The sequence below is a fragment of the Cyprinus carpio genome, unplaced genomic scaffold (genome assembly GCF_018340385.1).
Source record: "Cyprinus carpio isolate SPL01 unplaced genomic scaffold, ASM1834038v1 S000006511, whole genome shotgun sequence".
Taxonomy (NCBI): Eukaryota; Metazoa; Chordata; class Actinopteri; order Cypriniformes; family Cyprinidae; genus Cyprinus; species Cyprinus carpio.
In genome coordinates, this window is record NW_024879179.1 from 229276 (window position 1) to 295241 (window position 65966).

Genomic DNA, 65966 nt, shown 5'->3' on the forward strand with positions numbered 1-65966 from the left:
TGCTTAACGGACCCCTCGATTTCACATGGACTACTTTGAAGATTTTTTTATTACCTTTCTTTATGTTGCCATTATACGTACATACTTCTCAATGGAGGGACCGAAAGCCTCTCGGACTAACTAAATTCTTAGACTGTGTTCCAAGAGGAACGGAGTAAATCTCACTGGTTTGGACGACATAGGGTGAGTCATTAATGCATAATTTTCATTTTAGTGAACTCTCCCTTTAAAGTGGCACTGTACCTAATGTAATGGGTCTAACTTAAGACATGTAATAAAAGAATGACGTTTTAAAGCAAGTTAATATAATTATTAATGCTGTGTTTGTGTTGCGGGGTCCTCATGTCTTCCCTGGCCAAGGACATCATTAACAGGACTGAGCATATCTGTGCTATTGTTTGATATTGATACACGCCCTGCCGGTGTTTTAACTTTGTTCTATTGTAATCAGTATTAATAATTAATTCATTTACTGCTGTTGCCCAAACAATCCCCTATTTTCTTATGTGAATACTGGCATCCCCACATGCATGTTTTTTTAAGGCAGTCTGCACACTTGCCCATCATTGTTTCAGAGAGCACGTCATCGCGACTCATTGTAGACTATCAGGTGCAATTATTCAGGGAGGATTTAAACCTGTGCTATTGTCCAAAATTCAAAAGACAGATTGTTGCCCCCTGAGGTAAATGTTACAACAGCAGTCCCTGAAACTGTCCTCTTCGCTCCCACTCCTCTGCAAAAAAAAAACACTAGGGAGAACCTGGGTTGCATGTGGTGCTCAAGGGACTACTTGAGGGAAACCGGGCATAAGGGGTGGACAGAGGACCCCTGGGTCTCCCATTAGAGGTACACAACAGCCGTTGCCAGCCTGGGATCTTCATACTTCATCCCCCACACTTATTTAGACTCCAACATCATCTAACCATTGCCATATTCACAGCTGTCCATTTGTTTGTTGTTGACTCATGCAGTCAACCAAGCTTGCTTTGCTGTCTTATAAGCTTTGTTGATAGCATTGATAAATGTCCAGTTGTTTTGGTTGTGTTACACACAGATGTTGACTTTTTTTTTTTTTTGTCCAGAGTGACTGTTCATCATATACTAATCTCAATCTCAATTTTCAAACCTCCACTCATACTGTCCCATAAAATGCACAGGGAGCATCTGGCTTGGCACGGCAGCCGGGACCCCGGGTGAGTCTTCAGGCGGCCACGTTTCGCCCCCCAAGTCATCCTAATTTTAAAAAATACCAACATGGGTCATGTGACCACGTTTATGGATAAGAGGGGAATGTGGGTTAGACTGTGATAATGTTTCATTATGTTAAGCCTCTGTGACAGTGAAGATTAAAACCTCACAGAGAATACGCTTTGTTCTTCCTTCTGCTGAGTTTTGACATTAACACAGATTTTAACACTGCTCATCCCTTAACATGCCATGTATGTTATATGCTCCTCGGTGTTTTATATTAGATTTGCATGACCAATTACAAAGATAGAGTCTAAAGATTACTAGAGAGCAGAATCATATTATTTTTTTTAATTACAAAAAAAAAAAACTTTGCGGCACACTGATTTTCCTCATCAACTGTGTTGACATATGAAAATTTTTATGAAAGCACAAAACTTTATACACTTCTTTCTTTATAAGGGTATGGATGAGGACCAACTGGGACTTCTGGTCCAACAGGTACGAAGAGGCTGATAGAGTAAAGTTTTGGCCATATATTATATAATTTTATTTATTTTTATTTTATTTAGATTTTTTATGTTTGTTTTCTGCTTTTTTTCCCTAATTTTGAAGTATAAGGAGACAGCTATGGTAGACAATTACTCTTTAATAATTGAATATATGCGACACTGTTTTTTGTTTTTTTAATCTCTGATTTACCTGAATTCTCAACGTGATTTGGCTTGTTTTAAGCTCAGGATTTCAAATGACCAACACAGGGGCACTCTGCTGATCACTCACAGCACAGTCTGCTATGTTTTAAGAGTTTATGGTAATACTATGCACTAAATGTGTTTGTGTTAAAAGGTGCTTTTAAATGTACCTGTCCACAGGGGTGAGAAGAATTGATGTTGGTGCTCCTGGACCCCAGAGGGCCATATGGGTTCCCTGTAAGTATTCAAAGAATGGTTAATTTATTAGGCCAGATTTAATAATGGTCACATTATGCAGTAATTGTAGGTTCCAAAAATATTGTGTTGTGTTTTTGTTTTGTTTGTATTTTTGAAGGGAGCTGCTGGGAACACCTGGAATGGATGTAAGTTGTCACTTTCATTTACTACTTGTGGGTTGGCGCTTACATCATAGTTTATTTTTTTCTCCTGGGTTGCTTCCTGCAACTGTTCTGCCCTCTAAAAACTGCCAAAGCAATATCTATGAAGAATCTTTACCCCTTGAAACCATGATATCCCAAGTATTTGAATTACTTAAAGTTTTGGAGTTGCAGGGTTTACCAGGCTTTAAGGGAACAAGGGCAACATGGGGGAAGAGAGAAAAGGTGATTGTAACGTAGATGGTTGTGAACATGGATGACTTCACGCTCTTGGATTAGAGCTGTGTCAATGGACCCAGTTGCCAGCGTTTAGGCACAAATGCCTTCATATGACCGATGGGCCTGGAGTTGAAGAGTAGTGTGAAGAGTCTTCTTTAATGGCGATCTCTTCTACAAAGCAAAGCAATAGCAATTTCTATAGTTTGCGAAAAAACTTTAAGACTCTTTGATTTTCAGCATAAGCATTCACCACAATTTTAATCTGATCTTACGAAGTTGAGACAACAGACAACATGTTCCTTTATACATTTTATAATTAGGGTGATCTAAGGAGTGCGTTTTAACCCTTCCTACCAGAATGTTTATGCAGTGTTTGGGCCTTTCCTTTGTGTTTAAGGAAACGTGTTGTCTATTGTTGTGGTTTTAGTTTCACATTAAAATTTTATATGGCTGATTTTAAATTTTAAAAAGGTCTGGTATAGTCAAAGGGGTTTTCACATATTTTTTACTCCAACTGTCTGATTTGTATAAATTTTGTTTATCATCTTTCAGATTTTTCATTACTAACATAGCATTTACCATCCCCATAATCACAAAAGCCACAAAAAAAAATCATCTCCTTTGTTTTAGTTCTTTGTCAAGTGAAAATATTTATTACAGTTAATTCTTGCTCCAGCAAGAAATACAGAGTAGATCCCTTGACAACAGGCTCTTGCTGTTTGTACTGACTCCTTGTATTGGCTTTCTTCTCTTCATGATTTTTTTTCCTTTCATTTCCATCTGCCTGTTTCATAGACTTACACTGTGCCCCAATGTTCAGTTTTTTTTAATGTCACGAAATATGCCACTACAATATATAGTAAGCAGAAATTCAGACCCATTTCGTTTTTTAGTTTGTTAAAAGTCTAAAACTAGCCCTAACATGTCGAAATATAGAGTTTGTTTTTTAAATATATAATTCCGAACAGTGGTCATAAAAAGTTGTTTCATTTAATCACACAAAATCACCTAGTTTTATACTTTACTATGTGGGGGGGGTGTTAAATTTCTTTATTTCTCAATTTTCTTTATTGGATGTTACAAAATTATCTTTAAAATGCAGTATCCTGATAAAGGATGTGTCTTTTTTTTATTTTTGCTTATTTGTTGTTTTGTTTTGGTTTTGTTTTGTTTTTGGGTGAGATTTAGGGAGGCTAGTGTAACAGAGGGCAGCTAACAGGAGCTATGCAGGTAAACCTCACTCCTTGTTCTACATAGTGATGACAGAAGGTCTGGGAACCTTGGCCGCTTTGGATGACAGAAGGTCTGGGAACCTTGGCCGCTTTGAATTGGCTAAGGCCCGCCCAGAGTCTATATGACTGACAGTAAAGCAACTAAATCACAGTTCGTTTTTGTGCGCATTGAGTTTTATGGGCGTGGAAATTTCACATATTTTTTTTGAAAATCCAACGTTTAGTTTATCCTGATAACACTCATTGTCACAGTTGTAAACATGACGCTTTCTTCTAACATGAGAAGGTTTGCCATCGCGGCAGTCTTTTTTTTCCCAATGCGGAATGGTTAAAGAACGTTAAAGAAACACACACCGTCTCACAGAAATCCTGTATAATTTAACCAATCTGATGACGACTTTAAAGCTCCTGAAGTGTTTCCAGCTAAGTGTGCCTTATGCATCTAGACGTTCACCCTGGGCGTTGAATGTCTGAGGCTGAGACTATTATAATATAACCTTCATAATATATTAAATATGGTTCCCTTTCATAGGTTCACTCGATCTGCATCAGAAGCCCATATAAATTGTCTGAAGCCCGAATATCAACACACTGTAAAAAAATAAAAAAAAAAAAATCCCAAAAATCTAAATGTTCACTGTGCTTAATAGAAAAGCATCCATATCAAAACTCCCTCAGATTTTTTATTCTTCATGCTGGAAGTGATTTTATCTAGCCTGTTGATAAAGCATTTTTGTTTTTCTTTGCATTATTGGCATTGAAAGTTTTATGCTTCGCAAACAGCAAACTGCTTATTTGCCGAGCTCAGCTCTTTGTTCGGCTCATCAGTAAAGGAAAATGTACGCCTAATTTTCTTTTCATGCTTGAGCATGCTCAGTGGTATCTGATTGTGTGCACTGTGAAAACCAATAAATAAATAAAAGTTTTTAGTGATTTGCTCCTGGCTCACCCCCTTCTTTTTGAGATCAGAATATTGGTCACCCCCTGTCCATTGCACTTGTCGTGGCACCTCGATCACTGAGGTCCCTGGGTGATCCAACCTGAGGCAATGGAGGCGATCTCTCTCTCTCTCTCACCTGATCATGTTCAACTGTATTCCTCCAGTTGAATTCACTCATGATGAGCTGTGTGCACATGATGCAGTTTCTTTCAGGTTTGAAGACCCCTAGCAATCAGGAAGATGTTGCCCTCTCTATCTTTTAAAGAGTTATATTAAGGTGGTTTCACATGTTGTCGACAGGGTAAAGCATGGACTGGCCAGATGCAGCCCAGCAGGAAAGCAGTCCAAACTGAAATAACCACTTTCTCTTGCTGGTTATACTTTGTGTCCATTGTGAAGACACAAGTCCAGATCTCCATAATGAGTGATCGAGAACTTGTAATTAGAGAAAGGGGAGGATTCTTATCATAGATTTTGTGGAACAGGGTATACAAGCAATGCCAGCAGAATGCTTGCTGCCTATCTATTACCGGCCATCACCCTCTTAATAGACCGATTCCGGCCTGCCTTACACCTCATCTTGGAACTACACTTTTCAGAAGTGCATTTTTAGGATGCTTACACACAAAAAATATATATTAATGACAAGATTTGGCAAGGAGGTTGGTTTATCACAATAGATTGTTTTTTATTTTGATTTACTTAGAACATATTGGGGGCAAAGCTTGCCAATTTTGAGTGATTGCTTTTGGCCTAGTCTTAAGCCACCTCATGCATTTACAAAGTGCACAAATGCTGCCCTGGCTCAATTGCAACTTCAGGGCATACCGGTTTGCTGAACCTTGAAGCTGATTCTAGACAGTGGTGGACAGTAACGGAGTAGCCTTACTTCATTATTTTTGTGACGTGACATACAGCAAAGTATGGTGACCCATACTCAAAATTCGTGCTCTGCATTTAACCTGCTCCAAGTACACACACACAGCAGTGAACACACAACCCAGAGCAGTGGGCAGACCATTTATGCTGCGGCACCCGGGAGCAGTTGGGGTTTTTCAGTGCCTTGCCCAAGGGCACCTCAGTCGTGGTTATTGCCGCCCGAGACTTGAACCAACAACCTTAGGTTAGGAGTCAAACTCTCTAGCCAATATGCCACGCAAACCCCCCCCCCCCCCCGTTACTGTACTTAAGTATGTTTTTTCAAGTATCTGTACTTACTTTACTGGAGTAGTTTTATTTTGAGTAACTTTTACTTTTACTTCACTTCACATTCCAAAGCATGAGATCATACTTTTTACTTCACTGCATTTCATTAAATATATTGTTACTCATTATAATATATCACATGCTCCGACACGCAGAAGCGGTTTCTGATTCAAGAGAATACAATCTGATTCTTTCAATGAACATTTTAAATTGGTTTGCAAATCGCCCCAAACAATTAATTCACAAATTATAATGATCTGATTGCAGCTGTATATCGAGTCGACAACTCACTGATTTAAATGAACCGTTTTAGTGCGAGTCTCCAGTGAACTGAATTCACAAGTTAGAATCGGGAGATCTTGTGAGAGCACACATTCTGATGATGCTGCTAAAAGTAAGTTACTAATGTTGAATTTTAAGATTAATTATTGTAACAGAAAATCATATTTAGGTCAAAACTGTCAGTTGTTTGTGAACTAAATCTGCTGTAAAGGGTGGTCTATTTAAAGGTGCTGTATGAAGGATTGACACAGAGTGGTTGAACTAGGTATTGCAGTCCAAATTCAAAATATTGGAGAGGGTTTTTTTCACCCGGCCCCTCCTCCTCAGACTTGACGCACACGCAGGTTGCAAGTTTGATGACACCAACAGGAACGAGCGCAAATTGACGATGAATGAAAAATGAAATTACACTGTGTTTTCCAGCAACTGGCAACCCGGGATGCCAAATTACAATTGGGTAAACTGGCAGTAGGTGGGTTTCACAAACCAAAACAACGATAGACATTCCGGGCCGGAACACACATTTTCAAAGGAGAATAACTGACTGTAGCATTGTTTTTCAGATAAGCAAGTATGTTAACTTAGCATGTTTCTTAAATATCTGCAAACATATTATGGTGTTTTATATGCTTTAGTAGAGTCAACAACTTACATACAGCACCTTTAAGCCCACTGAAATGCTTGAATGCAGACACACATCAACATCCAGTGTCATGTTTTAGGTCAAAAAAAGCAAACATTAAAATAACACAGATTAAATAAAATAACTTGTGCACATTCAAATTCCCCGCTGTGATGTTTGTACATTTTGTAATCAAATCTAGAAGCAAGCACAGACCAGGACTACTTCTCCCTTTTTCCTTTCTCCACTGCCGTCTATACACAACACAACACCACACAAAACACAACACCTCCCCTTTTAATCGAAACACAATACCTCTGCAGACACAACATTTCCCCTTTTCTTTGAAGCGTTTTGTTTAGGGTATCTTGGGACATTACAACATAACATCGTTCTATATTCCAAACACCATAAGTAATACAGAATTACAGAATTACTTTAAGAAAAACAATTTACCTGTTTATATTAAAAAAACAGTAATATTAACAAAACAAATGGTGTATTTACTCCTGTTTCTAAAGAACACTTCTTTAAGGAGTGCCCTTCATAACATTTAAAACTAATCCAAGTAACAACCAAAAAAAAAAACCATTGACCAGATTTAAACCATGAACTATTTCAGCCCATTGCACCTATTTATTTCTCTAACACAAAGTCCTTCAACCAAGCTGGTTGTTTAGGAACTCTCACACTTCTTCTATAGGACTCATTCGCTGTTCCTCCAGTGACCTTGAGCTGGAGGCTGTATATTTTGGTTTGCCTTCTGGCGTTTTCCCCCAAACTTATCAACACCATCATTTGGAACTCCAGTAAGACGAGACACATCATCCATTTCTTCCCACCTTCCAGCAGGAAGGTATTTGGACCAAACTCTGCTTCTCACCAAAAATGGAGCAGTGTACCTTGCTGAGCCTTTGTGAACATTCTCTGGTTTCTTAATACGCACCCAGTCATTTTCCCTGAAATTGGGTACCTTAGCTCCTCTTCTTTGGTCAGTGTAGTCTTTACATTTCTTCTGTTTACATGTCACAGTATTTTCGATCTCAGAATATGTCTTCACATCTGTGCTGACAGGCAGGACATTCAATTTTGTACGTATCGTGCGGCCACGCAGGAGTTCAAAGGGTTGTAGCCCCTGTGGTAGCATGTGTGGTGTTGCCTGGAAGTTAGCCAAGAACTGTCACAACCGGTTTCCAAGGCTTCTTTTCCTGAATTGCAGATTGGATGCATTGTTTCAACACACTATTTAAATTGTCGGTATTCACCTCTTCTTTGCCCCGTAAGCCTGTGGATATTATACGCTGGAGTACAAATGCTGAATGTTACGTTCCTTCAGAAAGTCAGCAAAAGCAGTGGATGTTAGTTGTGGACCATTATCAGACACTAAGCAGAGTGGATTACCTTCTCTACTGAAGATGGTGTCCAGAAAGGTTTATGATGACATCTGATGACACTTGCGATGCAAAAGCTACTTCTGGCCACTTACTGTAGTAGTCTACCAGTGTTATGGACTAGCGGCAAAATCCCACGTACCAGACTCAAATGGTCCCACCAGTATCTATGGCTACCTTTTCCCATGGACCATTAGGTAGTTCCACAGGTATGAGAGGTGCAGGTGCAGGCTTGGCTGTCTTGTCATTCAGCTGCATGTTCAAACATAAGGCAATTGGAGTCTCAACACTTCTGCCCATTTTTTTCGGCCACCAGTAGAGCTCGCAAAGCCATTGGTTTTGTCCATACATTGCCTTGGTGCCCTTCATTCACCAGTCTTGTATGGAGTGATAGTGGAACAACAAGGCAGTGATCACCCCGCATAATCAACGGACCATCCACAGACAGCTCATGTCTGATGTGAATGTAGGGTTCTAGTTCTTGTTTCACTGATTTCTTGTTTTTAGGGCAGCCATTCTTGATCTGTTCATGAAATTGGGTTAACTGGAGGCAGCTCCCCAATGCAGAAGAGAACTCAGAGACTGACAGGGCAAGTAAGTGAGAAACAGTGGCGACCATTTCAGGTTCATCTGTTGGATCACTCATCTCAGGTAAGGGGTCTGCTGTTGTGTTGCATCTCCCAGGGCGTAATGCAACATCATAGGAATAACATAACAGATGGGCTGACCACTATAGCGTTTCGCATGCCAGCTCCCCTGTGCCCTTGGATGTAAGAAGCATTGTAAGGGCTTGGTGTGGTCAGTGCGCAGAACGAAATGTCTACCCCAGAGATATACGTTCACACACAAGCCAGTGCTTCCCTCTCCACAGTCGAATACTTTCTTTCGGCTGGCAAAAGAGAGTTCGGGAGGCAAAAGCCACTAGGCACTCAATACCATCAGTGTGTAGCCGAGAAAGGACTCCTCCCACATCGTAATCAGAAGCATCAGTACTCATGTAAGTTGGCAATCCTGGGTCGAACAGAGCTAGAATGGGGCTCTTTGATAAGAGTGTCTTCAGGGTGTGACAAAATTGTGTTCTGCCTTATCAGTCCAAAGAAAGTTCATGTCAGTGGGAGGTTCTCAAAACTTCATGCAGGGGTTCAACCACTGTTGCGTAATCAGGTAGAAATTTACTATACCAAGATGTAAGGCCCAGGAATGAGCGCAGTGAGGCTGTATCATGGGGAGCAGTTGCGTGGTGCACGACAGCAGCAACATTATCAGGGTCTGGATGTAGTCCCTCTTTAGAAATTGTGTGCCCCAAAAAATTTCAAGGTTTGGAGATTAAATTTACATTTCTGCATATTTAGTTTCAGACCAGCCTTGGTTTAGACAGTGAAGTACAGCATTTAAGTGAGAGTGTCATGGATGTCCTGGATGTGTCTCTATAAACAATTAGGTCATCCGGTTAGCTTGAACACCCTGGCAATCCATGCAGTATAGTCATCATCATCTTCTGGAAAGCAGGCGCAGCCAAAAGCCAGTCCATATGGGACATGTTTATAACGGAACAACCCATCCTGGGTAATAAATGCCATTAAATCTTGACTTTCAGGGTGCAATGGAACCTGATGATTTGCTGAGGCCAGGTCTATGGTTGAGAACACTGTCGCCCCACGCAGTTCTGCAAACAGTTCCTCTGTATGGGGCAAGGGGTGGCTATCTACAACTACAGCCTCATTTAGGCTCCCCTTAAATCAACGCACATGCGAATTCCACCACCTTTTTTTGTGTCACTACAATTGGGGAGACCCATGGGGATGCATCAACCTCGTTTAAATTATGTCGTGCTTCAACAGGTTTTTCAGTTCCTCAGAAACTGCTTGCCTAACTGCCAATGACAGTCTTCTCAACTTTTGCTGAACCGGAACGAAACCTTCCTTCACCTTCACTTTGTGTATAAATCCACTTGGTTATCCTACATTATGCACTGCCAGTATTTCAGAATTGTCATTTGTAATCACAGTATCACCTTCAATACGGCAGTGAAGTGCTTTTAGCAGATCCATTCCCAGCAAAGGTGAGCCTGATGTTACTGAATGTGCCCACCGCAGAACTACCATCATGGAAGACGTCTGTAGAGAAACAGACCAGCACTGGAATAGTCTCTCTGGAATAAGAAACTAATATTACTTTCGCTGGATTGAGGGTGCATGAAGAAAAATGTTTACGGTAAATGCTCTCAGGCATGTAGGATACATTTATGTATAAGACAGTGATGCTCTGGTATAACAATCTCACGCACCTGTTTCTGTGTGGATGAGCGACAAACTTTGGCAAAGTGCCCCAATTTTTCCACATGATTGCATACTGCTCTGATCGCTGGACATGAAGGTTTGTTAGCCAGATGGCTGTTGGATCTACAATGATAACATGAACACCATTGTCTTGCGTTGGCGACTGGGTGAACTGATGAAGAGGAAGGTGATGTCTTTCTGTCTGTTGTTTTACATTTCGGTGACCTCTGTATGGCCTGTACTTGTGAAGTATCTGAAAGAATTTCCAAGTTCTTCAATGCAGTCTCCATTTGCACTGCTATGGATGCAGCTTTATTCAGAGTAAGGTCAGGCTCAAGCAAAAGTCTGTCCCAAATGCGTGAATTACCTGCTTGCTCCACAAGCTGATCACGTAGCATTTGTTCTTCTATGTCTCCAAAATCACATGCAGCCGAAAGTCCTGTAAAAGCAGCCAGAACTGATTAACAGTTTCATCAGTCCCCACTGTGTGCTTTGCCTAAATTTGTGTCCTCTCTGGCGACAAGATTAACTGCAGGAATGAAATATCTTTTTCAGTGTAGCAACAGCCATAGTGTAAGTATTGCCCGTGTCTGGAAAGGTATAAAAAACAGTCTTTGTCCTTCTGTGCCCAAGCATGTAATAGAATAGTTTGCTTTCTTTCCTCCGGCCCATGCATCACCAGCCAGACCAGTAAAAGTAAGTGAAGGCTCACCAGGGCATGGCAGGAATGGAGCTGGTAAGGAACTGTAATCAACATCCTCGTCACCAAATGTGATGTTTGGTACATTTTGTAATCAAATCAAGAAGCAAGCACAGACACGAGTGTGTATCTTTTTCTCTCTCCTTTACTACTACCCTCTATTCTCCTTTCTCCACTGCCATCTAGTTGTTACACAATACCCTCTGCAGACACAATACCCCCTGCCATAACGTTAACAGTTTTTCTTAAAATGCTATGTGTGATGTCTGTCTTTATATTTTTTATCAACAGCATAAATTTTTATATTGTTTGGATTAACTAGCCCGAGTATGACAAATATGAATTGTTTCTTCATGACCATATTGAAAATAAGTAAATATTGTTAGCTTATGCTAATGTCTAGCTAACAGCTTGCTGGTGCTAAGTTGAGGTAATTTTTAGATATAAAGTCCAAATATTTTTATTTAACCACCTAGATAGACTTCATCCGGGGAAAAAAGAAAGGATGTGATGTTCAGAACATGGTAACTACAGTAATTATCAAAGTGGGAAGTGATGCCCCTCGGGGGGCATTTGGCCAGGGGTGTTTTTAGGTTTGAGAAGAAAAAAAAATCATTATGAAAAATTTCCTTAAAATGTTTTTTTCCTAACTTCAGCCTTATTCTCATGTCATATATAACTGTGATGTTCTGTAAAACAACAAAACTTTAAAAACACTTTTCTCTTACTGTGTGAAAATCAGATGGTCAAATCTGTTTTCTCTCAGTTACATTGCAGTGTAAGCTTCACAGTGAACATTACTACATCACTGCCATCAACGTTGGTCCATATCAACAACAAAAAATATCTTGACTCCATATAGTGGGTTTATTTGGGGAAAAATCCCAGATATTTTGAGCAGTAGATTATAAAGAAAAATATGTGCTAATATAAAATTAAATTAAGTAGCCTATATAAAATTGCAAAATTTTAATCTAACAGTACTTTTTTATTACTAAAGTACATAAAAAATTGATTACTTTTGTACTTTCATCGTGAGTAAAATGGAAAAAGGAGTACTTTTACTTTTACTGGAGTAATATTTTATTATACATATCTGTACTTTACTCAAGTACTTTATTTTTGTACTTCATCGACCACTGATTCTAGAGCAGTCAAAGACTTAGCATGTCAGCAATGAGAATCATTTCATAAGATGAAAGATGCATCACTAGCAGGCTAGGGTGCAATCTACAAAGGTCATCCCAGCTTGCAGAGTCTCAGAAACAACTCTCATTGCACATTCAATGTCTGAAGATATTTTTTTTTTCTTGCTTTTAGCAATTTTCTTCCAGACTTATGTAGTTATCCTGCATAAATCCCATAGACAGGATGAGTTTTCCTTCACTTTTATTTAATTCTATCATTTAAATACTGTATATGGTGTAGGGTTGTTTCACATTGCAAGAGAAAAAGGTCAGCTACTGACAGAACTTTTCATAGGTCGAGGTGAATGCATATGAAAGGAATATATAAACCTGTATGTATCAGTTATGAAGGTACCCTGGATTATTACCTGAATATAGAACCTAAGACTACTATGTATATCCTGCACCATACTAATATCAACAGCTTCATGTTTACTTGCCATCGAAGTCCTAGTAGTGATTCTTTGGGCACTTATCCTTGTGACAGCCCTGGTTACACAGGGGTACTTCAGACAATCATCAGCCCTGGGGTCAGCTCCTGACACAGATTTTGCCCTTTATTGCGGGAACCAGGGTTTACCTGCCTAACCAAGAACGAGATGAGTTATTTCTAGTTTGATGATTTCTCCCAGAAAACTGTCACTTTCCTAAAAATATATGTGTGCATGCAGCATGACCATCATTTCATCACATTTGTTTTGGTGTTTTATTTCAGTCTACCCATGGATTCATTTTTCTTTAATGGTCATCATTTAAAAATCCAAAATCAATCTAATCTCTTGGAATATCAAAGTTGAACTGTTTGTGTGTAAAATGTTTAATTCATGGATAATTGTTCTTTCACTGTTATAACCAAGAAGCGAGAACATGGAGAACTGGCTTTTCTGTGTTTTTCACAAAAATAATGGGAGATACCGTTTTTATCCTACCTGTGTGGTTTGTTGAGGGGTGGGCTTTGTGGGGTGTTTCCCTGACTTCTCTTTCTTTCCCTTGTGCCCTGTAAGACCTGCTGTCAATCTTGTTCCCTTCATCTATAACTGACCGAAGCCTGACCGTCTTCTTTGATTGTCCTGTTATCTGATATTCCTATACTAACTTTTCCTGTTTTTACAAAACCTCCCTTTCCCTTCTAGCCACACTTTTTAAGTAAAAAACTATTATAGTATATATCATATATATATATATATATATAATATATAATATATATATTACCTATATATATATAATAATATCTATATTGTATAACTGTTTCCCCCACATTAAAATCAATTACTATTTCATTCAGTTATGTCATTTAATTCCTTATAATTGTGACAAATCACTTTAGGAAATAAGATTTTAGCCAATATATTTGTGTTGCAGTAGGGTAATGGTGCACAGAGTCTTCTTTTCCTCATTAAACACCCCAACTAAATAAATGAAATAATACCTTTGAAAAATGTGTTTAAATTAATTTTCCAAGACTCCAGTCATGCCTAAGTCAAGTTGACCTTATTTTTAGCACTTTATATAAGACAGATTGTTTAAAAATTAAACTTAGAAAACACAAAATGTGCATTATTTAGTACAGTTCAGTTCAATAAATGCTTAGTGATGAACCCATTAACATTATGATCACCCCCAACCTAGAGCAATATAGCATGGCTGGCAACCAAATGGGCTGCTGCAGGTGCAGTTTCACAAAGCAGTATATATACCACCCGAGGACCAGCTTTCGGCCAGAATAGAGTGTTTGTTATTCGAATGAATAAACTGCTAGATTTTTGTGGATTTTACTAAAGGACAGATTATGATGTGCACACCACCTCAAAATAACAAGGAATTTTCAATCCTCGAAAATCAGCTCACTTTGTGGGTTATTTCACATGCAGCTGACTTTGTGGAGTATGACATTAAACGTAGTACAACGGATGGTCCAATGACGACAATTCCGTCATTCCACCGTTTAGTCATCCACAACTGAGGAGTGGAGGCTGTTGTGTATTGTTCATCAAAGCGAAAGGCCGCAGTGTTGAAAAATCCACCACCGCAGCTACATAACAGTGGTGACCAGGGTCAATGTGCTCAAAGCACACAGTTTCATTGCAGCCTTCTGTGTATAGGACCTGCTACACCAATTGACCATAGCTGGGTTTCCATAAACCATGCTAACTGCATGCCATCACCAACAAACGCATGAAATGGGCTAGACAGATCAAGTAGCATCAAGATTTGTGACCATAGATGAAAGAATTGGAAACAAAGTAGCCTGGTCTGGACGAATCAAAGATTCCTAGTGCATCACATTACGATGGCCAGATGTTGGATATGGCGATAACCAACAGCAGATAAGGCACTTCTGGATGCACTGTATGTGCAGACACATTGGAGGCCTGTGGGCACAATCACTGATACCTGTCAGGTAATTTGCCATTGTACTCAAGAAGGTATAATGCGCCATGTTGCACTGCCAGAATCGTAGAATGAAGTGAGTTGAGGAACATGATGCTAGAATTGCTGTGAATGCCTTAGCCAAATCCAAAATATACCCTGACATGACCACCCAATCAGAACCCTGCCATGTATGCTTGAAACTAGAAGGACCTGTTGTGTTGAAATTTTGGTATGTACCATTGGTACCTCAGGTGTAGACCTTTTCACTACCTCAATGAATAGATGAAGATATATACTGTACACCCATTTGTTAAATAAATCAAGACTTCTACTAAATTATAATAATAATGTGACTACAGCATATGTACAATTTAATCAGCTAATTTGCAATCATGCAAGCTAAACACTATTTTTCAATATATATTCTCAAAGACTACCATCACATCACTCATACAGTATATATAAACAAAAGGAGGCTACTACGTAGCACCTTTAAATTACACTTTAAAAACTTTTTTTTTTTTAATAATACATATACATTCATATATAACTGGTCTCAAAAAACACTAATACAAAACTTCTCTGATCAGGCATATTCTTTTTTTTGTTTTCCACTGACCATAGCTATTGTGGTCCACAAGGGGTGGAGAAGGGAAGAGATAGGGCAAAAAGGGGCCTAAGGTGGGAGAAGAGGAAGAACAGGGTGCCCCTGGATACTAGATTGCACCCTGGCCAACTGGTTATGTCTCAGAATGTAGATAGCTGGGAAAACTGAAGAAAGTGTGAGCCTTAAGATGACAGAGTAGCTCCCGTGGTCAAAATGGCACCCACCACACCTCTCATCCTTGATATTGTGAAATATCTGCCATTGTTTCACTGGAAATTCCTAAATCTAGCTAACCAAGCCTATGCTTTCTTAGGACAAAAGCCAGGACAAAATGGTCTACAATTACATAACTTAAAACAACTGGATCATGTCATATCAAGAAGCGGATGGTTTGCTAAGGGGGAGGAGGAGCAAAGGATTCTAAGAATGCACACTGAACCGCTCCTACTCTGCCTCTGTGCGTGCCTCTCTCGTCTGGTCAATGGGCGGACAAGGGCGCTCTGCAGCCTCTATCCATAGTAACACTCCCAGATTCCATTCATATGACACAGGGTTTCCTCCGGGCCATTTAAGGGTGAAAAGGGTGAGCCAGGTCAGCCATGGCATGGATGGCCCCTGAGATGCCCCGTGCCAATATGGTCTTACAGTATCCCTCGTTTCACTGCCTCTCCGTGCATGCTAGCTAAGCTTTGCACTCTAAAAAACACATACTGAGCACCTCTCATGCATGCAATTATGGTGCTTATAATTTAACCTCCATGCATGACTTATAAATAGTGGAGCAGAGCACTTAATGTAGGGTATCCCATTGCCTTTCAACGCATGTAATGCATGTACTGTCTGCTTTCTATTGGAATTAGTCACAAGGCATGTTTAAACAGAAGTTTCCCAACTGTATGTTAGCATCAATAGCAGTCACATTTATTTCAACCTTATAGTTTTAATACACCGTTTTGTATGGACTATATATATATATATATATAATATATATATTATATATATATAATAATATAGATATATATAAAATACACCCGTATATATCTATATATATATATATATATAAAAAAACCAATATACACAGTAATATACTATCCACTTAGTTGTGCATCCTGTGACCACTTAAAACTGCATTAACTAGACTCACATTAGCATCTATATCAGCGTTTTAGTGATTTTCTCACCTTGTGGATATAGCATTATAAATCCTTATTCTATTTTTCCTAAGTGCAAAAAAAAATCTTATTTGAATAGTATTGACTCTCCCCCCCCCTAAGATGTAATAATCCAGTACTACTTAACCTTGGATCCCTATAATATATCTCCAGACTTGTGTTCAATAACCACTCCTGAGACGTTATTTAGTGCCAGTGTCAGCATGAGTCACTCTTCCCCAGCCTTTAACCCTCTCCTGATCCCTCTCATATATCTGTTCACCATTGGCGTCACTCAAATCCCTATGAGAAGAGAAGAAACTGAGCTTTCAAGCCTTGAATGCACCACATTTGTACTGTGTCATTTTGCATATATATGAATGAACGTTTGTTATTAGCTAGAGCGTTAGGGAATGTATGTTTTAAAGTATATAATGCAATATAAAAGGAGTCCTAGCTTCATTTTAGTAAATATTGTAGAATGATAATTTGCATGAACTCTTTAAGCATGAGTTTTTCTTGTGCCTGCAAATTTTACAAGGTTTGATCAAAGACTAAGTGTATTGTAGAGTGTCCAATCCTAATAATTTAGCATGTATGTTTTAAATCATCTAACATACTATCGCATATACCATATCATAGGTTTGTGTCCAACATTAATGAAGTATATTAAACCTTTGCTGATTTTTATATGTTATTGTAATGCTTGCGTCATTGCATAGCAGCCTTTGGCAACCATCACAGTCAATCACAATTACATAAGTATTTTCAACACATCATTATGCTCTATAGTCCACTTTAGAGGTTATCAGCAGGTAAAATACCAGCCATCAAAAGCCTCGATTACTGTCCAATATTATATATAAATAAATAAATAGATTATATTTTAATATATATATATATATAAAATATATATATAACATATAATAATACTCCTAGATATATATAATAGTATACTATGATATATAATATCCTTGCTAAATCCTTTTTCCCCTCCACATATAGGCGGTCCCAGATGGACATCCCATGCTTGAATGCCATTAGGATTTTAGGCCAGAATGTATAGTATTAAGAAGATCCTCAACAATCCTATACATAAATTTCTTATTTACAAAGTGTGATTACAATGTTTAGGTATAAATTCCAAAGCTTTGTCGACAACATGAAATTTTGGTATTCATATGTACAGTGGTGGCCAAAATTATTAGAACACCTGACAGATACTGAAAATTATTGACAACCTTTTTTGCACTAATCCAAACATGAGTTTCGTTTCATAATTAGTGCAGCATAAACATGCAGCTTTTGTTCCCATGAGCACAACAAATATCAGGTGAAGTGGAGTCGTAGTACGTTTTTGCATCCACTTTTAACAATTTAATATTTGGTATGTCCACCTTATTGTAGGCAATACGCAGCACATCTTTTCTGGCATAGTGTCATAATAAAATTTCCAATGAGAACGTAACATTCAACATTATCAGTTATAACACACATGCCTTGGGCAACTCAAGTACCAAAGGCTTTCAGTCCTATGAAGTACAATAGATCGCACATATCCAGTTATGTTTTCCAACAACCTCGCCACAAATTTGCTCGCGATGGGGTTGAGGTCCAGATTTGAGGGGGCCAGTCTATCATTTTAATGTTCCAGCAGATTTCCTTCCCATCGCAGGTATTTTCCGGCAATAAAGAAGAATGTATAAAATAGGGTAAATTGTCGCTCAATGGAAAATAAATCCCTAGGCCCAATAAGATGACTCCCAAATGGCACACCCGTGCCTCACCCCAAATGCTGTGGTAGTCTTCTCCCTTTCCATGACTGCCATCAAGTTTTCACTAAGTCAAACTGGTCCTGAAGCTGAAGACTGAAATGGCACCCCACACACAAAAAAATAAATACGACCCCCCCTGGTGTTTAACTGTCTGACAAGAGAAACTCATTTTGATATATCTCGCCCCCTCCCCCAGGGAATCATGCAACCCGTCGCAAATAGTTGCCAAACTGTTCAAACTTGGACGAACACACTCATCAACAACAACACTTGTGTTCAGACCTCTAATCTCCCTTACTGGGTTCTGGTGTGAATTCCCATGCTGAAAAAAACAGCATATGCTGGGTTAGGTATTTCTATGACACTGGAGCATGCTGGTTAATGCTGTTCCTCAACTTAGCTAGGTTTAATGCTGGTCCTTTTGTCTGTTTATGCTGACCCTTTATGCTGGGATTTATGGCCCTGGTCATAGTGCCTAGGCAGGACCAGCATAACCAGCAAAGGACCTGCATAAAACCTGCATACACCGCAGCATCAAACATACCTAACCAGCATATGCTGTTTTTTTTTCTGCAGGGTTTGTAGTATCATGGGCGGTGCGGCTGTAACTCCAGCCACATCAAAAAAGTTCTTTATTTGAAACTGTTGCTCACTCACGATCGTTAGCTCCTTTCTTCACCTTAGCCATGGTTCAAACAGTATCAAATATTGCTTCAATGACCACTTCTAGAGGCTTTGAATTTATACCAGTTGTTTGGTCTGTGAAGCCATCAGTGACAACAATCCTGATGTTTACCAATCACTTAATGAGCAGGATTGACCTTGTGCATTACAAAAGGAAAATCAATACACAGCTGTGTCCTGAGAACTCTCTTGCATCACCATTTAACCACAGTCACACCTAACAATGATTACACAAGTAATTTGGATTCTTCTACGAGAAGGAACATGATTGTGTGACACTGACAGTGAAATAGGTGTCCGTCACCTTGTTTTGGAAAATGAGCTATATCCCCTTATAAATGGCACATACATATCTAGTGGTATTATTAGCAGCATAACCCAGATGATGACTTTGTAGATAATTTAATGTTTTAAGGTGTCGAGGGTATATATTAAATTATTGCCAATTCAACAGAACAACTGAAATCTTTTAATAGGTCACAAGTGTTCTATTAATTTTGGGCTACCACTGTAAGCCATATTTAAGAGTGGGCTTGCTCACAATGCTTTGGCCTTTGAAACTCTCTCTTTTTATATTAAAACATAACGTTGTTTTTGTGTTTTCATTTGCAGTGAATACGGTACTAACAACACAAACGCCATGGATATAGTTGTATAAATAGCAGGCTTCACTTATAACTTTGTAAATACTTTTTTTTTCTAATTCATGGGAAAAGAACATCTTTTTCATCATAGTTTTTTTTCACATAGCCACGCTCCTGTCATATTTCATAATGTGCTCATGGCCACTTGTGTGTTACATTCACATCAGCACTGTGGAATTTTAAGTCTCTGTCCCTAGTAAGAGACTATATCAACCAAGGGCATGGTACTTGCCCTGAGTTGCATGGCCCAAATGAGAGTGGATACCAAAAACAGACTAACAGGGTTAAACTGAAAAGAAGAAGGAGGGATAAGGCTAATGGGTCTTGACTCACAAGATTTTTGTGTATTTAGTTAGTGTTCACACCAATCCATACTATCAACTTAAAAGACTAAAGACTATCCATCCATCCACACAACCTGAAACAAGCATGTACATATCATTTTGTAGTGTGGTCAAAATATGGCTTCTGCAAATCACTAACTACCTGTCAGTCGTCTTGGTCGATTCAAAACAAAAATATGTTACTCTAAAGGGCGTTAATTTTTTTAATAAAAACTATTTTTATTTTCACATTTGTGAAGGGTGTCACACCTTGGCTGGTGGCTTGAGAAAGTAAGAATTGTGATTGATTGCATACACTGGATTTATACTTTATTGCAAAGAGGTCAGTGTGGCACACTGGCCCCATCCTGCTGCCTCGGGGTTTGCGGTTGTTGGTAACTCTCACCTTGTAATGAGAGAGTGACAACTTAAAGACCTCAAATTATGGAACTAGTAGGACACAAGATGCATCCAACCATCGTGGCCGCTCGAGAGTAATCAGGCAACCTGAAACCTCAGAAATCTTTATTATTGATGGTGTATGTGATGCATGGAAAGTTGCTACATTCATCCCTCTTCATCAAACCAATCTGCAAACCTTATTTTGTTCACTCTCTTCGTAGGTGGAGTTTCTTTTTGTAGTACTCTGTGACTACACACAGTCTGATTACGTCACAGCAGGATGCCTCATTATATTTTCAATCATGATGTTTTATATAACTTACTTTTTTTTTTTTTGGGGGGTTTTTTTTTTTATGGGGGGGGGAGGATTTGCTCATTTTGGTGTATTATTAGCCTTTGTGCCTAAAGTCATTTTGTTATTCATTCCTTTGTTGGAAATATTTAACTACTACTCTATGCCTAGGAGGGTGTAAATATGAAACATTTTAGTGCCATTCTTTGCAGCGATATTAAGGGTTATAAAAGGCACATGTTTTCATATGTATTGAGTTGGAAGCTCAAAGTTTTACATTCTCAAAGTTACTTTCAACTTAGGGTCTGGTCAAACGGAAAAATTTGACAAATGGGACATACTGTGGTTTTGTGTATTGCTATTCATGAGTAACCATAACCACATCATTCTAAAGCAATCAGTAACAGTAATAAGAATCAAATACAGTGTTAGGATACAGTACATGAAGGTGCAAAATATACAGCAGTCAATTGGTAGAGCCTTAATCCTAATTAATCGCCAGTGATTATCTATCAGCCAGCACTGCTACATTCCAGAGTGCAAAATTGCATAATTTTGTTGAGTTTATTTTTCTTGGACAGCTTTGTGAACCCCATTTTCCTTTTGACCATTACTTTCTAACAGGCTTCAGACACAGTAGATACATTAAACCATATACATTCTGATCACAAGCACTGCTGGTGGTTATTACTGATGTGTTTTCGGGACTGAGGTGGCAGGCAGGATTATGGTCCTGATTTTCGCAACCTCTGAATGGCATTTAAGATCATACAAAACATAGTTATACTGAAAGTAGTTTTGTATGTGCTGAATTTAAAAAGTTATTCATAAGGAAGGTTAACCGTGATTTCTTTTCTTAGTGGTTATTATTTTCTTTTTACCCTTAATTTTTAATACCTTTGTTATATTAATTTTATGCTTTTTAAATTAATAAATTTTTATACTATATATATATAATTATTACTTATAGCCGAATTATTTTTTATTCTAAATATATAATGTAAGCCATGGTTTAAATTAACAGCCATAATTCCTCATAATATGAAAGTGGAAAGACCTTTCTCCATAAGGTGTTGTACTTCATTGCTCAGACATAATGTGTATGTGATGATTATTTTATTTTGTTTTTTTAAACAGTTCACAACTGTATTTGTTAGCTGTATTTAGTTGTTTTTTGTTGTTTGTTTGTTGTTCTTGTGTTTTGTTTTGTTTTTGTTTGTATGCACCAAAAGTTCATTAAAGTATATTTATACATAAACATCAATGACAGGAGTTAACATGAATTTAGTGAAATATTGACTGGAAGTTTGAATGAGATCTTTTTTCTCCATCTCTCTCTCTCAGAGGAGATGTGTACAGAGGAATATGTCTGTGTTTTTTTATTATTTTTTTTATTTTTTTATGTTTTACACAAATGAATCTTGAATGAATCTGTTACTCAGACATTTTTGTAATAGCAAGAAACGCTTTTATGTTGGCACTACGGATACACTTGTTATTAACAGTCCAGGACATTACCATTACAAACAAGTGCTACCTGGAAAAACAGCACTGGCCAAGCTGGAGTGATTTTTTTTTCAAAATAATTGTTTTTTCAAACTGATAAATGTGTTACTGTTAATGTGCAAATGCAAGCACCAGTCACATTTGTTTCCTTTCCCTTCCACTTTAAAGCCATTTGTCGGCATTTTCCATAAAGCTAATTTAATGTTTGTCCATTTATTGTTACTACTACACCAAAATGGTCAACAAACCCGACTTTACAAGAGAGTTTAGCTTGTTTGTATAGAAGACATGGGAGATAAATTTGTCTTTCGTGCTTTTGTTAATTTTTGTTTATCTTTAGTGCAGTTTTTATGAATCCTAAAAACACTTTTCCTTGTTTTGTTTATATATTATATATATATTATATATCTAAATATTATATATATCTATGTTTTTTTTTTTGTTGTTGTTTTTTTTTTTTGTTGTTTTTTTTTGGCAAAATGTTGTTTCTTGCAATATATATATATATATATATATATATCTAATATATATATATATATATATATATTATATATATATATATATATATATTCCTTTTTTTTCTTAATCCTTGTAATTTTGGTGTCTATAAATGTGGGTTTATTACAGTTTCAACTTGTTTATTTGATTACCTTGTACATTTTGGTCAGCCCAACGATTATCAAAGTATTAGCTAATGTCATTTTTAGCCAAAATAATTTTTTGTTGCTCAATTCCCTTCACTTTCTTTCTTAATTTCTTTTATTTTCATTTTATTGTGTGTTGTTTTGCCTTAGTTATCGACTAGAATTTCAACTTGTTCATTGTTGATACAATGGCTCTGGCTCGTTTTTAAACCCATGCTGTGTGATATTCTGTGGAGTCCAAATAAATTCTGTTTCCTCCATGTGTCTTTATTTTAATCTACATTCACGGTGCAGCGAACACTCCACTTTTTGCAAGAAGTAGACTAACTGAAATGACATTGACGTTATCTTCATGCTCGCTCCCACCCACATCAGCCACCTCCTCCCTTCGCCCGCCCCTCATCTCTCTCACACCACACACACACACACACGCGTGCACATATACATTAATTGAGTGGGATAGCTCTCTCACTCTCTCTTCTCTCCATCGCGCGCGCGCGCACAACACACACACACACACAAACAACACACACACACACACACACAAACACACACATCTTCTCTTCTTTCTATATCCAGTAACAGTCAACACGCGTTTGGTGAGGGGGGCACCTGCAGGCACAGAAATGGCAACGGGAAATTTAGATAAAGGCAGAAACCTATCGATCTCCGCAAGAAACATGTTGGTGTAAGTGGAGACATTACTGTAGTTTATTAGGTACGAACTAATTCTACTGTAAAGTGGGCGATTTTGATGTTAAGTCACTGAATATAAATGGAGGATATTTCACGATGAGTAGTCTGTGTATTAACGGAACTTGTTTACACTGACATGAATGTTGGCTGGTGAGAAGTTACTCTGGTGCCTGTCCTGATGAAAAAAGGACCTGAAAAACAAGTTTCTCTTTTCTTTATTCATGTTTTTCATTTAGATTTATGGCATTAAAAATAAATAAATAAAAAATCTTCTCTTTGCATTTCCCTTCCATATGTAGTCCTTCCTGCAAAAGTTGATCTCTTCAGTCATGACCCTATACAAGATTGTGAGAGGCAAGAGGACAGTACATGTACAAACGAAAAAGATGAGAAATACCTGGATTGCATAAAATAATGTTGCACATGGTAATGCCATTTATAAAGGAAAAGATGCCATTCTCCAAAAAAGAAAAAAAAAAAAGATAGTATAAGATCCTGTTTGAGAAAACAAACAACAAACAAAAAAACCTTAAAAACACAATGTCTCTCATCATGTTTTTGGGATAGGCCTATATCTAATAAAACGTTGACATTGATATCTATTGATGTCATAGACCTTTGGAATTGCATTTTGTCATATTTTTACTGGCACTTCTATTGGTGCAGTAGATATAAAATTAGAAACAGAACACACCCACAAAAATCTATTTGCATAACCAGTTAGGGGAAAACACAAAACTACTGAATAAAACAAAAACAAACTATTCATGAAAGCACTGTTGACAACACGTGTCCCACAGTAATTACTAGAATTACTCTACTTACCTACCTCAAAAGGTGTCAATTTTACATCATTCCATTGCATGTTCATGCATTTTTTACAGACGATATTGAAATTCTATCCTCTGGTATTAACAGCCAAGACACAGATGTTAATGTTGAAACAATATATCGGAAAAAAAAAAAAAGAAAAAAATGGGATTAAAGATTCCCATTATTCTGAATAAGGAAGATTAAAGAAAAATATTTTTTTTAAATATTAGGGCTGTCAAATGATTAATCACGATTAATCACATCCAAAAGAAAGTTTTGTTTACCATAATATATGTGTGGTATACTGTGTATATGTTATTATGTATATATAAAGTACACCCACACATGCATGTATATATTAAGAAGAATATGTTATGTTTATATATTAAATACTATTATATATAATATCAAAAATATAAGAATATAATATATAATTGTAATATACATGTAAATATTTTCTAAATATTATAAGTTATGGTGGTGTATTTATATATACATAATAAATATACCACAGTATACACACATATATTATGTAAAAAAAAAAAAAAAACAAAACTTTTATTTTGGATGGTGATGAATCGTGATTAATCATTGACAGCCCTATTAATTATTTCATTTCGCCAGTAATTAAAAAAAAAAAAAATCTGATTCAATTTCCTTCATATTACTAGATACAACTAATTAGCCCAGAAATGTTAATAACATAAAATGATCTGGTTTGTAATACAATACTTGAAAGTTTATTACCATTATTAAATGAATACATCTCTCAATGCAATTATCTGTGCTAATACAATCACCCCTGAAGTATTTTTTCCTATTTTTTTTTCTTTTTCTTTATTCTGTGATGTCCTTCAGTGGTGTCATTGCCACCAGAGGTGGTTGAAGCAGGAGCAAAGCAAATGGAGCTTCACAACACCACTACTCTACGCTTACTACATGACAATCTGGTCCTGTATGCTGTCAAACGTCTCCAAGCCACTCTTCCTGAAAGAGCTCTCTGTGTGCTACTTTGTCAACTCTCAGGGTAGGCCTTGAGCTCATTCTCAGACATACCACTCTGTTTGCACTTAAGGATGCTCAATCACCCCATTGAGCAGATAAGCAGGTACTGCTTTTTGTAAACAGAAGAGCCAGATATTTTGTGTACTTCATACATGTAGACTAGCATGCAGCCCCCAGATGTTGTAATTCAGATGGATTGTTGGCATGGACAGCTTAATGCTTATTGCTGGCTAGATAGCACTTTTGTTTTCACTGTTGAAGGCAGATCAGTATGGCATATGGTGATTTCTAAACCCAGGATCGACTAATTCTGTTTTGTACATCTAGGTCGGAGGCAAATGATCTGGCTCTGAGGTTGGCCTGGCAGTATACCGGCCACAAAGACATCATCACACATAGAGAAGTAAGGTCAAACAGAAACACACTGTCTTGTGCCTCCTCTTTCTCTGCACTGGGATCTAAACAGTAACACCAATTTCTTACATCTAAGCGTGAAGCTCACAGTTTAAATATTAAAAAAACCTGATTTTTAATTCTACATCTGTATCTAGACACCCATGTGTTTTGCTTATGGATATTGCATAGTCAGTCATCTGCTTTGTGGTATGCAAAATCTTGCTGTGCAAAAGAATGCATCACCTGGTCTTTGGTTTCAATTTAAATGAACGCCATATCCCTTTCAAAATATTGCATGTGTTTATTGCCTGCTTGCTGCTAAACTGCTGCTTTTTTTTTCTGCACCCCACAATTTACTCTGATAAGCAAAAGAATCATTAGAAGATTAGATAACTTAAGCCCTCTCAAACATAGTGGAACTTTGTTCTGTGAGATTCTAGCAAATGTTTCAATCAGTGTGCTTCCCCTGCAGTGCCTACCATGGTCATGTGTCATCGCTCATGATCAGTCCATATAAGTTTCATCAGATGGCTGTGCAGAGAGCAAGCCAACATGCGCATGTGGTGAGTGTTGCAACATGAGACATTTGACATATTGGATTTGACATAAGGTCCACATGCCCCAAAAGTGCTCAGACACTATTCTTGAAGTAGTCAAAAATTGTTCAGAGGTGGCCAACTATATTGTGCAACTTCTAATGCCTCTTTCTGCATTTTCAGCATTTATTTGATCAAAAATACAGCAAAACAGTCATATTGTGAAATAATATTACAATGTAAAATAGCTGTGGTTTCTTCGTGAAATGTATTTATTCCTGTGAGAGCAATTTCCGTCTTAAGTGTCACATGAGTCTTTTAGAAACTTTAATAAAATAAGTACATTGTATGCTCATTTGGTGTCTCATTTCTTGTTTCTTACTTCTGTGCTGCTATCATATATTGTGCAATGACTTGAATACACTTCTTCCATGGGCATGTATTTCATTTCTGAACTTAAAATTAGTTTTGATAATTTGCAGAGCATATCATATGCATTTATATCACACTGAAGAAAAATAAAATTCTTAAAGAAAAAAAAAACGTTGACCGTTTAATGTCATGGCGCGGCTAAGTAGGATAATTCACCTACAAATAAAAAAGATAGTTTCTGTCATTATTTATTCACGCTCATGTCATTCCAAACCTATATGAGTTTTTTTTTTTCTTATATTGAACATAAAAAATAAAAAAAAAATAACAAAAGATATTTTGAAGAATGCTGGTAATCAAACAGTTGATGGTCCCCACCGCCACTAGACTTCCATAGTATATCTTTTCCTACTACGTGGGAGTCCAACAGAGACCACAACAACTGTTTGGTTCTTCAAACATTCTTTAAAAAAACTTCTTTTCTGTTCAACATAAAAAAAGAAACGTGTTTACAGGTTTTGGAACGACATGAGGGTGAGTAAATGATGATGGAATTTTCATTTTTGAATTTTCATTAAACTATTCCTTAAGTTTAGGTTGTGCAATTCATATTTGTTAAAACAAATTACTTTGAAAAATGTTTTTATAACTTAAATGCATGTTAACCATTAGTTTGGACTGAAACCTCTGTGGATGTTTGGATGAATGTGTAGTGTGTGTGTGTTGTGTGTGTGGGTTGGCTGTGTGTGTGTGTGTGGTGTGTGTGTTGTGAAACTAGCCTCTCAGTCATCACTCCATTCTACTCTGACTGTGGTGATCAGTCAGTAATTGTGTTACAAGTTAGTAGTAGCCACATCAGCATACGTAACCACTTAGCATGTATTTTTTATGAAAAGTTTAAAGACACTGGGTTTTTCTTTTCTCTAATGTTGACAATATGCTACATGTTTAAAGTGGACTACAGTACAATCAGGGGCCTTGTGACTTGAATGTAATCCTTGCTACGGCCATGAAATACCGTTCCACAAATAGTGATAAGACTACCCATAACAGTTTTTTGTTAACAGCCAGCATTTAAACTATACCTATTCATAAATTGTCAATTTAAAAATGATTTTTAAATTATAGCAATAATTATGCATTACATTAAAAAATCTGCAGAATAAAAGAGTTGTACTTAAATTTGCCAGCATAGTGAAATATTTATTTCTGCACTGTAAATTTTTATTAACTATTCATAAATGTGATAAATCCTTAGGCTCTCAGTCCAGACATTTATAGAGGCAAATACTGTGAGGACCACCCTGACCCTGCCACTGCCTATGCTGAAAACATGTCAAAGATATAATTGAGCAGGCCCATAAAAAGGGACGTAAGGTAAGTTAATTTATTTAACATCCACAGTAATCAGCATTTTTCACTGACTGTACTTTTAAACAGTGGTCCATTATTTATCGCCCAAAAATCAAAATTATTACAATAACAAAACACCCACAAATCATACCAAACACGTCTTAAAGGGTTAGTTCACCCAAAAATCAAAATTATGTCATTAATGACTCCCCCTCATGTCGTTCCAAACCCGTGAGACCTCCGTTCATCTTCGGAACACAGTATAAGATATTTAAGATTTAGTCCGAGAGCTTCTGATCCTCCATTGAAAATGTCTGAACAGTATACTGTCCATGTCCAGAAACGTAATAAAAACATCATTCAAAGTAGTCCATGTGACATCAGAGGGTCAGTTAGAATATGTTGAAGCATCGAAAAATACATTTTGGTCCAAAAAGAACAAAAAAATGACTTTATTCAGCATCGTCTTCTCTTCCGGGTCTGTTGTCAATCCGCGTTCACGACTCTACAGTGACGCTGCTGACATAAGACGCTGCTGACGTGTTATCTGGTGTGCCCGAGCTTCGTTTGCAGTCTGAGGGACTGTATTCAAGCTATTCTACATTGTTTGTATTTTGGTATTGCTATATTTTTTTAAAACAGTGCGTAAGTTAGAATGTCACGTAACTCCAAATCCCCAAAAACAAACACACAACAGACCCGGAAGAGAAAACAAAGCTGCGTCACTGCAGTGCCGTGAACGCGGATTCACAACAGACCCGGAAGAGAAGACAATGCTGAATAAAGTCGTAATTTTTGTTCTTTTGGGACCAAAAAATGTATTTTTGATGCTTCAACAAATTCTAACTGACCCACTGATTGTCACATGGACTACTTTTGATGATGTTTTTATTACCTTTCTGGGCATGGACAGAATACCGTACATAAATTTTCAATGGAGGGACAGAAAGCTCTCGGACTAAATCTAAAATATCTTAAACTGTGTTCCGAAGATGAACGGAGGTGTTACGGGTTTGGAACGTGACATGAGGGTGAGTCATTAATGACATAATTTTGATTTTTTGGGTGAACTAACCCTTTAAGGCAAGACACAGACATCACTGTTCAGTCATGACCAAAATGTTTTGGCCGTGACATAAATTTTGTGTTTTGCAAAGGTTGTTCTTCAGTATTGTAGATTATTTTCAATATAATTTCTATGGTATACTAAAAAAACAATGATAAGCATATCATATGTTTTAAATGATTCTATTGGCAAAAAAATATAATGAGTCAATATTTACAGACTCAATTCACTCTGTTCATAACCCTCTGCAGTTCGCTCTGGCATGCTGGATATTAGCTTCTGGGCCAAATCCTGACTGATGGCGATCCATTCTTGCCTTATTAGTTCTCGGACTTAATCACAATTTGTGGGCTTCTGCTTGTCCACTCGCATTTTGAGGACTGATCACAGGTTCTGTATTGGATTGAGATCCAGGGAGTTGCCCGGCCACAGGTCCAAAATTTCAATGTAATGATCTTCGAGCCACTTTTTATCACTCTTGCTTTTTGACAGTGCTCTCTAGCATGCTAGAAAATGAATGTATCATCACCAGATTGTTCATGAATTTGTTGGAAGAAGTCCCTCTTGTAGGACGTTTTGATACCATTCTTTATTCATGGCAGTGTTTTTGGGCAGACTGAATTATGAGAGAGTCCACTCCCTTGGTTGAAAAGCAACCCAACACATGGATGGTCTGAGGATCCTTCACTTTTGGCACAACACAGGACTCATGGTAGCATTCGCATTTTTTCTTCTCTGAAAAATCGATTTTCCCAAATGTCCCAAACCGTCGGAAGGGAGCTTCATCAGAGAAAATATCTTTCCACCAGTCTTCTGCTGTCCAATCCTTTTACTTCCTGCAGAAATTCAGTCTGTCCTTGACGTTTTTCTTGGAGATAAGTGGCTTCTGCTGGATACCCTGGGACATACTGAAGACTTCTTCACTGCAGTCAAATCTCTCTCCTTGAAGTGCTTGATGATCTGGTAATGGTTCTTTCGGGTGCAATATTCTTTGTAGCAATTTCCTTGCATGTGAGGCCATTTTGATGCAAAGCGATAATGGCTGCACATGTTTCTTTGGAGGTAACCATTGCTAACAAGAACATGAAGATTGGAATTGTATAGCAATCAGTCTGCTCTTACAATCTAATTAGTATGATAGTGATTAACCTGACTAGTACTCATTCGCACTTTCAAATGTGCTGCTGATATGATTAGTCAGTTAATGTTAGCTGGTCATTTTGTGTCAGGATCAAAAAACAGTGATGTTTTTATTTTTATTTGTTTTATGAAAAGTTCATTTTTTGGCCAATGAAGCTTTTAGCAATTATTAAAATGCATCTGATCACTCTACACAATAATCTAGAAACAATGTGAAAGAACACCACAAACAGCTTAAAGCAGCCAAACTTTGCAAAACACAAAATTTATGTCACTGCCAAAACTTTTGCCCATGACTGTAGTACCCCAACTGATTGATTACAATTTTTTTTTTTTTTTTTTTTTTTTTGTGTATTACAAGTTTTCTGAAATGTTTAAATACAGTAATTAGGCAGTATATAATTAAGTGCACTACATCTGAAAACTGGATAAAGCCAGGTTCAAAAGTTTTGTTTGAATTTGTTTTTTACAGATGGACTATTTGATATACATTTTTTAAATCAATCCATATATCAGAAAAATACTGTCAATAGTTAAATAATGTTGTAGGAATGCTTTCATAAATGTTTTCAATCTTTTAGTTATAAGAAGTCAAATAACCCAAAATCTCAAAAATGACCAGTGCATGTAGTGTCTTGCCTTAAATTCATTGATAGGATCTTTCAGTTCTCTGGTTTCTTGTGTGATCTCTTAAATTCTTCTTCCCTAATTGATTTAAACTATCCTTTCCTTTTCCCTCCCCACATTTCCTCTGCTCTCCACCTATTGCTGTTTCTCTTTTCTCCAGGCTGAGCTGAGACGGCAATTACTCTTGCCACCTCAAGGCCCAAAGGGAGCCCCTTAACCCTCTGTTGCAAGAAAAATAATTGGCCTTTACACATGAGAATTAACATGAATCTGTGAGGATCGATGAATAAACTGCCCAAACACCATGGCAACTGTGTCAAAATGATATGTCTTTGTATTTCGTTTTCTTCCTGAGGTTGTCTGTGAACATTCTATGCTTTCTTCAGCTCTTGTGTTCTGCTCATGGCAGTGGCTGTCATAGTCATCTAAAGCAGCTTTTAAAAAGGATGCTTCTTCCTCGCATGTATTTACAATAGGTTACAAGGGACTCATGGGATCCTTTTTTTTTTTTTTGCGTAGATTGCCGCTTTTATCGCTGAGTCACTGCAGAGTTGCGGAGGGCAGGTCATTCCTCCAGTGGGCTACTTCCAGAAAGTGGCACAGTATGTACTACTAAGTGCTTGGTTAAAACATTTTAGTTACAAAATTATTTCCTTCATTAAAGGGGTCATATGATGCTGTTAAAAAGAACATTATTTTGTGTATTTGGTGTAATGCAATGTGTTTATGCATTTTGAGGTTCAAAAAACATATTATTTTCCATATAATGTACATTATTGTTTCTCTTCTATGCCCCGCATTTCTGAAATGCGTTGATTTTTACAGAGCTCAGCACTCTGAAAAAGCGAGGTGTGCTCTCACTGGCCAGATATCCAGTGCGTTGTGATTGTCCGAATGCCTCAACCGTGTGACGGAAATGTTACGCCCCTTAACATACTATGCTGTCTCCCAGGCCAGTAGCATGGGACTCAGTCCAGCTGCTCTACTCATGCACATCCCATCATCGGTTCTCTTTTAGCAGTTCAGTCAATGTACTGTTAGGGGTAACTGAATAACTCGGGATATTGGTTTATTTCATGTCAGAGGGAGTATAAGGCACGTTTATAAACCGAATAACTTAAGTAATTCGTGAATTAGTGCATACTGGAGACGCGAACCGTTTCAAATGATTCAGTTCAATTTGGTGAACTGCTTTGACCGGTTCACTAAGAAGATCCGGTTAAATAGAAAGATTCGTTCGCAATCTGAACATCACTAAATGAGCCAAAAACAATAAAACCCATTACAAACGAGGCATTTTATTACATCCAGCAGGGACATAATTACTGATTATAATGACTTGTCTTTTTACGTGTTGTGTTGCGTATCGCGCTGCGTAAACATAAAACCATGTCTGTATTTGTGATCTGAGAAACAACAAACAACAAGCCTACTCTTACTGCTCAAAACTCACATTGAAATCATCATTGGCAAATTATTTAAATATAAAAAACAAACTTACAGGCTGTGAGTCAGAAGCGCCAGATTGTCCTTGCAAAATTTTAACTGCCCCACTTTATAGAAACAGCCGTTGTGCCACAGACGCATTGCAGGCTACTGATTCAGGAAACAGTCCTCATCCGCCATAAAATGCGCAGCACACATCTGAATATTTGGGTTGGACTGTTCTGGAACAGTGTTGAAAGACAACTTAACCACTGATTTCTAGTCGTATCCTCTTTTGGAAGGCCAAACAAAGTAGTGTCGCTTTCACAACGAAACACACAGCGACTCCAGGACATGGCAGCGGCGGCAACAGAGAGAATAAAAGTTACGCCTTCTTTCTTTGCGTGAACATTTGGGCGGCATTATGCAAATCTTCCCACATAGTGACGTAGAGATGTGGGGGTGTGTTAGAACGAGCCGTTTTAGGGGGTGTGAATGACTCTTAACTTTAATAAAGAATATCTCTTTGGATTTGAGACTTTAGTCTTTGCAACTTTACAGATCTTCTTAATGCACCAAGAGCTTGTAACACTCCAAAGAGAAAGGAAAAATTGAAATCGCATCATATGACCCCTTAAAAAAATTTTTTGGTTTGTTTGTTTTTTTCTGTCAGGTTCTGCCACTAATTCAGGACATGTTTATGTTAAATTTGCTTATTTATTGATTTTATTCATTTTATCTCATTTTAATTTGACAGATGCAACAGACAAAAATATATATGTGACCCTGGACCACAAAACCAGTCTTAAGCATCAATTTTTCGAAACTGTTTTGAAAGCTGAATAAATAATCTTTCCACTGATGTATCGTTCATTAGGTTCGGACAATATTTGGCCGAGATACAACTATTTGAAAATCTGGAATCTGAGGGTGCAAAAAAATCAAAATACTGAGAAAATCGCCTTTGAAGTTGTCCAAATGAATTCTTAGCTATGCATATTACTAATCAAAAGTTAAGTTTTGATATATTTATGGTAGGAAATTTACAAAATATCTTCATGGAACATGATTTTTGGCATAAAAGAAAAAATTGTAATTTTGACACATACAATGTATTTTTGGCTATTGCTACAAATACACCCTTGCTACTTATGACTGGTTTTGTGGTCCAGGGTCACATATATATTTTAATGCACCAGTAACATTAGTCTTAAATCGCTTGCCTAATATGAATATATTATTTAATCTATAATTGTATGCCCATTTATAAATACCTTGGATCCAAGTACATTTGTCAAACTATGGAAATGTCTTAAAATTCATGTATAATGTGAAATATTTTTCTAAAATATGCATACATTCAAATCTGTGCATACTACAACTTTGGCTGTACCACAGGCATGTGAGAAACGCAGGAGGCGTTTTCATTGCTGATGAGGTCCAGGTGGGCTTTGGCAGGGTGGGCACCCACTTCTGGGGCTTCCAGCTGCAGGGAGAAGATTTTGTACCAGATATTGTTACAATGGGCAAACCTATTGGAAATGGCCATCCAATGTCATGTGTGATCACAAGAGAGGTTGCCGAAAGCTTCATGTCATCTGGAATGGAGTACTTTAACACAGTGAGGAGAATAAAAAAAACAAAACATACTGTATTAAATACAGATTAAGACTGAAACAACAACAACAATCTATTTAAAAAAACTATCTGCATTTTTAACAGAAGTGTGAACAGATGCGGCCCCTAAATTAAAAATTTTTACGATGCTGAAGAATGTTTTTGTGTCCTCTAGTTTGGCGGTAACCCAGTATCATGTGCTATTGGACTGGCGGTGCTGGATGTAATTGAGAAGGAAGATCTCCAAGGCAATGCCCTGCACATCGGAAGTTACCTGACTCAGCTTTTGGATGATCTAAAGAAAAGACACCTTTTAGTGGGTGACGTGAGGTTGGTTAACCCAGTCTTAAATTCTAAAATAATAAAATAAGTTGGATGATTATACAAAGTTAGATCCTAAAAGCTATTGTTTCTTTGTGCGTACATCAGCAAAATTTGCAGTGTGAATTAAGGCCATGTGAGTGATAATGTGCGGTGAAACCTTGAACCTATGTTTGCATTAGTTGAAGTTACCTGGCCTCTTTATGTTGCAAGTTGTGTAAATCATTTCCCTGGGGTTGTTTGTGGCAGTAAAATGTGTGTAATAGTGCTGATGAAAGTATGCCTAGAACACACATTGCCAGGAGGTTCAAAGCTGAAGGTCATATATTTTGTTTTCTAGGGGCCGTGGCCTGTTTATTGGGTTGGACCTGGTAAGAAACCGGGATAAGAGGACACCTGCCACTGCTGAAGCTCAGGATGTTATTTACAGGTCAGAGCAAGTCATGCTGTAAAAGGGGAATTTCTGAAGGAATTTTTTTTGTTTGTTTGTTTTTTTAGCAAAGGTTAACAGGTTTAAAAACATACCACACAATATATTTAGTCACTTTTATCTTTGCAAACTATTTGTTACGTATTTGTTCCTTATGTTCATTAACCTAGCCACAAAAAAAAAGCACATTAAAAAAAAGAACTATATAATATAAGAGAATACAGTATATGTGTGTGTGTGTGTGTGTGTGTGTGTGTGCTGAATATATATATATATATACACATATATATATATATATATATATATATATATATATATATTATATATATATATAAATATATACAGGTGGATCTCAATAAATTAGAATGTCATGGAAAAGTTAATTTATTTCAGTAATTCAACTCGAATTGTGAAAGTTGTGTATTAAATAAATCCAATGCACACAGACTGAAGTAGTTTAAGTCTTAGGTTCTTTCAATTGTGATGATTTTGGCTCACATTTAACAAAAACCCACCAATTCACTATCTCAACAAATTAGAATACTTCATAAGACCAATAAAAAAAGAAATAAAAAAAAAACATTTTTAGTGAAATTTTAGCCTTCTGGAAAGTATGTTCATTTACTATACATGGACTCAATACTTGGTAGGGGCTCCTTTTGCTTTAATTACTGCCTCAATTCAGCGTGGCATGGAGGTGATCAGTTTGTGGCACTGCTGAAGTGGTATGGAAGCCCAGGTTTCTTTGACAGTGGCCTTCAGCTCATCTGCATTTTTTGGTCTCTTGTTTCTCATTTTCCCTCTTGACCAAACCCTATAGATTCTCTATGGGGTCCAGGTCTGGTGAGTTTGCTGGCCAGTCAAGCACACCAACACCATGGTCATTTAACCAACTTTTGGTGCTTTTGGCAGTGTGGGCAAGTGCCAAATCCCGCTGGAAAATGAAATCAGCATCTTCAAAAAACTGGTCAGCAGAAGGAAGCATGAAGTGCTCCAAAATTTCTTGGTAAAAAGGTGCAGTGACATCACAGACTGTGGAAATTTAACACTGGACTTCAAGCAACTTGGGCTATGAGCTTCTCCACCCTTCCTCCAGACTCTAGGACCTTGGTTTCCAAATGAAATACAAAACTTGCTCTCATCTGAAAAGAGGACTTTGGACCACTGGGCAACAGTCCAGTTCTTCTTCTCCTTAGCCCAGGTAAGACGCCTCTGATGTTGTCTGTGGTTCAGGAATGGCTTAACAAGAGGAATGCGACAACTGTAGCCAAATTCCTTGACATGTCTGTGTGTGGTGGCTCTTGATGCCTTGACCCCAGCCTCAGTCCATTCCTTGTGAAGTTCACTCACATTCTTGAATCAGTTTTGCTTAACAATCCTCATAAGGCTGAGGTTCTTTCAGTTGGCTGTGCATCTTTTTCTTCCACACTTTTTCCTTCCACTCAACTTTCTGTTAACATGCTTGGATACAGTACTCTGTGAACAGCCGGCTTCTTTGGCAATGAATGTTTGTTGCTTACCCTCTTTGTGAAGGGTGTCAATGATTGTCTTCTGGACAACTGTCAGATCAGCAGTCTTCCCCATGATTGTGTAGCCTAGTGAACCAAACTGAGAGACCATTTTGAAGGCTCAGTAAAACTTTGCAGGTGTTTTGAGTTGATTAGCTGATTGGCATGTCACCATATTCTAATTTGTTGGTTTTTGTTAAATGTGAGCCAAAATTATCACAATTAAAAGAACCAAAGACTTAAACTACATCAGTCCATGTGCACTGAATTTATTAAATACACGAGTTTCACAATTTGAGTTGAATTACTGAAATAAATGGATTTTCCACGACATTCTAATTTACTGAGATGCATCTGTATATATGTATGTATATATATATATATAAAAAAATAATATATATATATATATATATAATTTTTTTTTTTTTTTTAAGCTAAAAGAGCAGCGGATACTGCTCAGTGCTGATGGCCCCCACCGCAATGTTCTGAAGTTCAAGCCTCCCATGTGCTTCTCCAGAGAGGATGCTGAACTCGTCGTGGAGAAGATTGACCAAATTCTGACAGGTAATTCTGGTAACTCAAAACTTTAATGGGTTCACACTCCTCATGGCAATTTGTGTTTTCTTCTTTTGTCTTAGACTTAGAAAAGACTTTGGGCCTCCAAATGTCTGAAGCAGTAATTTCAGAGAATGGACACACTAAGAGAAAGGTAATCTTGCAGGTAATGTAAAAGCTACAAGAATCAGAAGAAATCAAACAACTAAGATATTTTGTTCTTTACATTTTGGTCCCAAGGAACCCAGTGATGAAAATGGCCTCGTTCATCCTTCAAATGGCAGCAGCCACAGCCACAAGCACACTGTCACACTACCTCATGACAAAAAAACCAATAAGAGACAAAAAACCTAATGAAACGTCAGGGGACAGGCTAACTGTTTTTAATTACAGACTATTTAATTATATCTGTAACCTTTTTCCATGTTTTTATGGATCTAAAAATACACTGCATAAGGAATGTTTTGCCATATACTGTATTTTAATGGTGCCAGTCAAAACTGTATCACTGTTTTTGATTTATGAATTTTGAAAAATTACCTCTCAGTAAAATAAAACTATCCAATACTATCATTAAGAACAGTTTTAGCTTTCACATATGCTTTTTAGAAAGCTGTATAATGCAGTAAAAAGGAATAAGAAAAAAAGACAAATAAATAAAACACAAGAAGACCCCAGAAAAACAAATCGATATGTATACATAGCATTATCCGTGTTGTGGCCATTGAATTGAGGGATATATTTTTAGTGCTGGGCTGGGTGGTTTTGAGGGTGGTTTTGTGCATGCATCTATGCCAAATTAGGCACTTTAAGTGCACCTTCAACACTGCTCATTTTGCAACAGCCTGCTCAGCTGTATGAGTAAATGCTCACCCAGCAGGTTCTGCTGATGTCTGCCACAGTAAAACAGCTGGATAATTATTCCTGTCTGATAGTAATGGAAAACACTCTCTAGATAAAATAAAAGGCAACACGGTAGGGGAGGGGGGATGAAAAAGTGACATTTTTCAATGTTTAAAATGGCATTTAGAAAATAATCATCAGTTTATATTATTTAGTCTCGCGTAGCCAGACCTTCAAACTGACGGCTGAAGGTCTGGAATCCATGGCAGCTTTCACTGGCCAAGGCCCACCCATGAGGCAGTTTGACCGACATGTCAAACAACCAATCACAGTTTGTTTCATTCAGCGTCACATTTCAGGGTGTGGAAATGTCGCTACAATAACAGACCGATGTGTAAAATAATATATAAGTGCTCGTCGTCACAGTTGTAATCACAATGGCTTTCTTCCTTCGTAAGGGGGTTTGGTGCAGAACGTTAAAGAACACACGTCTCCCAGAAATCCTGTATAATTCAACCAATCCGATGATGACTTTGAAACCCCAGGGGCCCGTTTCAGAAAGGAGGTTAAGTGAAAACTCTGAGTATGTTAACCCTGAAATGAGGGAAACTCTAGGGTTTCCGTTTCAGAATGGGAGGTTTGTCAAACCCGGGAAAGCAGGGTAAGTCAAGCCCGTTTCTGAAAGAGCGGTAACTTATACTCAGAGTCAGTTTTGGTGGTAACTTACTCTATGTAACTAACATGGTCAGGAGCAGGTTTTCTTCAGTAAACCCAGAGTTTCTTTTGGTCTCCTCCCCTTTTTTAAAGCGCAGGTGATATTTAAATACTTCATTCATTCATGCATGCTGCAAAAATGCTTTTCTTACTAAGTATTTTTTTTCCTTATTTCAAGTACAAATATAAAAAATATATATAAAATCAAGATGGATTTTCTATATAAGAAATTGATATAAGATATTTTATAAGATATAGGACATAAGTCTTGTTTCCTGGTGGGGGGGGGTCTAAATTAAGTACATTTTACTTAAGTAAAATTATATGCCAGAGTGGTAATAAAAATAATTTAAATTAAAATGGAAAACAAGATTATTTGGAGTATCTATTACTAAGTGCAAATCTGCTGTAGCGCCGCCCTCCATTTAATACAATGCGCTTGAATCACGGCTTCAATGGTGTAGGCAGTAACATGTTGGGTGTGGAGAACTAGCTTGTAACGCGATTGATCGGGTTTGAACCCAGCTTTTGCCGAGCTCGTTCTTCTCACTTTTCCCATCACATTAGAATTTATTTTCATTAAAAATGAAGAAAACGTTCTAAAAGTGGAAGTAAAGTGCCTAACGAGTGTTTAATAATGATAAAAGTATTTATAATTTTAATAAATATAATCATTATTATTGCATCCTGTTAATGTACAACAATACTGAGGTGCAAATAGTATGTATCCGCCAGTATAAAGTATAAACAGCATCTAATTATTATTTACACTTAGCCTGTTGCAAAGAACTGCTTCTTTTACATGGTAAATAGAATATATCATGATTTTCACTAAGTGTAAATAGCATCTAGAGCTATTTGCACTTAGCCTGCTGTAAAAAAGATCTATTGCTAAGAAAGTAGGCTATGTTAATTCCACTTAGTGTAAATAGCCACTGCCAAATTTTTCTTACCCTATTGGCAGATCATTTGTAAAATAAGAAAAATGCACTTAAATTATTATTATTATTCTCTATATTTTTTTGCCCGTGAGATACCATGAAAATGAATAGCCTATTAGTTCCATAACCTACCGTTCTGCCAGTTTTCACCTGTGATATTACAATAGTGACAAGAATTAAACTTGTATTGAATCTGAAGTATGCAGATGTCTTTTTGGCGGGAGCTGTTGCCATGGTGAATCATAATATCAGCGCTCCATTGATCATGGCTTCTCATAGTCATGGTGCACGCGCTAAACTCAGAGTTTCCCATCTCAGAGTAAGTCAACTCAGAGTTCAAGTTTTAAATTGGTTGAACCTTCTTATTGAAACGGGCCCCTGAAGTGTTTCGACTTTTGTGTGCCATATTCATCAGATGTTCAGCCAACGGTTGTTAACCATTATTAAACTAAAAAATAAAGACCCAGTACAGTTCTGTTTTTATTTAGACTTTTGCTCTGCTGCAGTGATAACATTTTTTAGGCCAACCCAGAGGTTAGCATCACGCTTGTTCCCACTCCAAAACCTAATTGGATGTTTCTGTTGACTTTTGGATTATTGCAGAAAATAAGCTCTGTGACCAACAAAAGTTGATAATTCTTACACATTAAATTAATCATATTAATCTAGTGAGCAAAACGTATTTGAATTTCGAAGTGTAAATACAATAGCCAGTAAAGTAAAAAAATAAAGTAAACAAGGGTTACTTACACCAACTACACCAATGGACACATGACTCCAATATCACCACCCACCTTAAGCTTCTGACAACCCTTTATTTAAAAAACATTTCCCTTAAATTTGAGTTAGAATAATTTACTAAAGCATGATTATAAACACAATGAGAACATAAAAGGTCTATTGAGTAGATGAATTAACAAGTTGGTTTGGCCAACAAATATACGTTATCCCTGCAGCATTTATTTCAATTGAGTCCATCCAGTGCTGCTCCCTTGAAAGTTTTAAAACAAACCAGGTGACAGTCCACTTGTCCAAATAGCCACACTTGCGGTCTTCGCACTTCCACTTGACTACTTATGAAATATTTCCTTTATTTGGCCAAAGTGTCTAAGTGAGGATGAAGACCACAAGTGTGTGTAGAACTTTTCATTACCTGTGGCCTGTAGCACAAAGCCGGTTTCAGTTTTTACCCAGGTAAGTTCACTTTGTAAGGTCCACCCGATTGGCCCAAGAAAGGTATAAAATGGTGGATGAAAAATTATTACATTTAAGTTAAACTCTAATCTGACTCCATTTTATCTATCTATTTCACTCTTTAATCGTACTGAATCTCATTGATCTTATTCCTATAACACTTTGAGTCTCGTACCGGCCAGTGTACAGATCTCATATTCACAAACTCGTCAAGCTTGGTCATCAGACAGATGCGACTGACTAATATTCTGAACAGCTTGTGCAATACTTAGCTCATTCTAGAATACTTTTATTAGTCCCCATAGATCTGTAAACACTTAGTTAAGGTAAGACTACATCTAAACAGAGGTCATGACCATTACTATAGAACCAAGTTGACCAACTTAACTTCTTCTAAGTAACTTTATATAATCATTCCGTGATTTCTCACGTACACTTTTTGAATTTGAGGTTGAGGCTGACCCAAATTTAGGTTGGTCAATGACCCACTGTTGTTCTAAATGAAAAAAACCAATAGCCTCTACAGTCTAAGTACAACGTGTTAGCCGGAGCTCTAAAACAGTTTAGTCTGTTACTAACCTGAGCGCAGATTTGCGGTGTTATAGACATAATTAATTAGTCAATAATCTCAGAGTAAGTCAGAATGAATTCAAATGTAACAATTTATTATCAGTCAGGTTAATATGTATTATGACGATTTTACATAGTCAATTTAGAATATCAAATCAATTCAAATCAATACATAAAATTCTCAAAAATAAATCTAAGAGTAAAAAATGCATACCTGATTTTAGAAAGATACTTAGTGTGAAGTGTAGAGACACACACCACACTACTTTCAACTTTACACCAGTGTTGGACAAAGTACACAGATCAAGTACTTGAGTAAAAGTACAGATATGTATAATCAAATATTGCTCCAGTAAAAGTAAAAGTACTCCTTTTTCAATTTTACTCGAGAGAGTGAAAGTACAAAAGTACTAAATTTTTATGTACTTAAGTAAAAAAGTACTGATAGACAGATACCGATTTATTTTGCAATTTTTTATATAGGCTACTTAATTTAATTTTATATTAATATTTTTTTATAATCCTACTGCTCAAAATACCTGGGTTTTTCACAAAATTACCAGTATATGGAGTCAAAATATATTTTTGTTGTTGATATGGATTACGTTGACGAGAGTGATGTAGTAATGTTCACTGTGACGCTTGCATTGCGGTGTACCTGAGAGAAAACAGATTTGACTATCTGATTTTCACCAGTAAGAAAAAAGTGTTTTAAAGTTTGTTGTTTTGCAGAACAGCACAGTTATATATAACATGAGAATAATGCCTGAATTTAGGAAGAAAAAAAAACATTTTAAGGAAAATATAATTATATTTTTCATAATATTTTTTTCTTCTCAAACCTTGTCTGTGGTGAAAAAAACACCCCTGGCCAAATGCCCTCAGAGGGCATCACTTCCCACTTTGATAATTACCGTAGTTACCATTTTCTGAACATCACATCCTTTCTTTTTCCCCCAGATGCAATCTATCTTGATGGTTGATTGAATAAAAATATTTGGACTTTATTCTAAAATTACAAAAGAAAAAACAATGTAAAACATAGCACCAGCAAGCTTGTTAGCTAGACAGTTAGCATCCAGCTAACAATATTTACTTATTTTGAGTATGGTTATGAATAAACATTCATATCTGTCTACTCGGCTAGTTAATCCAAACAATATAAAAATGTATACTGTTGATAAACTATATATAAAACAAACGTCACATAGGGCTAAATGCGTAGCATTTTAATAAAACCATTAATGTTATGGCAGCGGGGTATTTGAACGTGCATGAGTTATTTTAATGTTTTGGTTTATTTACCTAAAACATAGAGACACTGATGTTGATGTGTTTGCAAGCATTTCAGTGGGCTTGAATAGAGCACCCTTTACAGCAGATTTAGTTCACAAACAACTGACAGCTTTGAGCTAAATATGATTTTCAGTTACAATAATTAATCCTAAAATCGGCATAACTTACTTTTAGCAGCATCAGTTGCATGCGTATGCTCACAAGAACTCTCGGTTCTTATTTGTGAATTCAGTTCACTGGAGACTCGCACTAAATGGTTCATTTGAATCAGTGAGTTGTCGACTGGAGAACAGCTGTAATCGGATCATTCTAATTCATGAATGAATTGTTTGGTGTGATGTGCGAACCGATTTAAAAGTTTCATTGAAAATAATCAGTTCGTTCTTGAATCAGACACAGCTTCTGCTTGTTGGAGCATGTGATATATTATAAGGAGTAACAATATGTTTTATGAAATGTAGTGAAGTAAAAAGTATGATCTTATGCTTTGGAATGTAGTGAAGTAAAAGTTACTCAAAATAAAACTACTCCAGTAAAGTGCAGATACTTGAAAAATGTACTTAAGTCCACCACTGCCTGATACAGAATCACCTCCTGCCACATTTCCTAAAAGGGGGTCATATGATGTTGCTGAAAAAAATAAGAACATTATTTTCTGTATTTGGTGTAAATGAAATGTTTATTTATTATGCGGCGGTTTAAAGGTTCAAAAAACATTATTTTCCACATACTGTACATTATTGTTTTCTCCTCTATGCCCTGCCTTTCTGATACGCATCGTTTTTACAAAGCTCATTGTTCTGAAAAGCCAGGTGTGCTCTGATTGGCCAGCTATCCAGTGTGTTGCGATTGGCCGAATAACTCAAGCGTGGGACGGAAATGTTACGCCCCATGCCATACTGTAATGCGTGTCCTGCTCAGAACACCGGCGCGACAAGACAAAAACAATAAAACCCATTACAAACGAGCCATTTGTTGCATCCAGTGGGGACATAATTATGGATTATAATGATTTATACTGTCTTTTTCCGCGTTGCGTCGCACCGCGTAAACATGAAACCATGTCTGCATTTGTGATCGGAGAAACAACAAACCAGCACTACTCTACACAGCTCAAAACTCGTGTTTAAATCATCAGTGGCAAATCCTTTAAATATGTAAACGTACTTACAGACTGTGAGTCAGAACAGCCGGCACTGTAGTCTATTCCCAGGATCAGGAAACAGTTCTCTATGAAATGCGCTGCACACATCTGTATATTTGGAAGGCCAAACAAACTGTTTTCACTTTCACAACGAAACGTTCCACAACATGGCGCCGGAGGCAACAGGGAGAATAAAAGTTACGCCTTCTTTCTTTGCGTAAACATTTGGGCGGGCGTTATGCAAATCTTCCCACATTGTGATGTAGACATGTGGGGGCGTGTTTAAATGATGCGTTTTAGGAGGGCGTGGACTAGTCTAAACTTTTATTAAGAATATCTCTTTGGGTTTGAGACTTTAGTCTTTGCAACTTTAGGGATGTTATTTATTCATGAACAGCTTGTAACACTCCAAAGCAATCGCATCAAATGACCCCTTTAAGTAACCTCAGACCAAGACACACATCCTCCAAAATGGAGACAGGAACTATTTGAATTTCTAATGATCAAAGTGAATTAACACCTTTTGGGACAGAAGTAAATTTGCATGAAAGGCACTGGAAATTGACAGACCCTCTACAGAAATCAACTTATCTCTATACTCTTAGGATCTGTAATACCTTTTTATGGCTGTCTACTCCTATTGTTAAGACCTCTTTACCAGACACACAGAGACCTTTCAAATGATATCAACCAGGAACAGTTGCTTTGTTATAAACTCTGATTAAGAATCGCTGTTTGGTGATCTCTGTAGTGTCCTGTGTTTAGATATAAAAGAAAAGAGAGAGGGAGAGAGTGAGTAAAGGAAGTGGATGGGTGAGAAGGAAATTCACTCACATCTTCTCCAAGTTAATTTGAATACACTGTGTGTGTATTGTCCGTCTCAGAAGATCAACGTGTCTGAGGTTCTATAATTCTTAAAGTTCATGTTTAGTTTGAGAGAACTGAGATTTCGGCGCTCAATAAGGTAGGTTGGTTTTTAGTGGGTTTCATCGCCATGGTAACATACACTACATGGCTACCCTGCTCCGGAGCAGGTTTTATTATGGGTTAGAGATCACACAAACCTAAACTGGACCATTCAGCTGTGAGCAAAGTGAAATATACACTCAAAAAAATCAATTGTTGAATGATCATGATTTAATCGTGGCACCCATTATGCATCTAATCAAATCAAGTAAACTTGGACTACTTTGAATATGTTACATGAACACAATATACAGGTGCATCTCAAAAAATTAGAATGTCATGGAAAAGTTCATTTGAGTAATTCAACTCGAATTGTGAAACTCGTGAAATAAATTCAGTGCACACAGACTGAAGTAGTTTAAGTCTTAGGTTCTTTTAATTGTGATGATTTTGGCTCACATTTAACAAAAACCCACCAATTCACTAGCTCATCAAATTAGAATATGGTGACATCAGCTAATCAACTCCAAAGACCTGCAAAGGTTTCCTGAGCCTTCAAAATGGTCTCTCAGTTTGGTTCACTAGGCTACATAATCATGGGGAATTGTGTTTACCAAAAGTTCTAGTAAATCTACAAAAAAAAGCACAGAAAACATGCAAACAACTAATTTTTTTTTTTTTTATTAATTTTTAATATTATATATTTTTGGCTTTAACATGCACCAATTAAGTTTAAAACTGCTTTCTTTACCGCTTTACTTTAACCCCTATGTGGTGTTGGGGACATTTTCGTCCACTAGGGGGTAAAGTTGAGTCTTACTTTGGCCACAACTTTCTCTGTTTCAGCAAATGGAATGATTTTTGGTGACAAATCTTATTTTGACACATATTTTGGGGAAAATGCTTCGAAAATTTTCAAAAACTCAACAATACACTGTGGTCAAATTCACTACCCTTTCGTTATGTTCGTGGATGAAAACATCCACTAAATTAAACTGCTGTAAAAAAATGTATCAGATAAATTGTTTTTTTTTTTTCTTTTTTGCATAAATCTAATTAATCAGCCTCAGTCCTGATCACAACTACCAAATGTTAAAAAAAAAAAAATCCAAGATTTTAACTCTCCCATTTACTAAGTTCATAAATTATGTCACTGATTTGGGGGGGGGGGGGGGGGCAAACAAAATGACTTATTTTCAATATAAAAAGTGACTGTGGACTGGATATTGTTTTACCTTTTATCACAGTCTTGGGCATGTCAAAGATTAGTAATAGCATTGGCTTTGATGCATTGTTAGTTTTTGTGCAGCATTAGATTTAATTTTTTTTTATCTCCCTCATTTACTGTTTCATGGCTGTTTTTGCCCCATTGACTTCCATTATAACAACATTTTTTGATTGCCAAAGCCATGGCACCATACAATCATGCATTCTTGATTTGTTGGTAGTTTTCCTTCTGTACTGGGAAGAGGGTAAAATTTTGTTCTTCGTTTTTACAGTTGATCATCTAGGTGGGCACCATTACCCCTTTAGATAGGCCTGTGCAAAAAAAAAAAAAAAAAAAACAGTTCAGTTTCTGGCTTGTATGTGGAGTTAGTAGGTATGGAGTATAACAGCAAAATATTAGTGTGTGTGTGTGTGTGTGTGTGTTTGTGACTCAGGACACAACTTGTATAATGACATGGGTATGACACAGGTATCTCACAGCGGAGAGAGGGTACCTTATGAGGACATAACCCATGTCCCCATTTTTCAAAACGCTTTTATAAACCATACAGAAAGAGTTTTTGTTTTTTTTTTTTTTTTTTTTTTTTTTTTTTTTTGAGAAAGTAAAAATGGCCCACAAAGTTTCCTGTAAGGGGTAGGGTTAGGGTGTAGGGTTGATGTAGGGCAATAGCACATACAGTTTGTAAAAGGCATAAAAAACCATTATGCTATGGATGATGTCCCCACAATTCACAAAAAACAAATGTGTTGTGGTGTGTGTGTTGAGGGTGGATTAGGAGAGAGAGAGAGGAGAGAGAGAGAGCAAGAGAGATGGTGACGAGGAGCGGCGAGAGTAGAGGAGAGATTCTTGATTAGTGGAGTTTTTTCCCTGTTGGGTAAAGAGGTATAAAAATGTTATTTTTACAGTTTATGTTATCACTAGGTGGGCCACATTCACCCTTAGATAGGCCTGGCCAAAAAAAAAAAAATAGTTTCTGGCTTGTATATGGAGGTATTAAACAGGTCCAAAATTTCACACGTGAGGTCTTTGTTGTTAATTGTGTTGGAGTGAATGTGGTATGCCGTGCGGTGTGTGGTGAATAAAATGGTTGTTGATTTATGTGGTGATGTGTTGTTGTTGTGAGGGTTGTGGATGACGAGCTCTAGAGCGATGGTAGAGTTGAGAGAGAGACCTTTGCACACTTTATAGCTTGAATGTATCCTGAAAAAATCAAAAAATATGCACCAATACGACTCTCAGAACTACCATGGACTAACGATACCAAAATAAGTGTTTTTATGCACCTAGACCTGGCTGACGTAGCCTTGTTTGATGGTGAGAATACAGACCAAACAAAAACAAGTGGATTTAAACACTTGCATGTTCATCCTACTGGTCATTGGCTGGTGAGAAGAGCAGCAAGCAACATGAACAAAGGGCTTGACTTGTAACAAAGTTTTTAGAAATGATTATGATCAAGCTTGCACCTCTCCAGCAGTGCTTAAATTTTGCTTCTTGGATTTCTATTTTTGCTTAAAGCTGTTTGGTGCTCAGTTTTCTCGATCAGGCCTTCGTGGGTTGATTAATTAGGCGATGTTAAGTGCGCAAAAAAATTTGAAAAAAAAAAATTATCTGATACATTTTTTACAGCAGTTGGAATTTAGTGGATGTGTTCAATCCAGACATAACGAAAGGGTAGTGAATTTGAACAACGCACAAGGTTTAAGTCTCCTATCCATTTTAGTGTTTCTAACACAATGTATAAGAAACATTTAACCAACAAAATCTTGGATCTTGACAAAACTGATACCCAAGCAAACGCTTGTAGGACTTGCCCTTTTGCGTCTAAAGCTTCTTAAAAATTACCACTAATTTTTAACACTACCCCTTTTGGGAATTTGTTAAGGTAAACCTTGGACTGACACAAAAAAAATAATAACCAGGGTGCACCTGCGATGTATGAACTGGCTTGGTAGAATGTTGTAGACAGAAGTTTCCACAATAACCAAAAGTTTCCAGTTGGTGGAGGAATCAAACACCACTGATTTTACTGCGAAGAGTTTGGGGAGAGATGGTGTCCTATGGAGAACACCCTTCTAAGTCCTTTTCCTCTCTCCCTGCTGATGGAGCAAATGTCCACATGGGATTTCGGTTTCTCATTTCGATATCGACCACAAAAAAAGCTGCAAACGTTCATGAGGAATTTCACTCAGTGGAGTCGAGGTTGGAGCATAATTTTCCACACACCAAGGAAAAGCCCTTGGCAAGAGTAGATCTTGTCATGAATGGGAGTAGCTGAAAGTTAGGTTGCATCGGGAGAGATGGTGTCCTGTGTCCACTGGTCTGAACTCCAAAGAGGGTACTCGTGTCACAGTTGGAGATGGGGTGTGTCACCCATCCACTGGTCTGAACTCCAAAGAGGGTACTCGTGTCACAGTTGGAGATGGGGTGTGTCACCCATGGGATTCCTGCCCTTACTGAAGGCGGGTGAGGTATAATGCAAACGTTCTTTCCAGCAAACAAGGCGTTTCTTGACATATTCATCAGCTCTAAGAATATGTTCTTTCTGGAGTCTATATCCTTGTGTGATGTCCATGATGATTACTAGTATGGCAATCTTGATCATGTTTGATGGATGACTGAGAGTTCCTGTATGTGATTCTCTGCGTTGTGGTATTTAATTTTTCTTTCCCTGACAGTTGCTTTCTCGGTTGTGGGTTCTGGTTGTCTTTTAGAGGTGGTGGCTTCATACGACAACAGAGCAGCATTTGTTGTAAAAGACTGCAAACACTAGGGTTTGTATCCTCTGTTCGATTTGAGTCTGCTATTGTTGTTCCTTCTTTCCCTATTTCTTTAATTACTGCGACACCTCAAGAACAATGAGGTAGAGGAGCTAGTGGGTGGGAAGGCCTAATAAGGGACTCTTCACCGCAGGATGGCCCCCGATGCCTGTTGCATTTGTTTCTTCTCTAGGCACCTCACTGGTCCGTGTGTCCGATCCTATCCCTGTAGTGGGGAACAACCTTTACAGTGTGAAACATGAGTCTAGGTTTTCCTTACCTGACAAAACAATGCAGCTTTTTCTAGTAATTAACATCACTTGATGTGGTCCAATGCCACTTAGGCTCTTACGGCTCTGTTTTCTGAATGACTTTATCATGACCCACTGACCTGGCGATGATTGTGTGTCCCCGTTCTGGTGAAGTCCTGCCAACATGACTCACTATCTCTCTCTGGTACTCTGTTCCGCCTTTGTGAGGTTTTCACAGTAAGTGATCAGGGCATCTGAGGCAATGTGTACATCAGCATTTCTAAGATCAAGTCACACCTGGCAAATCCATTGGGCGTCCCTGTAATAATCCTCATGAGGGCTCAAGTCGTCCCTACTGATCTGTTGTTTAGCTGACCTCTCATACTACACAGACCTCTGGGCAGCGCCTAGACCCATGGTACTCCTTCCTGATGCATGTTTGCTCAACCTGGTTTGATAGTTCTGTTCGCTCTTTCAACTTGTCCTGATGCTTGTGGCCTATAGGGGCAGTGAAGATTCCACTTAATTTGAGAAACTCAATCCTTGACTACCTGTCCTGTGAAGTGTGTACCTTGATCTGAGTCAAAGCAAAGCTGGTAAGCCCATCTGGGAATGAAATCATTGACAAGACACGCCCTGTTGGATAAGCTTCTAGCCATCTAGAAAATTTGTCCAATATCTACCAAACATTAGTTTTTTCCCTTACTAGGAGGCCATGATAATGTAATAAAAACTTGCAGGGGACACAATGGTCCTGGGGAAGCTGGAGTATGTGTGGCTGCTGTAGCTTGCTGCTGGCACTCTCATTATTTTTCTGACTCCAATGGTAAAACATCTGTGTGAAACTGTTTTGGTGGCTACATTTCTGAAAATTTTGGATTCCACCATTGCTTTGAGAACCTGTGATTCATTATTGCTGGATCCCATGTGACCCAAATTGTGTATTTTGTTGAGGTCAAAATATGGCAGCATGATTCGGGAAGCGACATACTTCCCCTCGTTGGTTTCCAGCATCCAGATGAATCCACTGTGGTCTCCTTTGTCTAACCATGTCCATAGCATTATAAAAGATGATGTCTTTGTAACAGATCAGTAAATTGATTTAGGAGGCAGAAATGTCTTCTGTGCTGTTTACCTGAACACACTTGCCTACAGGTGCATAGGAACAAAGCCTGGGTTAGCAGCTACATGAGCAGAGCCTTACTTTTAGCTTCCTAGTATTATTAGTTTGGGAGCATGTGCTGTCACTTTGAACACCGCTAATTTTCTTTGGAATTTTCATGGAAAACATTAAATCTTGTCATTAATCCAGCATGCTTAATGGGGGATCCAGCAGAAGTTAGAAAAAATGGTCTACTTTGCCAAATGACACCAAAATCATGAAACCATCCCAAAAGCCATACCTGTGAATCAGTGTAGATATTTGCATCGATCTTGAAGCTAGTGTGCATGCTTTAGTTAAGGCTACTAGTAAGGCAGCTTGAGCTGAAAAATGTATCTGGAAGACAACCTGAAGCGACAGCTTCAGTGGGTGGAAGTTACTGCATAACCTGCTCGTCTGTTAACTTGTAGCTGCGCGTATGTAAGCGGTAACAGCAATCAGAGGTGTTTCACCTTCATATCCTCTATCAACAAAACTTCAGTCATGTGCAGACATTCATACATGAGATGTGTTTGTTACTGGCGCATACATGTAAACATATGTTCGGGCTGTGGAGGGTCGTTAACCCATTTCCCCAATCAAGAGGAGGTGACAGAAGTGACTTTGGCTTAGAATTATTCAGTGCGGACACTGCATGGGCCATCTTCCAATTTACAGTCTGTCCTAACACCATTACCTGTTTGAAGCCTGAAGAGCTAGATGAGACTGCCTGCACTGCTCTAAGACATATGGGCCCATGCCTTGAGCGACTATGTCAAGTTTACCAAATAGTAATGAATTGGAGCGTAAACTGCCCCCATGATCTTCATTTACAAAGCCTAAGTCATTATAAGCCTAAGTGTTCATGTGCATCAAAGCACACAGGGTTTGTTAGATTGTGCAATTCCCTAATGGCCGGTGCTTTGACATAGTGCCCTCCTTTTAAATCATTCGAAAAGCTTTGCGGTGAATTTCTCCATACAAACCGTATCAGAATCTTTTAACCTGGCCTTTCAACAAGCGCATAAAGACGGCTTGAGCAATTGAGGCATATTTCTTCAATCCAATGGTCTACAGTAACCTGCTGTTCTTAAAAATGATCTGAGTGTTTTAATGGTAGTATGTGAGGGATGGCTTTGACTGAACGTGGCTCGATCCTGTGTAATAGATCTATTTCCCTGCACCAAATTGTTTGACCTGAAATGTGGGCGCGGTGTTTTTTAGGCGGGGGCATTTAAACTTTGTGAAAGCTTGCATTTGTGTCCTCCTTTTCTGCAAATAGTCCACAACACTGTTTGCCAATTACATCTTGAGGGACCTCGTGATCTGTTAGAGTCTATCAAAATATCAGTCGACATAGTTGATCATAGTGGACTGTTTGACTGGACATTTTTGGTCACACAAATCACGTCTGACAGCCTGATGGTATAAAGTTTGGGGAATTCTGAAATCCCTGGGGCAAACGTCTCCACTGATATTGTTCATAGTCAACCGTAAAAGCTAACCATGTCTGGCTGTCAGAGTGCAAGGGTACAGAAAAGAATCCATTAGACATATAGATTACAGAAAAAAAAGACTTACAATGTCCTAAAGTTTCTGTGTACATTGTAGGAATTACTTCAGGGTTGTAGGCGGGCTGAGAAGGAGCAGCAATTATGCATAGCATTTCTTCTACTATCTTGCAACTTCCTTCTACACTCTTGCTCCCAGTGACCTGATCTTACACAGTAGTATTGCATTTGCCTTCTCTTTTAGGCCATCTATGGTCTTGTTTCCTTGTGCTAAACATAGCTGCTGCTGCTACTCTCACTTTTGCCTTAACATCCGCATCTCTTTCCCATGTAGCTTAACAAATCTAGATTACTTCTGAGAGTTTTGTTAGACCAAGTTAGATCTAGGAATGGCAAGGCTTTTCTGTACTCAGCTACAAGGCGATCTGACCAGATGTGGACTAATGGTTCCTTGTCATCAAGCACACTTTCAGGATCATCAACTATTCCACTGTAAGTAACTGCTGACTGACAAAATCTTTCAGTGTATTCACTCACAGTTTCTTCTTTCCTTTGCACACAGCTAGTGCTTCTAGACCAGTCTATTTTGGGGTCCCATAATATTCTTTAGAAATTCTCAAAAAAAAAACCTTCTCTTAAATCGCCTTTACAAACATGTTGTAGTTCAGAAGTAACAGCAGACTCAAAAGTGTTAAATCCAGATTCAGTTAGAATTTGTGACATCAGCTGTGTGACTTCTGTTAACGACATGTCGTAGAGACGCATTTTGCTGATTACTGCTCTTCTAAATTCAGAAAAAATGTGTGCGTGCTGAGGGTAAGCTCTGGGATAGTCTCTCTATATCTTTAGGTCCTAGAACTTTGACAAAAGTTTGTACTTGGACAACAGAGGGGTTGAGAGGAACATTTTCAATTCCCTCAATTCCTTGACATCTCCTAGCGTCACATACCTTCACTGAATCTACAGGCACATCAGTTACTGATTGTACAGCTACATCTGTTTCAAAGAAAGCTTGTAAGTCAGGAAAATTGTTATCAGTGCTGACTAACTTCTTCCACATCAGTTTTTTGCTACAGTTTTGTTGTGATTCAATTTCTTAGTCAAATAGGATATTCTAGCTTGGAGCTCTTTGTTCTGTTCCTCTAGCTCTGAGTTACGCTGAGAATGTTGAGTAGCTAGCTCTAAACCAAATTCTCTGTGGCAGCAGATAATGCCTTTCAAATTGTTCTTGCGAATACATGCTCCTAGTACCCTTTTTACACTCATCTACAGACCAAGTCTTGTCTGGATGGATATCATATTTCTGAGTTAGTTCTTGTCTAACTTTCTCAGTGACTATTAGCTTCATTTGCTCTCCTAACAGTGATTTGAATTTTTTCACCTTTTTCAGTTGTGGGGATCAATCTAGCATTCTTTCTAAACATTTTGTGAGTTTCTTTGTTACCACACAATCGAAACATTAAAACTTCTCTGATCAACAGAGGGTACCAAATATTAGCACGTGATGCTAATCTTCCCTGCCTAAACAGAGGATAAACAATTCTTCCCTGCCGAAACAGAGGATAACACAAACTTCTAGCACTTTACGCTAAACTTCCCTGCTGAAACAGAGGGTAACCAATTCTTCCCTGCCGAAACAGGATAATACAGACTTCTAGCGCTTTACGCTAAATTTCCCTGCTGAAACAGAGGGTAACCAATTCTTTCCCTGGCGAAACAGAGGATAACGAATATTAACACATAATGTTAATATTTCCCTGCCTGAACAGAGGATAACCTTCATCTCTAAAATAATTTTTTTAGATGATAACTTAGCTAACCAAACCCAACAGCTATCTGTTACCTCTTCTCTGACGGTGCAGAGGATAACAAATTTGTACTGGTCTTAAAGGTTATTTTGAATAGAGTTACACTCACCAACCCTTGGTTGTACAGAAGATTCAGTCTTGAACGAAATCAGATCTTTGTTGATCTTAAAGTTTCAATCTGGATTCAGGTGAGAAGCTCACAGCACCAAAAACTGTTGGAACTCAGAAGGAAGACCAGGAGACTCTTGGGTAATCTTCAGCAGGACTCTTTATTGAGAACGTGCTGCGTGGTGCGGCAGTCACCAAAAGGCTAAATAGTCAATAGTCACTGATACATTTGTAGTTTATATACATTTCTAGGGGGGGGATACACAGAGGTGGAGACAATCTAAACAAAGCATGCAATGCAGTACAGGGATCAGCCCGACACTGGCATTTTTTTTACCAGCCTTGATCTCATCAGCATAAACAGTGTCATTCAAATGCATAGGTACTAATCCAATCAGTCTTAAAAACCCAAATGGCAATGAAGAGCACAAAGACAAAAGGTCATTATCTCAGACACCTGGGCTTCCTGATTTGATCCTTTTTTACCTTAAAATGTAAAACACAACGTACATAACTTTTTCAGTTTATATACTATTACATTGGAACCTAGATTTAACATTTTATAAATTTGTAATTCCACAATATCATATGAAAATTTTGATAATTCTAAATTACCAGTGTAGCTATATTGCTTCACATCTGAAAATAAACAACCTAATACTGTGCAATTGCTCCACTCACAGAAAATATTTGCAAGTGTGTAACAATTGCTTCAGTCAGTTGTCCCTTTGGTGAAACACTGTTGTATTCTCAGGCCATTTAAAACAAACAAAAACTAACTACTACTACAGCATCTTCCCTAAGTACGCCAAGCTCACTTGCTCCAGCACCCTGTTTAAAGGAACTGTGCCATGAATAACAGTTGTCTATAAAAGAGATTCTATCCAACTACAAATGTGCATCTTCATGAAGTACACCAGTCTTGTTCAATCTCACTTGCTCCAGTAGCTGTGCCAAAAAATAAGTTGTCCACATCAAGCGGCAACCTCCCGCTCTCTCTTGTGAAGCCAACAAGGAAAAGACTAAAACTACAATTCATCACCTTGCCGCTAGAGGCTGGCTCCAAAAGGGAGCCATTCCCGTAGACTCCCCATGTTAAAATGCCCAACTTTACAGCAGAAAAAAAAACATGTTTACAGTCTGGTACAAAAAAAAATATTTTGGTCTATATTGCTAAATTTGCCCTTCATGACAACTGTGAGGGGGATGAATTTTTTTATAACTCATCTGTTTTAAATTATATTAAAGCCTTAAGTTCTGCATAATTAAGGGCGTGGTCACTTGGGCTCTGGCTTGCTTAGTTGGGGACACTTCATTTACAGCGATACTATTTAAACTGAACTGAGCTGCATGATGACATCACTGAATTCAATGATGAACTGCCTTTAACTGTCATTTTCCATTATTGACACACTGTTTTCCTAATTAATGTTGTTCAGTTTGCTTTGACGCAATCTTTTTTTGTTTAAAGCGCTATATAAATAAAGATGACTTGACTTGACTTGAGTGACAGTTGGATTGCCGCAGCTGACACTGCCGTCGCGCTAGGTGGGCATGGCTTCAGCAACCAGCTCCCACCTTTTTGCCCATTTCGATGATCCTGGAGTGACGTGCGGTGACGTGGACCCACTCAGCCCACTTTGAACTTCAGAAACGCTTTTCAGAAAACTACGGGTGACATCACAGACATTATGTCCATGTTTTTATACAGTCTATGGTCCATATACATAAGGAACTCCAAGTGCATTTTGTTTGACTTTTCTGTCTTTTTCAAGCTCACTTATACTCTAAAAGCTTGTTTTTGAGGAACTGCCCCTTGGATGACAATCTCTGATCATTTAGATTTAGAAAGATCTTCTGCAAGTCTTCAAAAGTGCATTTGAGCTCTGGTGGGTAGCTCAGGTTCAAACAGTATATCAGACCAAATATCAGAGCACAAGCCTGAGCAATGCTACTCAAGTCACTGAGGACTTCCACACCTTCAATTAGGACAACAAATGTCCTGTGGGTCATCGTCAGGCAGTGCATCCTCATTTGGTATGACATACATTCCCATCACAGTTTTGCTCCATGGAACTTTCTGACTCAGTATCTGAATCCTGTGGGACCAAAATACACGAAAGATCACAACCAAAAATAGCTCAAAATACTTGTTACACGAATTGCAGATTTATACACTCACTGGCCACTTTATTAGGTACACATGTAAAGTAAACTTCAATTCAATACAGGAGCAATTCAATACTGAATTTTTATACCCCCAAAAAAAAACTTTTTTCTTATGAAGCTATAACAATTTTGCATTTATATTAAATGCGTTATACTAAACACGTTTATACTTATGCTTAAGATAAATGGATTCCTTTGTAAAGGAAAGATTACAACAGCAGAACCTCTGCAGTTTAATAGAAACATTTCAAGGTAAGTAGTTATTTATTTTAGTTATGTGAGGTGTTTTTTTTTAAGACTTTTGTTTGATAATGGTAATGAACTGCCTCCTCTGATGTAGCCTGGTTTCTCCCAAGACTTTTTTCTCCCTCTACCACCAAAAAGGAGTTCTTTTTCACAGTTGCCTGTGACTTGCTCAAAGGATCAAAGCATTAAAGGGTTTGTTCACACAAAAGTGAAATTTCTGTCATTAAGTACTCACCCCCATGTCGTCCCAAACCCCTAAAATAGTCAACATGACTATAGTGGTTCAAACTTAATATTATGAAGCCACGAGAATACTTTTGTCAAAAAAAACAAAAATAACCCCTTTATTCAACAAATTTCTTCTGTCCACTGTCATACTGCTATGCTATTTTCATTGCAAAATTTCAGTGTTTACATCAGAACTCAGGCTCAGTATGGGCCGATGCATGCGTGTGATGCTGACGGAGGAGCCGGCCAATAATGAGTTGGCGTTCGGATGTAAGTACACAGAAGCTCTGAACTGCATTCACTACGTCAACTGCGTATGTCAACAGTTCAAACTGTTAAATAAAGTTGTTATTTTTGTTTTGTTTTTGCAAACAAAGTATTCTCGTTGCTTCATAATATTAAGGTTGAACCGTCACGTTGACTATTTTATCTATGTCTTTAATACCTTCTGGACCTTGAAAGGTGGAATGACGTTGCTGCCTATGTGTGCTTCAGAAACCTCTCGGATTTCATAAAAAATATTTAAATATTTACAATTTATTTGTGTTCTGAAGATGAACTTAGATCTTACAGGTTTAGGACGACATGAGGGTGCGTAATTAATGACAGAAATTTAATTTTTGGGTGAACTAACCCTTTAAGTCATGGATTTTTATAGCAGCTCTCTGATAAAACTACTTGGAGGAGGCAATTTTACCAAAATCTTTACCACAATATGAGACATTTTTAACCACAGTAAGGACAAGTATTTCAATTTTAGTAATTAAGTCAGACTTTACTCATTGAACTTAAAGCCATACCCTGCATTTCGCAACATATTTGCTTAAATAACTGCTAATTGAATGTGGAAATGTTAAAACCCACATCAGACTATTTGACAGCCGGCTATTTTACCAGTTGTATCTTCATTAATACTTTTGAGAATTGCGGATAAAGGGATAGTTCAACCAAAAATGTCAATTCTGTGATCATTTACTCCCCCTCAAGTTGTTACAAACCTGTATGAATTTCTTTCTTCTGCTGAACACAAAGGAGATATTTGGAAGAATGTCAGTAAGACCAAAACAGATCTCGCCCCCCCATTGACTACCATAGGCAGTTCAAGTTGGATAGAAAGGACCTTTGGCATATACTTTGTAATTTTAAAATAGTTTGCATGCACAAACAGCTATATTCCTACTACCTAAAGGAAAAGTAAAATCCAAAAGAGGATAATATAGGCCCATTAAATTACACTGCTCTGTACATAAACTCTTTCCTTCAGTGATTCTGCTTATTTTCCACGGGTCTCATGACTAATGGTCATTTATCACTTTTAGAGTTAACTTACTTTAATTCACTACAACACTGCTTCAGTTTTACTTTTTTTTTCTGTGATTCATTTGTAAACATATATTGAATCCCTGGAATATTTGTCATATATGCCAACTAAAAATTTTATTTATTCTTTCAAAGGTTGGAACTAATATGGTGCACTACCTCAACAATGAGACAAGCCAGGATCCACATGCCTTGGTGCTTGGAGACAAAGAAAAATTCCTCCCAAGTTTCATCATTTTCAATGGAGAGCAGTTGAAAAGAATGACCTTACTTCAAGCAGTGGATGTATGCTTCAAAATTATCTACATCTATGACATAAACTGCCCAAAGCCCTCTGCTCCAATTTGGGAGTTCTTGCAGCATGCAGTATATAATATTCCTGGAGGAGTTCCTTCTACACATTGCTGCCTCCTAAAAAAACTTTGTATTCAAAGTTACTGATTAATCAGTAGATCCAGTAGCCAAAACACACATTAAAGGGTTAGTTTACCCAAAAATTCTGTTATTAATTACTCACCTCATGTCGTACCAAACCCGTAAGACCTCTGTTCATCTTCGGAACACAAATTAAGATATTTTTGACTGCATTCTAAAAAGCTCTCTGACCCTCCCATAGACAGTAAGGATACTACCACGATCAACATCCAGAAACGTAGCAAGGAGATCGGTAAAATAATCCATGTGACATCAGGGGTTCAACCGTAAAAGCATACCCTGTTTTGTCACGGTTGGTAGAACCATCGTCTCTGTTGATCACTATGTGGGTGGAGTTATGTGTGTCTCTCGTCTGCACTGATCATTTCATGTGGGGGTCTCCGTTAATTGTTCATCAGCTACAGCTGCCACTCTTTACCTGCTCCCTATTAATTGCCCTGTTTTTCATCTTGTGTTTGTCAGATCGTTGTTTGTAGCTGTTGTAGTGTTACATGCCTGGTCTCTCGTCCTTGTTTCTGCCTGTTTTCTTCGCTATGCTGGATCGCTTCACTGTCATGCTCCCCATCCACTCACCTCTCCACTGGATCGCCCATCTCAGTTCCTGCGTCATGCTCTCCTGCTGTCCAATTCCACCTCTACTTCCTGGCCGCCCATGACGTAATCTCTCTCCATGCAGTTGTCCTGTTGGTTATCCTTTATCATTTGTATCACAATTCATTAAATTATAATTACACTTGCATTTGCTTCCTCGCCCATTCCTTTTCATTACATGTTTGCATTCAGTGGATACTCTCCAAAATGGCACTAGGGTGACACGGAGGAGACAATTGTTGAATAAGTCATTATTTTTTTTCTTTTGCACACAAAAAGTTATTATCGTATAATATTACGGTTGAACCCCTGATGTCACATGGATGATTTTTCCCGATCTCCTTGCTATGTTTCTGAACGTTGATCTTATAAGGACCCTTGCTGTCTATGGAGAGGGTCAGAGAGCTGTCAGATTGCATCAAAAATATCTGAATTTGTGTTCTAAAGATGAATGGAGGTCTTACGGGTTTGGAACGACATGAGAGTGAATAATTAATGACAGAATTTTCATTTTTGGGCGAACAATCCCTTTAAGGTGTTTATAACAATGCATATGGTGTACACTGTAGCCTTGATGTTTATTTCTTGAAGTATAAAGGTATGTCCTTGGTGTACACATTTGTGTAGTTTTTGAATTGGTATACTGAATGTGCACATTTGTGGTTTGAATTTTGTATACCGTATGTGCACAAATGTTTAGGTTGTATATGCCTGTACTGTATGTGCACATCTGTTTTAAATGTGTATTATATGTGCACCTGTGTAGGTTTTGAATCGGTAAACCATATGTGCACATTTGTTTTGAATATTTGTACTGTATGTGCATATTTGTGTTTTGAATTTAACGTGTATAGGAATTTATGTATATTGTTTGTGTATATTTGTTTTGAATTTAATGTGTATTTTGAATATTTGTACTTCAACAATTATTTACCATGTGTTCTACATTTTCACTCGTGTATTTTGAATTCAATATATGCAAATAAGTGTGCATATTTATATTAAATACTAGGCTCACCAATATTGAGTACATTTGTCATTTAAAACTTAATACCTGTTTTTAAAACAGATTTATAGTTTTTCTACTTTAATAAACAATCTGTATTTGAAAACTGTGTATTTTATTCATTAAAATAATCTCATGAATAAAAGTATATAGTTAACCCAACTGTTGGGTTATTTTGGCTTTTTAACCCAATCATTGGGTTAAAAATAAACCACAGTTGAGAAGGTGCTATGTTAACCCATAGTTTGGTTACTTGTGTTGGGTTATTTTTAACCCAACTTTTTTTAGTGATTAGTTGAGTGAGCTTGCAACCTGAGCAGGCAGGGCACACCCTGTGCCTGATAAGCCAGGGTGATGGCATCCACAATCCAGTGGGCCATCCTCTGCTTAGAGATGGCATTCCACTTCTGCCAGCCTCCGTAACAGACAAAGAGCTGGTGTGAGGTCCTGAAGCTTTGTGTCCGGTCTACGTAGCATCTCAATGCTCGGGGGACAGGACAGAGCAAAGCCAGGGCTGGGTCTGCCTCCTCCAGGGGCAGCACTTGCAGGCTCACCACTTGGTCTTTGAAGGGGCTGTAGTGGGAGCCTTGGTGGGGCCTCAGGATTGCCTGGGAGTCAGCCGGCCCAAACTCTAGGCATGAATCACAGACCAAAATGCGTTCAGGTCCCCTACCCTCTTGATGGAGGTCAGTGCAAGCAGAAGCAGAGTTTTCAATGAAAGAAACTTTAGCTCAACTGAATGCAAAGGCTTGAATGGGCCCCGCTGTAGTGATTTTAGCACTAGAGTCAGGTCCCAAGAGGGTATTGAGGGGGGTGGGAAGGATTTTAACCTCCTGGCCCCTCTAAGGAACCTGATGATGAGGTCATGCTTACCTAAAGATTTCCCATTCACAGGGTCATGGTACGCAGCAATAGCAGCAACCTGGACTTTGAGGGTGGAGGGAGACAGCCTTCGCTTCAGCCCTTGCTGCAGAAAGGAAAGCACAACCACAACTGAGCATCTCCAAGGCTTCTCGGCGAGAAGAACACCACTCAACGAATAGGTTCCACTTCAAGGCCCCTAAGCATGTCTTGTAGATGGTGCTCTCGCCGAAGTGATGGGTGTTCGCTACCTCCTGGGGTAGGTCACCGAGAAACTCCACGTCCTGTCCCAGGGACCAGATATGGAGCTTCCAAAGGTCTGGATGCGGGTGCCAAATGGTGCCCCGTCTCTGAGTCAGTAGATCCTTCCTCAGAGGAAATCGGCCAAGGAGGTGCTGTCGTGAGGAACACTAGTTTGGGGAACCAGGTCCAAGTGGGCCAATACGGTGCCACTAGCTAGACTTGCTCCTTGTCCTCCTGGACTTTGCACAGTGTCTGTGTGAGAAGGCCACTGGGGGAAACGCATATTTGCTTAGGCCCCGCAGCCAGCTGTGTGCCAGTGCATCTGTGCCGATGTGCTCTCTCGGTCAGGGGAGTACCGGCAGTGAGAGTTCTCTGGAGAAGCAAGCAGGTCTACCTGAGTGGCTCCAAAACATCTCCATATCAGCTGGACCATCTGGGGATGGCATTATACCGGGAGCATTGCTCGAGACAGCTTGACGGCTGTACGGTTGAGCAAGCTCGGAATGTTGAACAGCACAAAGTGACCTCAGAACCTTCCGATTCCAAAGGAGGAGGTGGCGGGGGAGTTGCGATATGTGACGAGAGCACAGACCACCTTGTCAGTTGATGTATGCAAGAGTTGCTGTGTTGTCCATTCGGACTAGCACGTGCTTGCCTCGTATGCGCCCTTTGAGACGGTTCAAGGCAAGGCGCACTGCTAACATTAGGCAATTGATGTGCCAATGCAGCTGCGGGCCCGTCCAAACCCTTGAGACTGCATGTCCATTGTACGTGGCCCCCCAGCCGGTGGTGGAGGCATCCGTGTAAACCACAGCATGCCTGGAGATCTGTTCTAGGGGCACCCCTACCTGGAGGAACGTAAGATCTGACCACGGGGTGAAGGTTTGGTGTGGTGGCAGGCCAATGTAACTTGGACCCGGTGAGTGCCACACTTCCACGCCCACCTCGGGACTCGGCCATAAAGCCAGTGCTGGAGCGGTCTCATATGTAACAGGCCGAGTGGGTGTAAGTCTCGCTGCAGCCGCCATATGCCCCATGAGCCTCTGAAAAAGTTTCAGTGGGTCCGCTGTCCTACTCTTGAAACATATTCAAGCAGGTTAGCACCAACCTCGCACTTTTCTCTGTGAGGCGCGCTGTCTGTTTGACCGAATCCAACTCCATACCGAGAAAAGAGATCCTCTGCATTGAGGATAGGAGTTTGCTCTTTTCCCAGTCAACCCGAAGGCCCAACAGGCTGAGGAGCCGGAGCACCAGGTCCCTGTGCTCGCACAACTGATCCCGAGACTGTGCTAGTATAAGCCAATCATCTAGATAGTTGAGGAGTTAACACACCCTGCTCTCTGAGGGGGAAACAAGAGCCGCCTATGCGACTTCATGATGACACAGGGGACAGCCCGAAGGGCACAACCTTGTACTGATATGCCTGTCCTTCTTAGCAAACTGCAGAAACGGTCTGTGGCATGGAAGAAATCGACACATGAACATCTTCGTCCTTCAGGTCGATCGCTGCAAACCAATCTCAGGGACGGACACACCCGAAGATGCTTTTCTGCGTCAACATCTTGACCAGTTAGCCGATGAAGGGCCCGGTTCAAAACTCGCAGATCCAAGATTGTCCGTAACCCACCGCCTTTCTTGGGTACAATGAAGTAAGGGCTGTAAAACCCCAACCTCATATTGGATGGAGGGACCGGCTTTATCGCGTCTTTCGCCAGTAGAACTGCAATCTCTGCCCGCAGAACAGGGGCATCGGCCGCTTTCACTGTAGTGAAGCGGATACCGCTGAATTTGAAGGGACGCCGGGTGAACTGAATCGCATAGCCGAGGCTGATGGTCCGGAGAAGCCAGCGAGACGGCTGGGTAGTGCTGACCAGGTGCCTAGAAACCGTACAAGCGGGACCAGGGAGCGGGGCGTATGCAGGGGGCCACCCTCTGCGATGAGCAGGCTGGGGTGCTGCGGCCAGCGGACTGGTGGAGGAGTTGCCCATAGCACGAGGTCAGTGGCAGTTCAGAGTTCTTTTAGAACTTCCGGATCGTGACCCCACCATTGTGCAGATTCTTCAGTGCCTTGGCCTGGTGCATCTGCAGTAACGCCATAGCGTGTAAGGCAGAGGCAGCAGCTTCTCCACAGGCCGTATAAGCATCACCAGACAGGTCAGACAAGTGCCTACAGACCCGGGAGGGGAGGCACGGTTCACGGTTCATAACCGATAAGCCATTAATGCCCAAGTTACGTAAATGTACCATGGGTATAAAATGGAACATTAAGCTAATGTTAGCTACACAAACAGAAAAAAACAGGTTGCATGGTATATTCGACTCTGCATTCACTTTTATGACACTTAACCACGTGGTGTGTTCGACTCTGCATTCTAATGCATCTGATTATTTCTTAATTTAGTTACAAATAACAAGAATGAATCATTTAACAGAAGTAAACTCGTTATGTTCTTATTAATCAGACATATTTGTATTCTGCAAATCAAGCAAGTGGCTAGTTGACTCTTTTGAGTGTATCTGATGCAATAAAGCCACACCCCCGTATCTCCTCTCTCCAAATTAAAGCAGTTTACAGTAAAAGAATTTTAGAGACAAAATTGCCCGACTTTTGCAGCTACTTATTTATTATATTTATATTAATTATAATTGTTTATAATATAATATATTCATATAATTATTATATGAAGTGGCAATTAATTTTCAGCTTCATATTTAAAATATATAGCTATATACATAAAAAAGATAGGTATATAGATATAGGTAAGCTTTAATACAGTATATCCAACTTTTTAAATGACTAACGTGTTTTCCTTTTGATCCTTTGCATAGTCGTGAAACTACATATAAATAAATTCAGTTGATTCCTTTGCATAGTCATATATTTTCTTTCTCCCAATGTTCATACTATCCATCCTAAATAGTATGTGAGATTAGAATACAGTAAGTGTGTCCCAAAGCATATTATGTTGAAAAGAGTATGCCAAAAGTCCCTCGGGATAAAGGGATTTGAGTTACTAATACCCAACATTTAAGCTGGTAAAAATATTTATATTTATTTAATGTTTCTGTGTTATATTTCATCTGCAACAGCAATGTAACTTTTATAAATATCCCATTTGTGTCGTTAACTTCTAAATGCACCATTATGCAGAAAATATGAGCAGAGTTCTCTGCATGGAAGACCCATGGCTCGCAGATCACGTGCTATTCTATTCTCGCCAATATGGCAGGAAGTTAAATGAAATGAAATGTGGGAGGATGTTAACTGGCCAGTTTACAGTGTAACTAGAACCGACTATATATATATATATATATATTATATATATATATATATATATGTGTGGTGTGTGTGGGTGTGTGTGTGTGTGTGTGTATCTATATATATATATATATATATATATATATATATACACTATATATATATCTATAGCCTATATTTCTGCTCAAAAAATACTGCATGCGACTATGAAAAAAATGGTTTTATGAGCACCAGTGCGATTGACCTGATCAGCATATTTGTGTTTGCAATCAGGGAGAGTCTCTATGGTTTCTACTTAAAAGGTGTTTTTGCACGTGTAGGCTATTGATTATACTGGAACTTTGTTTTTTAAAATGTAATAATGATTTAAAACAGTTCAATAAACAAGAAATATTAAGTGATTTACATTGTATGACTATAACACTTTTTGCCTGATTTTGTCAACAAAAGTAGTTTGAAACAAAGTCACAGCTGACCAGCTGTGCATCTCTAAAAGCAAACACAGCGGTGTTTTGTTTTATATGAGAAGTGCGTTTTTAAAATAGTCGGTGATTCATGATTACCCATTCATAATTGTTTCATTCCTGTACGAATCAGCCCATTCGAACAAATCAATTTGAAATAATTATTCAGTGATAAAATTAGTGACCTGCCGCCCACTACTAGCAGTTTAGTTTAAATTTTTAAAGTATAATTTCAGTCATTTCCAATCATTGACTATTTCTATCACCTATTAAAAGGGTTATATTAAAAACATTAATCTCAACATAAATTTATGAATTTAATTGCACATCATGCCACTTCTGAGCTGTTTAAACATCTGAAAATATACCTACAATTCCACTTTTGTCTTCTTCTGTGCCACCTAGTAGCCTACAAATGAAATGTTTATTACTGTTTTTTTTCATATGATGCTAAATTATTCTTATTTGTTCTTATTCTATTGTTTTAAATGGACATTTGAAAAAGCTTATACACATTTGAATTTTGACATAATAGCTGACCAGCCTAGGGTACTGTAAGAACAATTTAGAAAAAATGCCATTACTGTAAGTCACTTTAAGGAGTCAGATGTCTCCCGTAATGGTATAGGGCAATTGTTTTTTTTGTTTTTTTTTTTGTTTCAGAATTTTTGATTATTGAACAGAAGGTTGCTCCTTAATTTTTTGACTGTGCTCCTATTTTTTTTTTTTTTTTTTTTTTCTACTATGCTCCTAAAAAGAAAAGTAAGCTCAGAGCCTTGAGAAGCAAGCACAAATGTTGTCAACACTATCTAAATTGTTAGCATTTTGCTGTATGTACAGCAATTGTACTAGATTTTCTCTACTACATAAATAAGGTAAGCTTGACCAAAGTTCTTGTGGGGAGAAGAATTTATTGAAGGTAGCAGTGTTAGCAGTTCCCTCAGCAGTGTTGTTAGCATGTTATCCTTCAAAAAACAATCTTAACCAAGGTGCTGTCTGTGATACCATACCTTTATACCTTGTAACAAATGTGCTACAAACAATACAATAACCACCCCATGGAGAGCCAATGATAGTGTAACCTTATTATGTCTTGATAGGATCTCTCCCATGGAGGCCCATCCATTATCTGATGTTGACAGTTGGCTACAGTTGATTGCAAAAATACATTTTGACTAAAGTTGATTAAAACCACAATAATCTTTCAATCCCCCTTTGATCATATTTGATCACACAAATAAAAAGAACATACAAAACAGTTATCATTTTAGTAGGTCCTGTACCACATGCTGTATACATGTTTCCTGCTTGCAATACTTTTCAGTCATCTTGAATACAGAATGCTGCATTCAGGCTCCCCCATTACATAAGATAACAGAATAAGAGTTCACTGCCGTGAGGTTTGCATTATCTTGCAATGCCTAAAGTCCTTTTTTATTTAATGTTGCGATCTTGTGGAAGTGGCGGATGTTGTTGTGTTCTGTGGATGTTCAGGCATGTTCATTCTAGGTGGCCAGTGCAGTTTGGTCCAAGGTGTTCGATGTCTTTGCTCATTACCTCTGAAAACGCTGGAGACCCTACAATCACACACAAGACGAAAAGGGAAAAAATCTTTCCAAAGAAATACGTTTGAAACAAAATATGCCTAATTCCAAAAAAAACTCTCCCTATTTAATGTTGGCAGGACACTACAGTGTTTATCAGTGGTAAAATGTTCATGTCCTTCGTCCTCAGGCGACAAGCTAGAGCCTAAAAACCCTAGTCCCGCCATATATGGACTCTGAAAAAACACTACTGCCATCTACCTCCTCACTCTAGGCAAATTTACATCCTCAATCGACCTTATTGTTTCCCAGTGCCTTAACTGCTGCATCAGTCTTACTAAAAGAATCCTCAGTTGGTCTTTCCCATCTGTATTCTTGCTGACACATCAGTTTTTTTTAATCTTTACCCATTTGTTGGGCACTATACCATGGCCCCCCTTTGGGACCGGTGCCAAAACTTTATTCTTGGCATTGTGTACTGCAGGCTGAGTCTTTCATCAGTTGGACAAGCGCTGTCAGATGTTAGATTTTCATTGGAACATGGATGGCCGTGACTGTCAAAAAGGATATTACATTTGGCCTTGT

At 38.2% G+C, this 65966-nt stretch overlaps 1 pseudogene; it reads left to right on the plus strand.

Moving 5' to 3' along the window:
• The first annotated feature begins 1654 nt into the window (after positions 1 to 1654).
• Positions 1655 to 37183, plus strand: LOC122143812 (annotated as a pseudogene).
• The last annotated feature ends 28783 nt before the right edge of the window (positions 37184 to 65966 follow it).